We start from the raw sequence: 72,089 nt of genomic DNA, 5'->3' as shown, positions 1-72,089 counted from the left end.
TGAGTGACTCTATAGATGTTAAGAATAAAACCTTGCTACTTAAATCAGTTAGTCAAACTTCAAGTTTATACTGGAAAGTTTTTATGTGGAAATATATACATAGAATGTTTGTTACTCTCTATAAAATCTCTAAGTTTAGTAAAATTACTTCTTCTGTTTGTTGGAGATGTAGTAAATATATAAAAGCTGAATGGACATGCATGTTTATGGACTGTGGGAAAACTAAATGTATATTGGGAAGAGATAAGCATGTTTTAAGGGGGTATGGCCTGATAATTGTTCTTTAACTAGATTAGTAATACTAATGAATGGCTTTTTCAGATACAGGAAGTAAAACAAACAGCAAAAAATGTTTTGGGCTCTCTTGGCAGTAGTTAGAAAAGTTATTGCAAAAAATAGAAAATCAAAATCAGTTCCTATGTTCAAAGAATTTTTAAATTTAACAGCAACAGCATGCAAAACTGAAATAGAAGTGAACAGAATAAGATCTATAAATCATATTAAAACTGTTACTGGTTGAGTTGTGTGTATATACTGAAAATGTGTTAAACTAATAACCGTTTCTTATAAAAAAGATAGAGAACTCATACCAGTTATGATAATGTGAGATAGTGCCAGCTATGCCAGAGAAAGTAAGGCAGCGGATGTGTAACATGTGCTATCATAGCCAGCTGGAGTTTTGTAAAGAAATATATGTCATTTGTATATCGGTTGTATATCAAACTGATTTGTATAGGTGCTTGTGTTTAAAATGTATTTGTAAAGTTGCTTGTGTTTAAAAATGTAACATCAGTGGGTCCTGCTGGACAGAAATAGAAGTACACCTGTATGTCAGACTGTATTGTAACTGTTGAAAATAATATTGTAATAGAGGGCACTGGAAGAGAAGAGGTTAAGCTCAGTCCAGCTAACTTTGAAAAATAGTCTTAAATTAAATTACCTGGTAGGCCATAAAGACTGTGTCTTACAACTCTGATTACAGGCAGAGATGAAATGTCTGTGAAAACAAGGACTGGGAATCCTGCTGTATTGTCCTTAGCAGTGAATTAATTGCTTCCCTGGAAGGGTGGAAGTGTTGAAATAGTTTTATGGCTTCCAGATGCTATAACACATCTTAGCAAAGCTCTGTCTATGTGTAGAGTAACACATATGTGCAAGATTCTGGTACAGTTTCTAGTAAAAGAGGGTAGTATGGGAACCAGAAGTCAGATAACTGAATGTGTTTGATGTCATTCTGTTATCCAGCACTGAAATAATGTTTTAATACTAGATGAGACAGAAGTCTCAGAGCAATCTGTTTTTGAAACCTGACATAGAAGGATCACTCACCTACATCTTACCTTGCTTTAGTATTTAACCAGGGAATAGTAATTCTTTAGATCAGTCAGGAAAATATAGTGAGATTAGTTAAGTACTGTTTTTCTGTATCTCTGTGAATCTATTCATCTGTGTTATTTTAACATTTCCCGTAGCTGGAACTTAGGTGTTTTATTGTGAATAGATATGTAGTATTTTCATGTTCTTTTATTATTTATTACTAAACATATTTAAACTTTTCATTGTGGCTAGTCTTTTCGAGAATATTTTAACCTTTGAGAGTATGTATATTTATTTGGTGACACTGTGGCTTCTCCTGGAAGCCTTACTGCATTGATCAAACACTACCATTTGTATTAGTATTAATTTTACTCAGTATAATTGGATATCCTTGTAAGATCCTTAGAATAGCTGGCTTTTGAGTGTCCTGATGGCAGTATCTACCTTATAGTCTGTGCAGAGGGGCATGGCTAGTAAATCTGTGCCAGGCTTTCCCAGGTGTGCATGTGTGCGCGCAAGCGCATATATGTGTGTGTGTGTGTGTGTGTGTGTGTGTGTGTGTGTGTGTGTGTGTGTGTGTGTGTCTGTGTGTGTGTGCATGTGTGTGTGTGTGTGTGTGTGTGTGTGTGTGTGTGTGTGTGTGTGTGTGTGTGTGTGTGCATGCATATGTGTGTATGCACATGTGTGCATGTGCATGTGTGTGCGTGTGTGTGCATGTGTGTCCATGTGTGTGTGCATGCACGTGTGCGTGCGTGTGTGAAAATCAAATCTCTGAGTATCTGTGTCAGTTACTTGGTGCAGGAACACAGAGCACTGGTTTCATAGATACAGTGGTGGAGGACCTGGCTTTTGACACGTGGCTGAGGACTTAACTCTACAGCTGTGTCAGTGGGAAGTCTTACTGGGGGCATGAAGAGAGAGAGAGAGAGAAATCCTGGGCTGAGTGTGTTCCCTGTGTGCTTTTATGGCAAATTGTGCTTGGTGCAGAGAGCTGCATCTGGAAATACTATGTGCACCTATCTTTGTTCCAAGTGAATGTCCCTCACTGGTATCAGTAGTGAGGATTCAGGCTCTTTGTTTACAGACCCAGAGGGAGGATGTTACACCAGTTATCAAAAAACATAAACTTCCTCATTATTAGAGTTATAACTGGTAAAAATGCTTTGAAGAGAATCTTTAGATCACCTTTTCACTATTTGTGATTAGATGAAATGAAAGCCCACTTGTATTTATTTTTGTATATGGTTATAATGTATGCATTTATACATACTTGTACACACACACACACACACACACACACACACACACACACACACACACACACACACACACATATAATGTCTGTGTTTTTTTGCACAGTGGTGCATATACTAGGAAGTAAACTTAAGCTCATCCATACAATATTGTTGTGGAAGATATTTAAATATGTAAGGAGCTGATGTTGAACTCAGTTTAACAAAATGTACCTGGAAATCTAACCTTTCAGGGAATTGTCTACAATCCAACTTTCATCTTTAACAAAGCTGTGCTCTTTTCCTTTCCTGCCTCTTTCCCTGTATGAAGTAATCCATCAGTTTTTATTTTGATTAACATCTTCTCAAGGCAAGTGGTCACTTTTCATATTACAATTTCTTCCAGACTATGTTTGCCATCTTTCTCATCGTGTTTACTCACACCCACGTATGATATATTTACTGTCTTCACTCTATTTCTTAGTGTTTTATTTCTGAAACCTTTTTTACTGTAACTTTTATTTTCTCTCTTCGTTGGTTTACCATAATTTTGTCGAACATTACTTTTTTAACAAATGCCAATGGTGGTTGAACTTGTTTAATTTTCAGATAATTGAACATCCGATATTTTAAAGTGCCATTTTTTGAAAGTGGTGAGTGGGGATTTGGAGGGGGTTAGTGTGTATCTGTGTTGGGGTGTTGCGGTATAGGTTAAGTAAGGGTATAGGTAGTGTGTGTTCGCCTGTGATATGTGTGTTTTAGAGTTATGGACAGGGCAATAATGTAAGGGATTAGATCTTGTGTAGTGTGGGTTTGTGTGTATGAGTGTGTCTTGTGTATGGACAGTTTTATGTGAAAGTTTTTTTAAGGTATGGTGAGGGATTAAGTTTGGGGGACAGGGTTAGGGTTAACACTATTACTATTCAAATAAATTGGAGGTTAGTGTTATGGGGGATGTTTCTTGTTAAGAGCAGGAAAGGAACTTTTTTTTCCTTTTTCAATGTTTTACTCATTTGTTTGTTAAAGTAATTCAACATTTTATATGTTCGATCTTTTTGTTTGTGCTTTTTGTTTGACATTAAGTTTGATCATACATAAAATCCTTACTTGTCACAAGTTATAATATTTCTGCATCTTCTACTCCATGGTCTACCTCTTTTTCTTTTACATTTCTTTGTAAAATGTTTTCAATTATACAACAATGTTTGTTACTTCCTTTTTCACACTATTCCCTCTAGTATTTCTACCATTCTCACTGTCAGTATCATGTCTGGCTTGTAAACAGATGCACCTGAAAACATTTGGTCCTCTCTTGCATCACTTCCTGTCCCCTGCTACTCACTGCTCAACAAGTTTTAACATGTCAGAACCAAGGCACACCTTTGCACAAGTGTTTTCGTACACGTCTGTTTGTGACCTGTCACTCATTTCCACAATCTTACATCACCTGAGTGCACCTACCAACAGTTAAGGGTTATTAGTTACTGGGCTGAAACAATGAGGCTTACTGTCTGATAGCAATTAAGAGTTTTTTTTTTCAGACTAAACCAAAAAGCATTGATCTTAACAGATTTGGGGACCTGTGCTCGGGTAAAAATCCTTAGCACTGAGCCAGCAGATTCAAAAAAAAATGTAGTTCTGATTTCTTAAGGTGAAACTTTTTAGAGGTGAAAGATATTTTAGGAATCTTATGTCCTTCCTGAGTCTGTGCATTAAAAGTTATGGTATTTCCCATTTGGATCTGCAGTTTTTGGGCAACTGAAGAAAAAGAGAAAACAAAAAAGCACCACATGGTAGCGTTAACTTTAGACTGTGTTCATGGACTCCTGATTTTCCATTCAGCACTCTAAGCAAGTTAAAGAATCGGTTATAGCATTATGGAATCACTATGTTTTTAGTAATCAGGTTATGTGTGTATGTGTATGCACTGATTTAGTATGGCACAGAATAGAAAGGAATTAGTGGGAAGGAAAGTGTACAGGGAGCATTCTACAAACCTGCCTTTAAGAAGTGCATGTTTAATGAACGGTAGTAAAAGTGGTGGAATGTACATCAAATAAATTGGAGATTACACTGGCTGGTGAAAAGGAAAAGAGAAGGGAAGGAGAAAGACAACCACAGAATGACTAGCCGCATCTTCTTTTCAGACTTATTAAAACTTGCCGTTCTGCTGTCAACTTGTTTGTATTTATCATTCAACTTCGTGTGCAGACAGATAAGTATACTGTGTTGTTAGGTTTATATTAATACCCTAAATCATGCAGCTGTTTGAAAAGAGTATACAGTAGTTCAACGCATTTAAAAAGATTACCTGAAACTGAAACAAAATTTTATTTTGTTTTTTTTTTCTGATAAACAAGAGCATGGTGACATAATTGGTTCAAAACCAAGGAAATATATAATAATTTGAAAAAGACTAGGCCATATGTGCAGATATATGGAACACATTAACTTAGAGATAATATTCTTTACTATTTCAAATTACACCATATAGTTTTTATTCTTTTCATGACTGTTTTAACTTTGCAGATATTTAACTGTCTGTGTGACCCGGGCAAGTTGGATTTGACAAATGAGTTTGAAACCTGAAGATTTGTCCATGGTTAGCATGAAATTTATCAATATTTTAATGTCTTCCTATCACAGGGGAAAGATGTCTTCAGCATAAGATGATAGCTCATCTTGTGATACTGGGGCTTGTGCGTAATAAGTTTACAAATTCCGATACACACACTAACAGTTATGTTAGTGTATGATGAGCATGGGGGTGGGTAATGAATGGGGCTTAAAAGAAATCCATATTGCTGGGAGTGTGATACTGCACTGAAATGCCTTCATCTGTCATACAGCAGGAAAAAAAGTAATTTATGTCTGAGGCATCAGGAATGATAGTATGGTCTGAGATCAAGGAAAAGCACCACATACAGTTAGCTATTAATAAAGTGCTAAGTCTATTATATGTACATCAGTGTTTTCTGAAATAGGGAGGAGGCTTGAGCCATTTTCAGGGGACGACTGCACATATCTGCAAAGGATTCATACTTGATGAATTAACTATTTATCGGATCGGACGAAAAGCAGAAATATTGGTTAATGCCTTCCATCATGGCCAAAATCAGCACAGAATGTTTGATATTCTGGACCTGTGCAGATGAACAGACTATGTTCCTGATTCTGTCCTACTATGTAGACAGTTTTTTTAAACCTACCACTGCAGCAGAAAAAAGTCATGTCAAGAGTGCAATCCAGTATGAGATACCTACTGATATTTTGGTCCTGTGCCAACTATCAGAGCTTGCTCCTGTCCTCCTACTTTCTAGCCAGTTTTAAACCTACCACTGCTGACAGAGGGAGAAAATAAAGTGCATAGTACAACATAAGCAAAAAGCCTTCTCTGCAACATTGTTATAGGGGTTCAAGCTTATCTAATTAGGCAGTAAGGACGGAAGGTGATTCCCCCTGTTTATTTTCCCAGCACAAGCATTGAACTTGCAGGGCAATAGCCTCTGTAACTTAACATGATGTTGATGTTCATAAAACAACAGCCCACCATATCTAACTGGAAACTATTGCTTTTCATCTTATTCAGATCAGCATTCTAAGAATTCTGCACCAAAACAACCATGCATCTCCCATCACATTTCTAATTATAAGCTCTGCTGTACCAAACTCTACCAACACAAACACCTTTACCAGACAATATTTTCTTTACTGTTTATTATGTCGCTAAAGAGCAATGCTTAATCTCCTCAGTACTGTGCTCCTTTTTCTGCTAGCGCACATTACTTCCAAACTCCATCCCATAAAGACTTATTTGCTCTCTAATCTTCTTTTCCTCAGCTGTTGCCACAAACACTTTGGTTCATAGGTTCATAGGTTGGTACTAGCTATATACAAGCCTAGCCATAACAATTCCCTGGATATTTCTTCCCACAATATTTACTTCTCTGGACCCCTGTCTAGCAGGGTGACTGACATGAACCCCTGGATGAATTTCCTATCTTTGACGCATCTCTCTCTTCAAACATTGCATCTTAACCCAAATACATTTAAATATGAATACATTCCGCTTTCATAACAGCTGAGGAACCTATGCAAAAACATTGAATATAAGCTCATATATTTTCCATAGCAAATTCCCACTTTATGCCTACCTTGCTTCCACTGTCCTGAGATTTACATCCCAGTACTGGTCCTGCCAACATATTTTATCAACGTTGATATCCCACCCATTGATAGCAAGTTGAACTCCCTAAACTCTTCCATATCACATTCAAAGTATTTGCAGCACACTTGCAGAATCCCATTCCTGGGTAGCTCACCATTCCCCATATAACACTAATAATAGAAACCTTGTTAAAAGCAGACATTAAGGATGATGAAATGCTTCCTTCAGATTATAACATCTTTAGAGGTCAAAGACTACAGAAAAGAGCTTGTGGAGTTGTAGTATTGTACTCCAATAACCTAGGGCTATTACCTTTCCACAATATAATAATCTTCTTTAGCAAAGAAAAAGGCTTCCTCAACCTCCTTAAATAAATAAGAACAATTCTCTGTGTATTATGGTACTTTACATTCCCCTCAACAGCCACCACTCCATTGTGCTGGACACTCTGTTATGGGCTGTATCAAATATTAACTGGGAAACATTAATCTTATGAGGCCTAAAACTGAACTAGACTATCATATCCTTAAACTCTTCCCCTCAGTCTGGTAACTGATTTCTCCCATTTACAAAATATATTAAAATCCAAACTAAATAAAACAAAAACATTCTTGACTGGATAGTAACTTCTGCTCTAGATAAAATTAACCAAGTTGGAACTTTTCCAGGCACACTAAGCGACCATCACTCCACATTTGATATTTGAGAAAGTCTCACTCTAACTCAGTTAGTTACTGGACCCTGTAAAATATCTGATATTAGATGTAGCCATCACAAAAGTCAATGACCTTTTCATAATCTCCTTAAATGGACAAGGTCCTTTAAGAAGGAATCAAGTGAAAGACAATCTGGCAACTTAAGCAAATTAAAAGAGAGAAGATTTGCAAAATGTGGCACACCAACAAAACTTGAGACAACAACCAAACTTGCATACAACTGCTTAACCTGTCAAAATAATTCATAAATACTGTAAAGAAATTCAACTCCATAAACAGAAATGCTTCTAATCAGTCATTAATAACCACCTCAAAATGGGTAAAACTTCACAACCTAAACCCATTCCTACTGAAACTGACACAAATATACCCTGTAAATCAATGTTTGTCATATCTTGTGTTGCTGCCTCACTGATTCCAACACTCCTCCTGGCACTTTGGGCGTAGAACAGTCTTAGTAATAAACTCAATCAACATCTCTAGCAGTTCCCACCTGTGTACAGTTATCAAAAAGCAGAAAAAAAAAGCGATACCAAACTGAAGGTTGCTCACACTATAAACAGACAATAAATAAAAACAAACACAGCCGGCAAAGGATTCAATAAAATAATTTATTAATAAGGATTAGCGCTTTCGCGGGGTTATCGCTTCATCAGATTCAAATATAAAAATAACATCACCACTAACCATACTACACATAAAAAGAAAATCTTACCAATCAACAACCGGTATAAATAAAACAATTATTATATTAAACAAAGATCACCTCCTCCTGTTTAAGGCAGGCCTAAGTGGAATACCAGAATTTAGCCCTGGAAATTTATGTGCTTGTAAAGATATAATCCATTTTACCTCAAGCATTTCCACTTGATTATTAACATCACTCCTTCTATCGCTAGATTGGACAAAAATCAAAAGCACTGTGCCCTGATAAGGATGCATGATTGGCTAGGGCATTGGTGAGAACTCTACCCAGATGCGCTAAAATACGTTCTCTTAAGTGGCATATAGTTTTACCCACATAAAAACATTGACATGTATGACATGTGGCTAAATATACTAAATTATTACTTCTACAAGTGGTCATGAACCTGGGCGAAAAAACCCGTCCAGTTACTGGATGAACAAAGTAAGTATCTAGGGCAATAGAGGAACAGGCTTTACAATTATTACATGAAAAAGTACCCCTTCTCACTGCTGATTCAGAAACAAGATATTTAGGTCCATAGCATAATAACCTTTTTATATTCATATTATTCCTAAAAATAAAGCCGGGGCATTCTCCAATGATATGCCCTATTTTGCTTTTAGCTAACAGGATGGGCCAATTATTTTTTATAACATCACAAAATTGCTGAATGCTACTAGAAAAAGTAAAAAGAACATTAGATCTAGTACTGGGATACTTAAGATGGTTAGATTTAGATTTAGCATGTCTATACACATCAGAAAAATAAGGAGCATCCTCTATTCTTTCTCTGATGAATTACCTCAGAGTGTATGTCATCTTTATGTTCTCCCCAGTAACCTCTATCCAAGAATTTCATACAGATATTATCCATTGTCTACCCCATCACATTTTCATCTGTACAAATGCGGGATACCATCAGAAATTGACCCTTTATATTAGGAAAAATATGTGAAGGGTGCATGCTAGAATGATGCAAAACACTATTTCTCCGACATGATTTGCTATAAAGCTTCATTTCCAAACCGCCTTGCACATTTGTATACAAAGTAACATCCAGAAAATCAATGGTGGTCAAAGAATGATTCACAGTGAACTTCAAAAACACAGAGGTAACTGCTATATAAGAAACTAACTCAAAAAGTTTATCAGTCAAACCTGCCCATAAGACAAAAACATCATCCACAAATCTCACATAATGTTTAATAAACTTATGAAAAGGGTTGTTGTTAAATACATGGTCATCCTCCCATTGTGCCAGCACATAATTGGCATAGCTCTTGGCACAAGGGGTGCCCATGGCCACCCCTATTTTTTGCAAAAAATACTGATTTTCAAATAAAAATATGTTATTACTCAAAATTAAATCTAGCAATGTACATATTAAAGTAATCAAACTATGATTATAATCACTATAGTGAGTAAGAAACATCCTAACTGAGTCAACACTCTCTGAGTTGGGAATCACTGTAAATAGTGTTTCGATATCTAAAGTTACTAACAAAACATCTGGTAAGTTTAATCCTTCAACTGAATTAAACAGATTAGAGAGGAAATGCTGAGTATTTCTAAGTACCGGAGGAACTTTAGCTGACAAAGGCTTAAGTTTATCCTCCACAAAAACAGAGAGGGGCTCAGTTATCCACCCACGTCCAGAAACAGTTGGACACATTGGTGGACATTGCAAACTTCTATGGACGTTTAGCAAGCCATGCATTACAGGAATCAGTGGATTTTCAACCATAAAAAATGTATAGGTGTTAATGTCAATAACACCATACATAAGTAGGTTATACAAATCATTACATATAACTTGTATATATCTATCTACGTCTTGGGAATGAATAGACAAATATGTACAAGAGTCAGCAAGCATAAGACCTGCTGACAAAGGGGGACCATAGTTGTTTTAAATAGAAGTGACTGTTTGGCATGGATTAATAATATGCCTGCTGACTCTTGTACATATTTGTGTATTAATTCCAGAGACATAGATAGATGGAAATGCAAATAAATGATATTGAAGTCAATTGATATTTGAGTATAAATCAGTAGATAAAATCTAATATATTAAGGAATGTCTTTTTTTCCCAATTGTGCATGCACGCGTGTGTGTGATGGGGGGGGGGGGGGTTGTTGCTCAGCTTCTGTATGGTGCAGTATTTATTTTTCTATATGGAGCTCTGGAGTAGTTTTTTTGATAAGTGGAGGAGGGTCACTGAGTTTTCATTCATTTTGAAGGAAGCTCACAGCTGAGTCTACGAACTTGTATTGTAAAAGCATGGAGAAGAAAATGAGGCTTTAGTACTGTATAATCTGTGATTTATCATTTTCGCTTTACATGGGCTCTCACTTGAAAATCTGTTCCTGATTTATTTAGAGGAACTAACTAACGTGATATAGTGGCAAGAAGTGATTACATTTTTTACTGTGTATTAATTGTAATAATGGTTGCTTGAGTAAAAGTATGACAAAGTCTGGGATTTCTTGTCTGAATACTTTGTGATAACTTGGGGAGGTATGTCCACCATCTTTATTGTATTTATTTTAAGAAATGAAATATTTTGCTATTCCTTCATGTGAGCAACCATCAGGACATCTTGATGGTCACATGCCCACCTCTGCTGTACTGCTCCATCACCACAGATTCTCTTCATTTCCGTTATGCAACTCCATCAGCATGGCAGTTCTCACCCACCTCTGCCATGCAACTCCATCAGCATGGCAGTTCTCACCCACCTCTGCCGTGCAACTCCATCAGCATGGCAGTTCTCACCCACCTCTGCCATGCAACTCCATCAGCATGGCAGTTCTCACCCACATCTGCCATGCAACTCCATCAACATGGCAGTTCTCACCCACCTCTGCCATGCAACTCCATCAGCATGGCAGTTCTCACCCACCTCTGCCATGCAACTCCATCAGCATGGCAGTTCTCACCCACCTCTGTCATGCAACTCCATCAGCATGGCAGTTCTCACCCACCTCTGCCATGCAACTCCATCAACATGGCAGTTCTCACCCACCTCTGCCATGCAACTCCATCAGCATGGCAGTTCTCACCCACCTCTGCCATGCAACTCCATCAGCATGGCAGTTCTCACCACCTCTGCCATGCAACTCCATCAGCATGGCAGTTCTTACCCACCTCTGCCATGCAACTCCATCAGCATGGCAGTTCTCACCCACCTCTGCCATGCAACTCCATCAGCATGGCAGTTCTCACCCACCTCTGCCATGCAACTCCATCAGCATGGCAGTTCTCACCCACCTCTGCCATGCAACTCCATCAGCATGGCAGTTCTCACCCACCTCTGCCATGCAACTCCATCAGCATGGCAGTTCTTACCCACCTCTGCCATGCAACTCCATCAGCATGGCAGTTCTCACCCACCTCTGCCATGCAACTCCATCAGCATGGTAGTTCTCACCCACCTCTGCCATGCAACTCCATCAACATGGCAGTTCTCACCCACCTCTGCCATGCTGCTTTCCATTTATTTGCATATGAGGCTTGTCAGATTTAAAGGTCTGTAATTGCTTGGGTCTGTGGAAGGTCCTCCGTTATGCAAGCCAATGACTGCAGCTATTCTCTATTCACATGTTATAAAACCCTTATGGAGGCTGAGGTTGAATAATGTTGTTAGCTGTGTGGCTAAATCATGCGTCATGCTGTTTAAGATGCATCCAGAGATATTATCACAACCCATTAATGCAGTATTTTTAGCTTTTGATAGCACTTTTAGGACTTCAACTTGTGTGACAGTTTTGGGAGTGTAATGCATTGGCAGACTTTAAAAATTACAACAAAGAAAAAGAGACCAACTTGAAGGTTAACCTTCACTGTATAATAAACAGCGATAATGTCTACAAAGAAAATGCAGTGAAGGAAATACTTGATCAACTCAGGAATACAATAAAACAAAGTTTAATGGATTACAAAGTTTTCGGACTATGTCCTTCCTCAGTGTGTATCAAATGCTTAAAATCATAATTTCTATCACAATTAGTTAATTGGTATCACATGACACAGCTTTAACACAATTTAAAAGGTATATCAGCATTTTAAAAGACTCAGGTAATCCACAACATATTTAAAAAGATAAAAGGATAAAAAATAGAATCCTTCCTCATGAAGGGTGCAATTTTTCAGCCAGATCACTAGACTAAGCTGAGGGTTCAGGTCACTAACTGTGATATACTGGTGCTTCAGACTTTGTATCCTTCAGAAAGGTGCATGCTGGGGAGAAGTCCAGTTGTTTAGCAGCTTTCTAAGTTTATAAGAGCATGAGATTTTCTTTGAAGTGGACTGTGGGGCTAATTTGCGCCACGAGGGGCGATTTGCGGGATGTAAAACAATTTTTTTTTGTTTCCATAGTTAACTTAGTGGAGTGGACATTGGTTTCCTTAGCGTTAGTGGAGTTCTGGCAATTCTGGTGCTTAACACCATGCCTTCAGCCCTGTAATGTAGTATGGAGGGTGAACATTAGTTCCCGGGCTTAGGTAAGGTTGTTCATGGCAGCGCATGCTCAGTTGGGTTTTGCATCAGCTCGTTGGTTCTCTCCTACCTCTAAAATTATACAGATTTTCACAGAATGTTCAGACTTGCTTCATATTTTAGGTCTCTTCCTCATAAAATTGAGGTTTGCTGGCAAATGGTTCAGGATTAAGTCAGGAAATGATGACAGACATCGGACTCTGCTTTGGAAGGTATGTTAATGCAAACTTAGTTGTGCCATTAACTTTCTAAGTAGGGAAGAGCATATTTAAAGATTGTTTATTTTAGGCACGTGGAGGTGTTATTAGCATATAGTAGTAGTCTTTTTCTTTAAATTGGTTTACTGTTGAAAGGAAGGATTAAGAATAATATATTTTTCTTCTTAATTGGTCAGAATACCAGTCAATCCCTACATGTCTGGTATCCCACAAACATGGAAGAACAGTGAAGACTTAGCTTTCAGCTTTATCTCAGCTGTATGTATGGACCATATGTTGAAAGGAATTTTAGACAATGTCCCTACAGTGTTGAAGGATTTCTGGCAGTTATATTATTTAAAGAACAGAGATTTACTAAAGATGCATTTCTAGTCACAGCTGACATCAAGGAATTGGACATGGTTATCCCACAGAATGTAGATTTGACATGGTTAAGGGGGATTTTGTATCTAAAATTTATTACATATGAGGACAATGATTTAATCTGAGAGTTCATGGAGATAATATTGAAGTGTTGACCAATAAGTTTATGTTTAAAGAGGAATTTTAATTAACTCTTTGGGTAGCAATGGTTGCTGTCATCGCACCTATTTTTGGTAAACTAGTCCTGTACTATTCGGAAAGGAAATTTGTGGTGATCTTGGATCTTTATAAATTTGTTGACATTTATCTATGATCATCTTCATCTTGACAGGTGACACACACACAAGAGACTGAGGAATTCAAATATTTACATGAGGCTCCTAATTTATTTTGTTTTGTTTTACAATTTACTTATAACATATGATCAAATAAAATCAATTTTTTGTAGGAATTTGGATAAGGAGAAGTTTACTTCAAATAGTTTTAAGAAGAGCACATTCAATAATTCCTATATGTACTTTCCGAGTAATCATCTGAAATGGATGAAATGAAATATTAAAGGGCAATTTGTTCCACTATATAAATTGGTATCTGAAGATGTTTTTGAATTGTTGGTTGAGATTTTAAGAAAGTTTGTTGATAGGTCATACCCAGTTACCTTGCTTAATGAGGTCATTAATGAAATGGAGGCAAAAATGAGTGACAGCTCTGCTCTGATCCTAAGAAAGCCAATGGTGGTGAGGTCTAAAAATAAGAATACAACATATTTTAATAGGGCTATGTGTTTGATGTTTGATATTAGGATGTTATATATCCCAAAACTCATTAGACATTGTCATTGTTAGATTTTTCCCTTTTATTGATTGACTGGGTTTGCAGGGGATAACCCCTCATTTGTATACAAATGTGGATTTAATTTAAAACATTTTCCATCCATCCACGAGGCATGTTGTCTTGTGGAAAGTGTAAGTAGTGTAACTTTATGCATAAAAGGAAACTTGTTAAGCTATCATTGAGTGTTTACTATTGTTTGTTTAATATTACTCATAGTACTCATTTTAGAATATTTGTTTATTATTCTAAAATGAGTGGACAGTGCAAAACTGCTGTTAGATGCTTCCATTACTGTTTGTCTAATAGCACTGTACTTGTCATTTGTAAATATTTGCAAACTGTTTTTATTGGAGCTTTTCTCCCTAGATCTCCACTGAAAAGGGTTCTTTGTGATCAAATTATATTTCACTGTGCTGTCTTAAGTGCTTGTTAACTGCAACTAATGTCCTTTGCTTTATTTTATAGTTCAGTAAGTATGCTACTTTAACCATGATATAATAAGAGAAGGTTATGATCATCACCCTTCTGATTTTTTATATATGCATATCTCTTCTATCATCAGAATAGAAGATTTGATTCAAAATTGTTTAGCTATGCTTTTGAGCAGCCTAAACAACAAACTATCTAACTCAAATTGCCAGCATAACTACAGCTGCACTATTCAGAGAAATAAAATGGACTTCAGATTATTCATGTTTTCTCAGCCTGTCCATACCAGCCCAAGTCATAGTCCTCTCTAATTAATTTGATCAGCTCCTACAACATGCTAATTATGTGTCTCAGACAATAACATATTAAAGAAACTGAGATGTCCACAAAACAATATGTTGCCTTATGTATGAATCCTTGAAACACCTAGCATTATCCCATCATCTTCCTATTATTTCTTTATATAATCTGATACTTAATCACCTTTAAGCTGCAAGAATTTGACAAAACTCTGTTTCACTACTGGATGGCCCAGTTTCCTTGCAGTCTGTCTAATACAGGCCATCTACTGTCTGTCTGTACCCTGTAGCAGTATGGATTCAAAGAAACACTGGGCTCTGTACAAATCACAGTGGTTTCCAAACCCTTAAATAGAAGCTCTGACCACTAATTAAATACTGTTTCCAGTTAGAGAGCTACCAGACAGCTGAAGTTTGGACTCCCACCATCTTAATGTTCCTTGTGTGCATTGGCTTGCTCCTGATAGAGTGTTTACTGTACGTTTCTCAAATCTTACAGTAAACTCATTTCTTACTGAAACATCTATTTTCTATATTTCCTCTTGTATTTTTCTAACCACGCAAGAATTCTGGATATAGCCAAAAATAATTCAGGTATAAAAGTCCAAAGATCAGGGACAAATTTTCAGTATTACTCATAAACATACCTTTGTGCTAGAATAATACATTTTACACTAGTATACATTTCTGGACGTATATGAATTCTGAAACTTAGTTATTTAGTGACTGCAATCCTCAATGACTTGCCAGAAAACCACAGAGTTTTATGAGGAAAAATATAGACATTCAGTGAAATCCCAGGCAATTGAGAGGTAGTTTCCTAACTTTTTCCCATCTGATTCACCTGTCTCCATATTACTAACTTCTAGTATTAACTCTGCATAACTATGACCAGTCTTAATACCGTTCAGTGCTCACTGCCACACACCCCTGCCCTATTCCTTACTCTCCTGATTTCTCTCCAAAGAACTCTGCTAAACCTACTTCCCTTGTTTACATTATTGACTTTTATGGCACCATTTGTTTACCCACCTAATACTACCATTCCTTAATTAAGCCCGCCTGTAATTATTTCTGGCACGACCTCATGCATTCCTCAATCAAGCCCATGTGTTATTATTTCTGCTGCGACATCATGCCGACCTCATGTGTTCCTCAATCAAGCCTGCTTGTAATTATTTCTGCTGCAATCTCATGCATTCCTCAATCAGACTTGCTTGTAATTATTTCTGCTGTGACCTGGTAATAATCAAGCTGCGAGCTTTCTTGCGGTGAGCTCCCTAGCTGAAGTCATTACTGAGTGTTCCACATTTTGCCTACTTGTTCTACATCGTGTGAGGTAGTGCTCCACATTTTGCCTACTTGTTCTACATTGTGTGAGGTAGTGTTCCAGATTTTGGAGAAGAAAGGTTGAGAACTCTGGTTTGAGTAAATACTGCAGTCTTTCTCACTTTGCAGGGCTACTGTGGGTGTGTGAAACACATTTCTCTTAAAAATGGCTACAATAATTATGCCAATCAGACATTTTAGGTGAGTTTGCAAGGCTACAGGGCTAGTGTGCATTTAAGCTGGAATTTATTACTATGGCCATTTTTTGTATTTAGACAGTTGAGGTGTACTTAGTCAATTATGTGGCTGAAATTGTTTGGTGCAATGCAGTCTGTGGATGAAGGTAACTTTCCTTTCTCATTTGAAAACTGTCATTGATTTGTGTATTCATGTGAAACAAAGGAGATGTATTACAGTACCCAGATATTTTGCCTTTAATGGTTGTCTGACTTTGTATTGATATTGTTCATTTCTGTCAATGAAGCTGAGATTTATTCTTGTGTGCCATTACTTTTTTCTTTGGTGCTTCACAGTATAATTTTCTGATAGCAAGGAGTTTAAATACATTACTGTGACCATTATTTTTATTTGTTCACAATCAGATGCCTGAGGTGTATACTGTAAATTGTCAGTAATTGGTGTGCATATGTGCAGGAGTCAAGTCTTTAGGTGAATGTGACTGAACCCTACACTGATTTAATTACAGTTATTTGATTTAGTGAAGCACATTCAAATACATTAATGAAGTTGTATTGTAATTTCTTCCAGAGTATACACTGCATGGGAGTTAAAATAACTGCTGTTAAAATGATTATTGATTTGTCATTCTGGAGGTCTGTAGTGTATGTAACTATGACCAGCAAGTATTAAGTACAGTACTGCGACTGTGTTTTTTTTTCTTTGATTTCCACCACAATCAAACTTGAGAAGTGTGCTCAGTAAGTGAGACATGTTTGGCAGGTTGATATTGAGGCTATAGGACATGACTGCTGAAGATGGGATACTGCTTCTCAGCATGATGTACTTGCCATAATTTCTGACATGTGGTAGCAGGAGATTCCAATTGTCTGGGCCAAGTTGGAGAAGCTTTTTTCCCTAAATTAAACAGAACTTTTATCTCTCTGGGGCTGTGGCATTAATGTCTGAGGACCTGGGGTGTAGATATCGCTTGTAATAGTTTTGCTAGAGTGTGCTGTACTTTGTGCAGATGGGTTTGTAGGTGAGGCATGAAAACTGGTGTGTGACATGGACAGTAACTTTTGGGAAGCCAGTCGGCTTCCTTCATTGGCACATACTCAGATTTGCTGGAAAGTAATTTAAAAACGACAGATTTGTAAACAGCAATTAAAAATGTATAGAAATTCTAATTTAAGTGCCAGAAGCAGCACTGTGTACTCATGTTTCAGAAGGCCATTACTGGTCAGACTTCCTCTGTTTTTTTCCTGCCTCCAAAGGATCAGTCCAGTGACTTGGCTAGCTGTCCCTAATTACTTCATTCATTCCATGCTGTGAGAGCTCATTCATTCCCCAGTGATGATAGATGGTAGGCAGCAGGCAAACTTTTTGTTCCTGTAGACTGCCCCCACTATACCTCTCAACATCTTAGAGCAAGCAATCTGGACAAAACCTAAGATAATTGAGGGGGGGGGTGCAAAAGCTCCAAAACAGGAACAGATTTTAAATATTGCTCTTATAAACTTAGAAAGTTACTAGAATAACAGGATTTGTTATGAGAAACAGATAAAAATATGAGGCAAAAATTGGACACTTGAGAGGTATGCCCATGGCAATTCTCAGTGTTCCACTGCATGCTCCTTACTAAAGGGAGCATACCTTTGTACACTGACTCCGATACATCCATATACAGTAAGGCAGTATGCTCATAGACTCTTGCTCTATGGATGCAACACCTAGTGCTCCTACTAGGAGAGAGGTATAGTGGGGGCAGATCTCCCTGTGGATGGGAGATCGTAGGTTTACCCCGGGAATCATCTCTGTGTCAGTGCTGGACAGAGGCACAACAAACTAATGGGTAAAGTATTTTTTCATATAAGGGGTGGCGTAAGCCACAAAACTTTGGGCTAGGCTTATAAATGCCTTAGGGCAGATAGCCTAGTATAAACCTATGAACCTATGAACTAAATACCACCCAAGTGACATGCCAGAGCTGGAAAAATGGAATTGCACATTCTTAAGTCAGAGATTTCTTGGAATTTTCCCTTTTCTCCAAGGTATGTCAATCTCTGAAAAGTTTTATACAAATTTGGGGGTGAGAGTGAGGGGGGGGGGTGTTCCTCCTGCAAAAAAAGTTTACAGTAGAAAAATGACTATCAATATTTGCTCTCCTGCATTTTTGGTATTTTCTTTCTGTGCATCAGCAAGCAGAGTTAAGAGAGTTGACATTTCACTAGGGAAAGTGAAAAGTGAGTAGGCAGTTTGTTTAAAGAGACCTAGATATAAAAGGATTGCACACGCATGTGTAAATAAAGGATTCTTCCATATCTGTATTATTAGAATTAGACTATGCACAGATGTGTTTACACACACACACACACACACACACACACACACACATATATATATATATATATATATATATATATATATATATATATATATTTGTACTTGTCTATATATAAAATATGGGTTAAAGACAAGTTTTTCAAAGTCAACTTGTCGAACTCAGAAAAACGTACAGCTGATTTAAAAAACAGCTGGTTGAACTTGTAGTCTGTTTCTCTGTGTAAGATTGCAGCCCACTGGGGATAGGATCATTTGCCCTTTACCCACTGTAGTGGAATCTCTGAGTTGGTATATGTAATTAGCAAGGGGTGTGAAAAGTGCAGAGAGGAGCTTGCCCCATTCAAAAACATTTTTTTTTTATTTTTTTATTTTCAGTAAGGTGCTGATCGACAAGTTGGGTTCATTCAGTTGCCTTTGGATGCACTGAGTTTTTGATGTATGGTTATATATTTATAATACAGACATATGCAGACGTGTAAAATTAGATATTATATAATGACCCTCCCCCATTAATATTCCAAAATGTGCACGCTGATTGGCCAGCATGCCCATTGTAAATCTCACAATATACAAAAGGAAAAAGTTCCGGTCGCCCCAAATTTTTTCCATTGGTATAAAGTCCTCAAAACATTTTTTTTAACAAATTAAAAAAAAAGAAAAAACAGAGCAACGGAGACTTTCTTTTCTCCATTGCTTCCATTTAAACATTTCAAAGCATTGATGTACTGGGTATGCGTGGGACAGAAGTCCCATACGCATGCTCACTACATCAAAACAAGGAAGCAGTGTACCACAACCAGCGGAAGAACAGTAATGCACAGTTATACAAAGACATTATTTAAGAAAAGTAAGTATTTTTTTTCTTAAATAATGTCATTGTATAATAGCAATAACCGACTTTGTGGTTGTGGTATATTGAAATTTACCCATGGTTGGCTTTATTTAATCACTCAGGCTTCGCCCTCATGATTAAACCACACCAACCATGAGTAAATCTTCAATATACCACACCACGCAATCGGTTATTGCTTTATTATATTTTTTTTTATACTTTTGAACCACAGTTGGTAGCATTTATTCTATAGAACATTAATAACCAGAGGTAAATGCTGAAGTTTACAGAAAATACTATATTCTCAGTAATTCCTTTTGGTTCTTAATAAGTTATTTGTTTCTGTCTACATAGAACAGATAGAACAGGTTGTTTTTTTTCTTATACAGTGAGCATTTCATTAGTTTATGGCAAATTCCATTTCTATGTTGTACTACCTTTTACGGTATGCTACAGCTTTACTTCAGTCTAATGTTGTGTGACTGCTGTTCAGTCTTTATATAGGCTTCCCATGACAGGTGATCCGTTACCCATAATCCATGGAAGCAGCGTGTATTGAATTTCCCTGCTAAATGACACACAGAAGCTTCACTTCTAATTTCATCATTTATCTGCTTATGAGCAGTGTCATTACGCACACTGAAGAAATCACGGTCCCTTAGTTCCAAATCACAGAAATTGCCAACTGGTAAATGGAGACTAAACTATTGAGACTGGCAGTGGAATCAAGTTGCTCATATGGCTACAGACCTTGTAGCAAAGTTTTATGTTCAACGACAAATGCACATTTTATTAGATAATCACGAAAGCAGGCAAAGAGCTTCAACCTCTTCATCCATTATAAAGGTAGAAACGTGTTGTAGAAACATTATCTTACTGTAGCAGAAACAGAGACATTCTCATCCAAGGTGCAGATGTGTCATGTCTGGAGGCTGGCTGAACTCTTTAATAGGTCCATCCATTCACAGGTAGTTACTAGGCATACAATCCAGTAGACCATCGAGGAGCCTAGCCCAATGTCTTAAATGCCCCAAAGCACAGCCTGGTTAAGTGACTTGTTCGAGATCACACAGTAAGCAAATTGAGGCTGAGGGAATCAAACCTTGTCCCACAGGAAATGGCTTGTTAAAACTGATAGCCTCTGTCCCCACTTCCAGCCTAATGCAATATATTTATTTCTCTTCTACTGACTCAGAAGTCATAACACTGCTTCTGTTCCCTGGCAACATTGCAGTTTTGCAGTGACATAATTCTGGAAAAAGCTGGTTGTTGTGATGATTTGTGCAGCACTGCGGTATGCTTGGTATGAATGTCCAAATATTTTTTTTCAGCTCCACAGGATTTATCTTCAGAAAACAGCAAGTGTCCTGTGATTGTAGTGCTTAGTATTAGCCATGCATCCAAATGCATATGTGTGCAATGCATTTCCTTGTAATACACCCATGCAGTAGGTCTCACTGTATTAACAAGAAGTGATAATTTCTCTGTTTGCATTTTGCTCAGGGAATGCAGTCTGTGATCATTGTTCTCTTATATCCCACTGTAGAGATAAGATACTTATTCTATTCTACCCTACTTATACAAAAGCATATATAGTTCTGAATAAAATATTGCTTGTATGCATGTGTGTGTGAAAAAAAAAATATATATATATATATATATATATATATATATATATTTATCAGGAAACAAGCAAACTTTCAGCAGAGGCCCAGGGAAAACACTCCAGGCACATGTCTTTGAAACATGGGAGGAAACCAGAACACCTGGAGGAAACCCATACAAACACACGGAAGACATGCAGACTCCACACAGAAGGCACTCCAGCTGAGAATCAAACCAGAGAACCTCTTGCTGTGAGGCAACAACAGTACCGCTGCACTACTGTGCCATCCATAACATGTATAGTATATATAATGATATTTTTTCACACTATGGTCTGCACTTTTTGATGCATCTGGTATTAACACAGAAGATCCTGAAAATAAAATAATCCACAGTTGTAGAGCAACTGATTACTGGTGATATTGTTGCATAGCCTATGTTCTCAGATGATGTCAGATAGCTGATGTGTCCACATCAAAGAACAAGGAAAAAAAAAACAAAAAAGGAGCAACACCACATCTTTATCAATATAGACTTAAGGACGGTTTGCAATATACAGTTTGCCTTTTTCTGCTGAGCAGGAAAATTTCATGATCAAATTGTGCTCACATGCTACTTTTAGTTGGACGATAACTGTCATAAATGATGCAAAGTCCTTATTTTCAGAATTTGTTGGCTAATTCCAGACATGTAACTGATGAATAGCTCATGCACATATTGGAAATTGCAGTTGGCATCTCTAATTTGGCATGGTGTCCTTCCATTATGGATGAGTTATTGGACGTGTGTTTCATGTTAAACATCACACACTGGCAGTGCTAATACTGTCAGAGGAAATGTTTACTTTTTCAACCTGTCAAAACAGACTATGCAATATTTTTGTTACAGCAAAAAGGGTTCGCAGTATTACATCTTTTTCATATAGAAGATAAAAAGGCATAATAACTAACATTTCTTGACAATAATGTTTTCTCTTCCTGTGTAAGATGCATGAATTAAGCGAATTACATTGTTGCTTGAGCAAAGTAATTGCACTTTTGACTAGTTCATCTAATGTTTCCATTAAATAGCAGCATACTTCATCCTGAAGTGATCACTAGTGAATCTTTAATAATTTCTTACATTTTCCCTGTGAAACCATTTTTGACTTCAGAGAGGTACAGATTCAGCTTCTACCAGTCTACAAAAATGAACAATCTGTAAATTTTCTTTATATTTAAGCACAGTAGCAAATCACATAAACCTGCATAATGTAATAGGTTGTTTGCTGCTGCATTCATCTGGTGTTGTGCTATTTCTGGAAACCGTGGAAAGTACTGACAGCCATTTTCAATGTATTTGATCTTCAGGTAATGTTCCCATTAGCTGTCTGTCCTGCTGAAATCATGCTTACACTCACATCTGCTGCTATAACAAAAATAAAAGAACAACCTTAATTTATTTGGAGCTGACAATACCCATTCTTTAACTAACTTGTTTTATTTTTGGATCTGATAAGAGATGCTATCCTATTTTTGCATCTATGACATTTTGCCTTATTCCTTTGGAATATGCTATTTCTAGTTTTGTCATCATTAAATCTAATTGTAGCAAAATCTTGAGACAGACAGCCCCGGCTATTCCACCTGCAGGCCTCATTATTATATTTGAATTTTAGCGCATGATTATACATAAACTCAGACCTCTGCTATCTCCACTGACCATGTGACACTGCTTTAATGCATAAAGCTTCCTTCTTGACATATTACTTCCCCATCTGCAAGTGTCATGGCAGTAATTGCACCTCTACATGTAAAAGTTGAAGTGTTTCCTCCTGTCAGAAGAAGCACCATTAAACTGTGGGTCATGGGATATTTTAATAGCTTAACCCCGTGCTCTTCCCTCCTGGGAGCCTGGCTTTGGATGGATGTTAGGCTAACTTGGACTGAGCAAATGACATGGAAAAAATAGAAATGTTTTTTTTCAAGTGTTTATTTTCTGGTATTTAAGCTCTACATTTGAATAGGTTTTTGCTTGTTTGCATGTCGCACAGCATTGCACACTGTCTCAGGACTGTGTTCCGTAGCCGGACAGATAAATTCAGCAATTGTTTCCTTGGTTACAGCTGTAGCATATTAGTGTAGCCCTCATCCTTAGTACTTTCCCAGTCAAAGGAATACTGCTAGTGAGCTGAAACCTATTAAATTACCAGCAATACCCCCGCAGAAAATCCCCATCCACTGAGCTTCTCATTGATCGATCGTGAAAAGCCCCGCTTTGTGATACGTCATTACGGACAGTTGTACTACCTTTGGTTCTCCTGCCAACCTTGTTGACGTGGGTCTCATGAGGCAGTGTAGCGACTGCCTCATGTACACTGACAGCCCTCTACTAATAACTCACTTTACTACAGAGTGCAAAAGCTGTATCTATACCAAAAATCTTGAATCCATGCACTTTTGTACTCAAAACAGTAACACTGAAGAGCTTGTCTAGTCTCCCACCAATATTCATGCACATAGTACCTCTACTCATACACAAAATAAGCATCAAACACAAAAATCAACATATGCGGAGGTTCTCTAAAACACTTACTGAAACACCAGAGACCTTCAAAACATAAGACTGCTACAACGAACACAGTTCCCACAGCACCCATGACACATTGTAACACCAGTGTTTCACTTACTAAGCCCATAAAGCATAACACTCAAAAACATTTTCTTGTCATTAGGACTCAATAGTGAGACACATGGATGTCCCACTTACCAGGCTGGACAAGAAGAAAGTCACTGTCAGCTGCCTGTTCGGTGGCAGGATTCATCAGATCACGCGTGCACTCAGGTCGCTCAGCAACAAGTACTGTTATGACTCTGTCATATTTCATGTTGAAGTGAATGACCTGAGACATACCTCACTGGACTATATGAAGAGAAACATGACTGAGCTGTAAGTATGTATCCTAAGCAGATATGTCCCTAGCCTTGAGCAGCATACTACCGTCACCAAGAATGATGCCACAGTATAAACAAACAATTATTGCTTTCAATAATTGGTTTAGTTTTTGGTGTCATTCAAATGGTTCCAGTTCCTGTCAGCCTGGGAAGCCGTGCTCGACAACCCTTGCTGCTTTGCCAGAGATGGTTTGAATCTGGCACCTCTAGGGTTTCGGCTGCTGGCAAAGGCTCTTGCCTCCCCCATAGTGCCTTTTTTAGGTAAGGTCTAGAAAACAAAGTTACCAATCTGAAATTTGCCAATCATAACAAAATATAGGTCATGCTGCTAAATGCTAGGAGCTTAAACCAAAAGCTGTGCACCCTGGAAGCACTTCTATCACTGGAAGATGCTGAATATCTGTGCAGTCACAGAAAACTGTTTCAAGGCCTCAGACAATGTACCCCAGCCTTGCAAGGCTACAATGCCTTTCACACTTTCAGACTACAAAATGAACATGTGAGAACCAAAGGAGGTAGTGTTTTTATCTATATTAGAGATACCTCCTATCAAGTTAGACTGGACAACTCCATGGAGTTACTTCAAGTTCAGGTTATGGTGTGTAAGAACCCCATTCAAGTCAAGCCAGTTATCGATCTCCGTCCATGGGTCATGATAAGTACAAAGCCTACTTGACCAAACTCGAGACAATCCAAATATTACTGAACACTTTCTGGTTATGGGGGATTTCAATTATCCCACCACCAACTGGGAAACCTATGCTAGCTCAAAAGTTCATTGATTTTAACTCAAATGCCCTGGAACAAATTGTTCATACCCTGACAAGAGGAACAAACATACTAGATCTGGTCCTCACTAACATGTCAAACAGATGCACCAATGCAACTGTCAGACCCTCATTAGTTAAATCTGATCACAAATCAGTCATCTTTGAGCTGGCACTAACACCAGAACTCACAGAGGGTGAAATCAGACTAAAAAACGTCACCAAGGCAAACTATACCCTCCTAGGTGAAGGTATAAATGCATTCCAAGCCCCAACCCCAGCTGGAAGTGGTGACTACACCCAAGCTTACACTAAAACCCAGTACAATCACTTGCATACATGTATAGACTCTGCTGTACCATAAAGAATCAAAGCCAGAGCCCCAAGTAAAAACAATCCACCTTGGTGGACATCCGGCATCAACAAATTTTAGAATAAATGCAAAAGGTTGCTATTCAAGAAAACAAAGGTAAGGCCACACCAATGGAAAAGCACCCTCCTCTGCCTCAATAGGCAAATAAGACAACTTGTCAAATCCTCTAAGGGCTTCCTTGAAAAAAACTTAGCAAGCACAGCCAAGGATAACCATAATGCCTTTTGCAGGTACTTACATAGCCTAAAAGGTAGGACCCAAGCATGTGCAGAACTAGTGACCAACTGTATCACACACACTGACCCAACAGAGAGAGTAAACCTGCTAGCGAATAGGTTTGGAGACAATTTCTCTCCCTTATCCCCTCCAAACTTATCACAAACTCCTCCCACCCTACATATCTGAAGAGTAGTTCATCAAAGCCTTGTCCAAGGAAAAAAACACAGCCTCTATGGGACCAGACGGCATCCCAGACTGTCTTCTAAACAGGCTAAAACATGAACTAGCATCACCATTAAGTACTCTTCAATCATAGCCTAACTACAGGCTTTGTTTCTGTGGAATGGAGAAGAGCAACAGCCTTGCAACAGATCTAGGGAATTACAGACCCATAAGCCTGACCATTGTCATCTGTAAGGCCATGGAACGTATCATTATGGACCTCATAGATAGACATAGGTGACCTCCAAACCCTGGATCCAATCCAATTATGCTTTGTCAAAGGCAGATCTTGCCTGTTAAATCTGGTGGTTTTTTTCAAAAATGTGACCAGGGCCATTGATGAGGGCAAACCTGTGCACACAGCATACCTTGACTTGGCAAAGGGTTTTGACACAATCCCACACTCAGGCATTACCGATAAACTTAACAAACTGAATGTAACCCCCTTTGTTGTAAGATGGTTTGCCAACTGCTTCACAAACCTGACACACACTATAAAAGTGGGTAACTCCACATCAACCAGCAAACCTGTCACCAGTGGGGTGCCACAGAGGTCAGTGCTGGGCCCCCTACTGTTTGGAATATGCTTCTCAGAAGTTCAGGCGAAAACTAAAGGGTTGTGTTTGACCAAGTTTGAGGATAGCTACAAACTGGGTGCAATTATTGAATCGCCAAAAGATGTCAGTATACTCCAGGAGGGTCTAATGCAGACCACTCCCTGGTGTCTTAGTCATGGTCTCAAACTGAATTCAAAGAAATGCATCATCATCATTCCCTTTGGCACAAACAATGTCCCTTCACACTATCAAGTTAACAACATTACCCTAAGAACTCACAAAGTGGTATGGGATCTGGCATCGCAAGTTGACTGCGACCTTAACTTCGACCACCATGTGTCTACTGTAGTAAGGAAGGCTTTTTACATAGCACACTTGATTAGTAAAGGCATCACCTTGTGAGCAAAAGAGGTTATAACCCCTCTATACTCGGCACTATTCTGGCCCATAATTGGGTATAACTCCTCGTTTGGCATGTACTGTACAAAGCACCTGCAGCAATAGGAGAGACCTTCTAACAAAGAAGATGAAGTGAGTCCAGCACGTGCCTTACACAGACTGACTAAAGTCCATGTCACTATACTCTGTATCATATGGACTTCTTAGGGGAGAGTTATACCTGGCTTATAGAGCAATCTCAGACTCTATCCTAATGAACTTGCTGCATATCTGTAAATCGAACAGAACTAGAGCTACCCGCTCCAGGGACCTAAATATGGCCTGCAACTTAAATAGGACATGCTGGAGGGACAGATTTGTCTCCCAGCAACTGCCATGCCTGTGGAATAGGATACAAGTGGATGAAGCACTATAAATTCTTACCAGGGATACGGCCCCAACACTCCTGAACATGGGCAGTGATTACTAAATGCAGTCTTCGGTACTGACTAGCATTTCTATGGTACTACATTGGGATGAAACGGCTAGGCTTGAAATGAGCTCCAGATTGACAAGCCTAGCTATCTCCTATGAGCCTATGATCGTAATACATGCAGGGTGATGTTTTGAAGGAGGAATGAGGTTTAAGAGAAGGTAGGAATCGAATGAGCTTTGTTTGTTTGTTAGACTGACTGACTGGATAGTTTAACTGACAATAACTGGCTAGATTATAAGTGATGTATAATGTTTGCAACTGAAAATATGTCAATATGGTTTGTTTTCATTTATAAAATTGTATGATTGCCTATGTCAGAAGTGATAATTTAATAAAGGAGCTCTTGTTAAAAAAAAAATAAATAAAAAAAAAAAAATAAAAAGGGACATTTTATACATCCCAACCCCAAACAACTTTAACTGACTGCCTGGATGATAAGTCCTCTACTCATAAATAATATATTAGCAAATAGAAAATGTTTTCTAGTAGGTGCCAAAAACATAACCTGAACCTATTCAGAGTAGTGTTTTACTTGTTTTACAATATTTGTGAGAGTTGCTTTCCTATTTGCATGTCTTGCTCCTCTATCATGGTTCACTTGTTTGCCATTTCAGCATGTCTGCCCATGGATCTCCCTTTTCAAGGCATTTCTATGTAAGCATTTTTAAAGGAGTTTAGGATAAGAGACATCCAAAAAAAAAAAAAACAGCGTCTCCTCCTTGGGACATTAGTTTTGTGTTAGAGAAATCGGCACTTGTCCATTTGAACCAGTTCATCTGGCTGACTTGAGGTTCTTAAGATGGAAAAAAGTTTTCCTCATTGCTCTGACCTCTGCAAGAAGAATATTTGATTTGTAAGCTCTTACGGTAGGTCATCCTTATTTTATTTTCCACAGGACAAGGTTTCCTTGAGAACTAATCCTTTTCATGTTTAAGGTGTCATTCAAAAGTACTTAAAGCCAAGCTATCCATATGCCTGTGTTATTCGCCAGCTTCAACATGAGGGAGAAAGGACCTTGGATGTCCACAGGCAGGTCAGGTACTATCTTGGCATTACAAATTTTTTCAGAACTTCTGCTCTATTGTTCATTTCTTGTTAAGGTAAGGAGAAGTGACAACCAGTGTCAAAACAGACTATTTCCTAATCGATATATCAACCTATTATCTTTTTGTTATTGCCACTGCAACAAAATTATTCCAGGCAGGGTCAAGCCATATTCTATCATGCCTTGGTTTCATCTTTGGCTTTTTGGGAAGGCCTGAATTACAGAAGTATTCTAGAAGCAGAAACTGGAATCTCTGTAAATACCTTTACAAAGCATAACAAGCCAAATTCCTTCTCCAGGTCTAGGTCAGGTTTTGCTAGGATCAATATAAAGAGCTTCCTGGACCCTTCTATTTCCCAGTTGTTCTTAGCTATGCTAGTCTAATGCCAAAATACCACACCGATGCCAGTGTTTAAAGTTGTCCTCCTTTCATTTACTCATTCAGGTTTATAGCACATGGGCAGTCTTTTTGAATGGTATACTCAAAGGCCATGCATTCAGGTGAGATTAAATGTCCCATTCACACTTGGAATGGGATGATGAGAGACAGTAGTTTCATTTATATTTTTACTATGAAATTTATGTGGAGTGTGCCATATGCGCAGCTATTCAATACACATCATATGTGTACATCTTTTATCATAGTTAACTGTAGAAGAAAACAGTAAACAATGACCTTTTCAAGTCACGACATGCCCTTCTGGACCTTCACCCCCCCCCCCCCCGCCTACCTTCAGCATCTTCCGGCACCTCTGACCAGCACAGCCATGGTAAGATACTGATTAAGAAGGACGTGCAAAGCAGGTGAGGACACAGTGGGGAATGGAATGGCCCATGAGGACTGCTCACCAGAATGAGCTTTAAAGAGTGAACTGACAGCTTAGAGCAAAAGGTGCATGGAAAGGTCTGAGGATGGGTGATGGTAAACAGAGGATTGCAAAGCAGCTGTTTATGTTATTTACTGTTGTAAAAGGTCAGAATGTTTTTCCACCTATCGAGAACATGATGCAGGTTATATAATACCAGGGCAGTACTTGCAAATTGTCAGTTGTAATTGGTCTACTACCTGGCATACAAATGTAAAATTAAATAAAAATATATGGAGTCTGGACAAAATACCAGGCAAAAAAATGTTGTGTTATGAAATTTAAGTAAGGAGAAATGCATGATTTCCCTATTAAATATATTTGCTTTCACAGTAGATCCAAGAGAAGTTGCTAAGACAGCTGATTTACTAGAATCATTTCATAGGAACATACAGTAGGAAGTTATTAGGCTAATGGCCCTAGGGCCCCTTACAAGCCTAGCCAAGTTCTTAGCTTTATTTCCACAATCAGCAGCTATTGCCCCTGCCCAAGAGAGACACAGGTGGAGCCTCTAGGGTGAATCTATGGTCACCCATCCAATCATCCAGATTGTGTTTGAAGAGGGCCAATGAGGTGCTTTGTTTGACATGAAGTGGGAGTCTGTTCCAAAGGTGTGCTAACCTCTGGGAGACAAATCTGTCCCTCCAGCAAGTTTTATTAATGTCACATACCAGGTTAAGGTCTTTAGAGCGAGTAACCCGTGTAACATTTGACGTATGCAGCATTTCCAATAAAGCAGGGTCAGAGATTGCTTTGTATGCAAGGCAGAGATCATCTCTGATTTGTCTGTATGAAACAGAATAAAGTGACAGTAATTTCACATGATCCCCATATAACAGATGATGAAGACTTTGAATATTTCTTGTGAGGAACCTTTGTGGCTTCTCTAATTGCTGCAGGTGCTTAGAAAGGTACATACCAGAAGGGGCATTGTACTCAATTATTGGCCTGATGAGGGTAGAGTAAAGGGAGGTTGTAACTTTTTTTCTGGAGGCAATGCCCTTACTTGTGTGTACTTAAGGTGTTGCTGTTGATTTGGTAGTTAGCAGGAACATTGCTTTTACTGAAAGGATTTTATGACCACTCCCAGTTTGCAGTCATCAGCAAACTTTGTAGATCTTTCGTTTTTACTTGTACTTCAGAGAAATAGATTCCAAACAATAGAGGTCCCAGGATGATCCCTGTGGAACACCACTGGTTACAGGTCTGCTGTTGGAGGTGGATTCCCCTATTTTGACTATATGAGTTCTATCAGTGAGCCAGTTAGTGACCCATCTAATGATATCAGGGCTGATGCCTAGTTGATTGAGATTGTCATGGATCCCTGAGTGGGGGACAGTGTCAAATGCCCTGGCTAAGTCCCAGAAATCTGTATGCACAGATTTCCCCTTGTCTAGGGCCTTGGTGACTGTCTCGAAGAAGACCACCAGGTTTAACAGGCATGACCTCCCTTTGACAAATCCAAACTGAGTAGGGTCAAGTGTTTGGAGAGTACCTATATCTTTGTTGATAAGGTCCATGATGACTCCATGGCCTTGCAGATAAGGCTAGTCAGGCTAATAGATCTATAGTTAAAGAAAACTGAAAACTATGAACTGTGATAAGGTTCAGATTTCTTTCCATGGTGTTCCTATTTCACAACCTTTAATTAATGGTACTTTTGAAGGAGTGGACATAGACAAATTATTATGAAATAATTTTTTTAACAGGCAGACTCCTTGGGCTCATTCATAACAAGAAAGGGTCTAATAAAGAATATTTTGCTGACATTAGTCATTGTGTATCCATAGTCTGCATTAGGCACCCGCTGAACCCGTGGTTGCTGAGAGCCACCGATTATCTTCCTATGAAGGAGGGATCCCATGCTGCAGCCGCAAGTTTCTCTGGCTCCTCAGCTCATTTTGGCACCTCGTAGAAATCTGCACATCTGTGTGATGTGACGTCACTGCTTGCCATGATCGCAAACTTTTTTCTGTTTATTTTTTTTTAACTTGAGTGTAAGCTGCACTCGGTCAGGTCCACTACAGTGAAACAAGAAATCTGACTGGCTACAGCAGCCAGGGAAATAAGCTGTCATTTTTTTTACAAGAAAGCACTTTGCAAGGACCTGAGGATCAAGAATATCTTGAACTCATACCTCTCAACCTCATAAAGCAAGAAATCTGGACAAAGTCATCAATAATGGAGGGACAAAGGGCCAACAATAGGGACACTTTTTAAACATTGCTCTTACAAAATTAAAAAATTGATAGAACAAAAGGTTTTTATTAGCATGGATTTTCTGAGGGGTATGAAGTTTGAATCTCAAATGTCTGTCATTATTTTCTGACTTCAACCATCAATGGTTTGCCAATAATTTTCCAGAAAACCACAATTTTATGAGAAACAGACCCACAATATGAGGCAAAAATCTGGACATAATGCAAAAATCTATGCAGTTAGCTGCTGTAGGTGATGGGGGCAACTGTGGATTGTATTGTGATTACTTCTTTAGTTTTCATCACAGTCAAACCTTAGAAGTGTGCACAAGTGGTCATTATAGCTTGTGTTTGGACTGGGGACAGTGTGGTCATTGTTTCTTTTACTTTTCTCACAGACCTAAGAGGTGTTCAACGAAGGTTGCTATAGTTTGTATAAGAGCAGTGTACTGCCTAGGTGGAACAAAATAGAGTATACTACTATAATCATTTTTTTTCACGTTCTTCACAATCACACATCAGGCATGTATACAAGTGACTGCCTTATGGGTGAGGAGTGAGGAGGCATGTCATGTTTATGTATGTCCGCAATCACTTAAAATGCATGACTGGTAATTTGAACCTCTGCTTTCATCTCAACTGAACACCAGAGGAATGCACAGGCAGAGATCGTCTTTTTTGGACGGTTAGGGAGGCAGGCAGTATTCCTAGATAGGACCTGTGTGCATCCTCACGACAATATGCTTGTTACTTTATTGTAAAACTACTATTTTGTCCACTTTGAGAATTAAGCCTTGGCCACAACTTCTGTTTTCCTTGAAAGGAAAAATCAGAATGAAATTCTTTTCTTACTCATGATTTTTGTTTAGCCCACCACTGGAGTAAAAGATTGGGAAAATGCCCTAAAATCTATCCCACAGCAACTACCACCTCTATGGCTTCTGTGGGCACCGGTTTAATTGAGTTATTTCGTAAATGGTTATTTCTGTGCTGGCCTGGTCAGGAAAGGTGTGTTTAAAGGATGCAAGGAAAATGAAAGTTGAACAGAAACACAGAAATTCTTTCCTTAATCATAATTTTTCTTCAAACCATGAATGGATGGAAAGGTTGTGTAAAAAGAAAAAACTTTAAAATGCACTTCAGAACATATAGAAAGTTATAGCTTCTTGAAAAAGCTGATTATTAAGGCAAAATATGACAAAAGGAAGAAAAAGTAATGTGTAAGGTATGGGGAACCAAAGATGGGAAAAAACGGGGGGCGGTGGGAGACTGGAAGTGTGTGTGTGTGCGTGTGTGTGTGTGTGTGTGTGTGTGTGTGTGTGTGTGTGTGTGTGTGTGTGTGTGTGTGTGTGTGTGTGTGTGTGTGTGTGTGTGTGTGTGTGTGTGTGTGTGTGCACGTGTGCGTGTGTGTGTGTGTGTGTGTGTGTGTGTGTGTGTGTGTGTGTGTGTGTGTGTGTGTGTGTGTGTGTGTGTGTGTGTGTGTGTATGTGTGTGTGTGTGTGTGTGTGTGTGTGTGTGTGTGTGTGTGTGTGTGTGTGTGTGTGTGTGTGAGTGTGTGTGTGTGTGTGTGTGAGAGTGTGTGTGTGTGTGTGTGTGTGTGTGTGTGGGGGGGGCGGAAACAGTAGGCCATGCCTAGGGCACTATTTCAGCTAAATTCAGACCTGTACATAGAGGAGTTGTAATGTATCATTGTTGCAACTAAATGTCGGTAACTGTGAATATCCCTTTGTGAGTTAGGCCAACATTGTGTGTATACAGGTCTGTTCTAACCTGAGTGCATTGTAGCTACAGGCGTACTACATCTAAAACTTAGCAGCATGAATGAAAAGGTTACTTAGAAGGGGTGGCAGCGACATAGTGATATTTAGACTGGAAGTGCCTAGGGGCCTCCAACTTGACCCCCAAAATGCTAACACTGGCCCTGTGCGCATCCTTGGTTTGCAAGGCACCTGTACTGAAGAGATTAATAAAGTACCAAATGTTAAGACTGTTGGTAAAACACCGTATTACCATGAGCGTAAAATAAACCAGATTACCAGAAGCTGTAAATAACCCCAGTTTTAGGTTCAAAGCAGTAACAACCTTGTTATATGCATAAATATAACCGTTCTCTCCATCATTGTATATTTCGGCTAATCAGTCTTTTTTCTATTTTTTCTGTTTCCGTTTTTATGTGACACACATTAGTACTGATACTCTGTAAACAGTGCCATTTATAGCTCCTTATTTTATATATTCTTGAAAAAGTAAAAAAAAAACATGCGTCATTGGGTAACCCAAGCAGTTTTGCATGAAATGGTGTGATTTTTATTGTATTGTTTTGACAAGAAACAACTGCCCTAGGCTAACTTTCCCCCCCAGAAAATAGCTTGTTATTATAGACTCTGCACCAAATTATATTGAGATGTTTACAACTCATGTGAGATCCAGAACTCGGTACATTGATGTAAGTATTTTCTGTAAGGTCACCTTCAGTCCCCCTTTGAACAAGAGATGTTTCACTCCTGGATAGCAGGATAATAGTATTACCACCTAATCGTGCATGATATATAATGCTGTTTTCCTCTGGGACTCCCTCTTGGGTGGTACACATGCTCACTAGATGTTAGTGAGGATGTAGAACATTTTTAAGAGGCTTGTGTGCCATAACTTGGTGTAAGAGGCCTCGCACACTCCACTAGCTTCCCCATACTTTCTGTTGTGAGAATCCTTAAACTTAGAACAACAAAGTTATAAAGTATAGCCACATGAAAAATTAATTTTAAAATAATTTTTTAAGTGCAAACAAATGTATTGTTGTGTATATGCACAGATGAAGTAAGGGTTGTATTTTAGTTGATTAAATACTTAAAACAACAGAGTATTTAAACAGGTTTTAAATTGGATATCAATGGCTAAATTTATATAACAGGGCAAATGTTTTCTGTTGGAATGGGTGTATTGTTCGGCAAATTACTGTTTTAATGGGGTCGAAGGAAGTCTTTCTAAATGGACAAAAGTGCTAAACTATTAAACAGTTCCTAGTGAACATTGTCAGTGGATTTGTTACTGGATAGCTGGTTTATTTTACTCAGAATGTTCTGTGTGACAAATAACTGGGGAACCAGACCAGCATGGAGGAGTTGGAATATATGGGTATGAATCAGGTAGTTGGGTGTGGTTGACAGAGTTGAAGGCTTTGGATAAATAGAGAAGTATACTATAATTTATTATGTGTAGGGCAGTGTGGGTGCTTCCGTATTTTATGCAGCTGTGTTGGTGAAAGGATATAATGCTATACTGGTCGAAATAGGAGGTAAGCTGATTGTATGTTGCTTTTTCCAAGATGTTCATCTAATTGCAGTAGGAGAGAGAAACAGAGTGAGTTGTGAAATCAGTGGCCTTGGATGGTTTGGCACATCTGGGAATAAGGACTACTATTGCATTATTCCAAATGCCATGGATAGCTTGTGTAAAGAAGGCGTTAACTATATAGTGTGAGTGTTAGAATTAAATGTCTGTATAGTTTTGGACTAGAAACTGGTTACCCTTAAAAATGGATCTCTTGTGGGTATTACTGCATTTGTAATTAGAGACCAGCTTCCTATTTTTATTGTATGGAACCAGAGAAAAGTGAGTATGATACAGATGGCTTGTCTTTAGCAAAACTGAAAAAAAAGGCTTTGACCATGGTGCTTTTCAACTTGGTACTGAAAGCCATAGACTGGTTACCCTTTCAGAAGCTCTACTTTGGTAAATCGGTCTTTTACTTCAGTTTTATGTTCCTGAATATACCAAATCAATTTTCCCTCTGCACACATCTTAGAACCATACATATCATTTGAATAGCTGTCCCTGTGGAAAAAAAAAATGTCTAATGTGATCATTTATGGGTTACATATAATAAATATATTTCTCACTGACGCAACTAAAATTACATTTGCCACTACTTATCTCCTTCCCTCACTTCTTTATGGTGCTCCCATCCTCACTAGCCTCCAGGATTCACAAGCATTAAAGCTTGAACGATGCTATAACAAAGTTGCTAAATTTGCAGCAAATACCCCTTTCAGAACCCACCAATGTATAGCACTAAAAAGCCTAAATTGGTTAGAACTGCCTCATCAGCTAACATATACACAGCTTCTTACCAGTTATAAATCTATCTAGCAGCCACCTGCCTGTGTAGCAATAAAAACCTTCTACGCAGCTGTGCTTGTAGTCAGTCATTGCAATCCAGTGACCAAAAACTCTTGTCTGTCTATAAACCTATCAAATCTATGGATGAAGGCAAGTTGGTTCATACAGCCTACCTTGGAACTGGCCAAGGCTTTTGATACCATTCCCCACTCAGGAATCATAGAAAAACTCACTAAGCTAGGCATCAACCCCTATATCACTAGGTGGGTTGCAAACTGGCTCACAGATAGAACCCACAGTGTGAAAGTAGCTGACTCCAAGTCAGACTGCTGACTAGTCATGAGTGGAGTCCCACAAGGTTCGGTCCTGGGTCCTCTCCTGTTTGGTATCTACTTCTCTAACGTCCAGGCCAACACAAAGGAACTCTGGCTGGCAAAGTTTACAGACAATTGCAAGTTGGGAGCTATTATTAACTCCCCAGGTGATGCTGAGAACCTACAAAATGGCCTCACTGAGACCAAAGACTGGTGTCAGAACCATGGCCTTAAGCTCAATGCCAAAAAATGTGTCATGATCCCCTTTGGGAAAAACCCAGTTCCCATGAATTACCACATTGATGGTAGTCCACTGAACACAGTAGGCATTATAAGAGATCTGGGAACACAGGTTGACAGCAACCTCTCTTGATTACCACATTGCCACTGTGGTCAGAAAGTCCTATGTGGCACATCTCATTACTAAGGGTTTTGCATCCAGGAAGAAATAAGGTCATTGTCTCCCTCTACTCTTCCCTCATTAGGCAAATCATCGAGTACAATGCATGTACCTCACTAGACACCTGCAACAACTGGAGAAGCTGCAAACGTACCTCACAAAGAGGATCCTAAACTCTTGACCTATATGGACAGACTCAAAAAACTCCAACTATTGTCTGTCTCATATCTCCTACTTAGAGGCGATCTCTGCTTGACTTACGAAGCCATATCTGACATGGGTCTGTTAGAAATGCTACATCTAAAGAAATCCAATCCCTCCACACCACACACTCCAGAGGCCTCAACCTCATTACCACAATTAACAGAACATGCTGGCGGGACAGGTTCATAATCCAGAGACTGCCCATGCTATGGAACAGACTTCCCATACATGTCAAGCAGAGCACCTTGCTGACTGACCCTCTTCAAGAGAAATCTTGATGAGTGGATGAGAAACAGAAAATTCACCCCGAGGATAACTCCAGTGGCTCTAGTCGACAGAGACATTGGGAACTAAGGTCGGGTGGCACTATGCAAGGGTAATCCTATGGCTAGGCTTGTAAAGGCCCCAGGGCCATTAGCCTAGTACACACCTATGAACCCAAATCTGCTGGGCATTGTCTGTACTCATACAAGGTTGCTAAGGCCTGGAACTCCTTATTTGTATTCATCAGGTCAATACCCTCCCTCCCATCTTTCAAAACCACTCTGAGATACTTCCTATTTAAAATCTGTTTCTGTTATTGCTCAAAATCAGGACAAACTATATCCCTAAATGTGAACAAATACCTTTTCATTCCTTATATCTCCATACACTCCGTTCTTCACTTATTTCCTTACCTCTATCAAATTATCTTCCCTGACTTTCTCTCCAAGTACACCATAAGTCTGTTTTCCTCACTTCATACTGCAATGCCTGTCTGTATTGGACTAACTTACCTTTAATTTCTCTACAAACTGTGTAAAATTTCTCTAAATATTAAATGATTGTCATATAACTTGCATCAATTCTCAACCAATATTTTTATATGTCTAATTTGTTATAATTATTTAAACTGCGGATGTTTTTGTTTTATTTTTGAAGATTGTAAAGATTGCAATTCATTCTCAAATGCATTCAGCCTACACACTGTTCAAACTTTTCAGGTGATCAATTTGCTAAAGAAACAAAAACCAGGATCGTAAAGAACCGAGAATGTCCATCATCAAAAGATACAGAAGTCTGCTTTCTCTCTCTTTCTCTCTGTCATATTTCACAACAGTTAATGTCATCAGATCTATCAAAGAAGTGGGGGTGCCTAACTCTTGGTAGCAAGCTCGGATTTTTCTAGGCAATGAAGGCAGTACTTGTAATCACACTCAATAAACTTCAAACTTTATGAATGCTTATTAGAAAAATGTGTGCAATCGAACTGTCAAACACACAATCAGTATAATTAGCATTTCTGATGCACATCATAGCATCAGGCCAGACTATGACATTGAACTGGATTATTTGGCGTAGTATAGGCCCTTCGTCTCCAAATCATTGTGAAAGTAAACGCCATCCCACTAGGTACTCTTTGTTTCCCAGTAAGTGTCACATGACAATTCTTGGATTATTTATCCACTCGGAGGAAAGCTAACAGGAAATCTCAGTGCAAGAATCAAAATCAAGGACCGAGGATAAATATTGCCGTTATGTATCTAAAATCTGTCAGAATAACAGGGTTTGTATTCATTTGCATTTTTGAAGGATATGATGTCTTAAATTCAAATGTCTCTCATTATTTAATTATCTCAATCCTCATTGACAGAAAACTACACATTTTACAATGAATAAAGCAAAAATATGAGGCAAAATCAAGGACAGTAGAAAGCTATGCATAGGTTGGAAAGGAGTTTCATCAATTTTCTTCTGCTAAACCACAAGTAAATATTCTCAAGCTTCTTCTATTAAGAATTTTTCTGAACTATGAGGACATTTACAATGGACAAGCTTAAGCTCTCCCAAAATGCTGCTGATTCCACTACTGCAGTAACAAACCCCTCACTGGACTCTGTCCTTGTGAATGTACTGTCTTGCTTCAGGTCTCTACAAATATGGTTGAGCGGCATGGGTATACATCTCAATAGGTTAAGATTCCACTGTTTTCTTCTAGGCCATCCTGGCATGGCCCTGTCCATGAAGCATAGCTTATATCGGGCTGAATTTAGCACATGCCCACACACAGACAAGCACAGTACAATCACCAAGTATATAGGTTCATAGGTTCATACTAGGCTATCTGCCCTAGGGCATTTATAAGCTTAGCCAGAGTGTGTTCGGCTTTCGCCACCCATTTTAAATGAATTTTGCTATGCCCTTTTTCGAGGTTAGTATACTGTGCCTCTGTCTAACAGTGACACAGAAGTGATACCCGGGGTAAACCTACGATCTCCCATCCACTCATCAAGATTCCTCTTGAAGAGAGTCAATGAGGGACTCTGCCTAACCTGGACTGGGATTTTATTCCAGAAAGAAGGGAGCCTCTGGGTTATGAGTCTGTCCGTCCAGCATGTCCTATTTATTTCAGTGCTGAGGTTCAAGTCTCTTGAGTGCGTAGCTCGATGGGATTTGGATTTTCTGAGGTGCAGCATGTCCATTAATTCCGGGTTGGACATGGCTTTATATGTCAGGCACAGATTGCCTCTGAGCAGGTGGTATGCCACTGAGTAGAGCTGGAGTTTCTTTAATCGGGCAGCATATGGCATCTGTTTGAGCCCTTTGATCCTCTTGGTGAGGTACTTTTGGGGTCTTTCCAGTTGCTGTAGGAGTCTGGTAAGGTACATCCCAAAAGGGGCATTGTACTCAATTATGGGCCTGATGAGGGATGAGTAAAGAGGCACGATGACCTCCCCTGATCTAGATGTGAATCCCTTCATGATTAGGTGGGCTATATAAAATGTTTTTCTAACCACTTTGGTCACGTGGTTTTCAAATGAGAGATTGCTATCAACTTGGGTCCCCAGGTCCCTAATTACTTCTTCCGTACTTAATGGATTACCACCTATGTGATAATTTGTGGGCACTTTGTTTTTGCCAAAGGGGATGACTATACACTTTTTGGCATTTAGCTTGAGGCCATGGCTCTGGCACCAGTTTTCTGTTTCTATGAGGCCCTTTTGTAAGATGCTTGTGCCGGCTGGAGAGTCGATTATGGAGCCTAGTTTGCAGTCATCTGCAAACTTGGTCAGCCACAGTCCTTCCGTGTTGGCCTGTACCTCCGAGAAATATATACCGAACAAGAGAGGTCCCAGGACTGAGCCTTGTGGGATGCCACTGGTAACTGGTTTGGAGTCTGGTTTAAGAGGCAGGATCTGCCCTTAACAAAGCTGAACTGGGTAGGATCCAGTGTCTGTAGGTCCCCAATATCTTATATCAGTATATTACCTGACTTAGGCTAACATGTTTCTAGAATACCATATAAGTCTTTTGAAGCCCTGGCACTTGCATTTACACTGGTACTATTGACAGAAGGAGAAAGAAAGAGAGCAATACTAGTCACACCAAGTCGTGTTTATGTTGCAACATTATTTCAGGTCCTTGATTTTGCATTTGTGTTACTAGAAGTCTTGTGGCTATTGCATAGATCAAGCAGGACTAGGTCATTACAGCTTTGGAGGCCAGGAATAGCAAACCCCATAGGAGCCTGTTCTCTGCGTTACCTAGAATTATTAGAATAATAGTTATATATTATATTATATTATAACTGGTATATTATATTATAATTATATTATATATATATAATTATATTATATTATATAGTTATTATATACTTATTGTTAGAATTAGAATTATTTTTTTATGAGGAACACTGAAGTTTCTCAAGCTAGGTTGGGTGTTTGGATAGGTACCTATTGAAAGTTGCACTGTATTTTTAGGGGCTTGATCAAAGATGAATGGAGAGGAATAACTGTTCTGATTGAGAGGAACTGTCCCGCCCGAGTAACAAATAAAATACTGAGCGAAGGTTGGTAAAAGAACAATCTCCAGAACATTGAGCTGGCAATGTGTGCAGAAGCTTAAGGCCATGTGACATTAAGATGCTACTTCTAGTACTCACAGAGTTTGATTTTCACCGTCTCCATTTACGACTGCATGATTACAAGCATGTAGTGACTATCTGGCAAGACAGTGATCTGGGGCAGTTAGGAGTTTGTGTTAGGCCCCTCAGTGGTCTCCTGGGCTACATGGTTGGTAACTACCTGTAAACCTATTGGTTTGCAGGTATACGCAGCTGTTAATAAACATGATCCGATATTAAGTCTGAGTTTAAGGTAAACTTGACAGGACAGTGTCACTACAGATCTCCTACATGGACATCAGCAAGGCCTTTGACTCAGCCTCACACAGGAGGCTGATGAGATAACTGGAAGGTATGTTGGTAAGATCAAGACCAGGGAAACTGATACTTGCATGGATGAATTGTAAGATACAGAAGGTTTTGGTCAATGAGAAAGAATGATAGGAGTTGTGAAAATCACTAAGGGAGTAGAAGTTCATAGGTATGCAGGTATTTGCATGTATGCTGTGGACTAAAGTTAATATTGAACAGATTAAACAGAATGCAGCCTTTTGTAAATTTTGATTTATTGATGAGTATTAGAAGGAAAGGGTCTACACCATTATACTGAGGGCCAGTTTGCTCAATTAACTATGATGTAGTGGTGCTTAGTCTTGGAGGGGGAGAAGCAGCAGATTCTGTTGAATTCTGTTTGCAACTTTTTAATGCTTTTCTTCAAAGAAAAGATGAGGGGTAAACACAATTGTAAATGTGGCTGGAAAGCATTTTTACCTGATAGCCCCCATATTTTTCAGGGATAAAGGAATATTCTGTCATCCATAAAAGGCTAGATTAATTGTCTTTCATGCTGTTGATATGGATGGACCTAGTAATAAGTTATAGTGATTTGAAGAAATAATGTTCAGTTACTTGATCATTATAGGTAAGAGATAGAGCAAGACCAGGTATATGTTTGAGTTTTATTGTAAGCTGAAGAAAATAACTGTCACAAACATACAAATAAATAACTATACCTAATAATGAATAGGAGGTGGGGAAATCTCTGTTATGACTTATCCTAGTAAAGTCTGTGGGTTGAGATGGATGGAGTAAATTATAGAAGAAATTCCAAGGGTCTCTTCAGTAAATGTAGCCATGAGTCTCCGTATATTGTGCAGCATTCCGTACTTTTATAGATTCATAGGTTCATAGGTAGGTACTAGGCTATCGGCCCAAGGGCCTATGTAAGCCTAGCCAACAAGGTTCCCTGGCTTACTCCGCCCAAGAAAGTTATTTTCCTGTGCCACTGTCGAGCAGAGACACAGAAGTGATCCCCGGGGTGTATTTCCTATTTCCCATCCACTCAGCAAGATTTTTCTTGAAGAGTGCTAATGAAGAACTTTGCTTGACATAGATGGGTAGCCTGTTCCAGTGTATGGTAAGTCTATGAGACAGGAATCTATCCCTCCAGCATGTCCTGTTTATTGTGGTGACAAGGTTTAGGTCCCTAGAGTGTGTAGCTCAGAGGAATTGGGATTTCTTTAGGTGTAGCATGTCCAACAGCTCTGGGTTTGACATAGCTTTATATGTTAAGCAGAGATCATCTCGGAGTAGGTGATATGCTACAGAGTAAAGCTGGAGTTTTTTGAGGCAGTCAGTGTAGGGCATTTGTTTGAGGCCAGTAATCCTCTTTGTGAGGTACTTCTGTGGCCTTTCCAGCTGCTACAGATGTCTTGTGAGGTTCATTCCAAAAGGGGCGTTGTACTCTATAATGGGTCTAATGAGTGTCGAGTAGAGGGTAACAATAACCTCTTTTTTCCTGGATGAGAACCCTTTTATGATGAGGTGTACCACGTAGAAGGACTTCCTGACTACTGTGACGATGTGACTATCAAAGGAGAGACTACTGCCCACCTGGGTCCCAAGGTCTCTTATCACACATTCGGTGTTAAGTAGATTGCTGCCTATGTGGTAGTTCATGGGTACAGAGTTTTTACCAAAGGGGATGACACTGCATGTTTTGGCATTGAGCTTGAGGCCATGGCTCTGACACCAGGCATCTGTCTCAGTGAGGCCCTTATTGTATAGGTTTATAGATATATAAACTATCCCTTTTCGTTAGATACTGGCCTTACCCATTTTATGGTCAATAATTATATATTACCCCTAATGAAAATAGCTGGGATCATACCAGAGATAATTTGAGGGGACCCATGTATGGGATAAAGCATTTAGGAGCTGCCACTGTCCATTAGTAGTACAGGGGTCATTCCCTGGGTAAATTTTGTTTCTCATCCATAGATTGAAGTTGACATGGAAATGGACAGGGATGGACACTGTTTCATGTTGATACAGACTCTGTTCCATAACAGTGATGTCCTCTGCGAAATATGCTTGTCCCTCCAAACCTTTCTGTTGTTGCAGGAGAGGTTTTGATCCCTTGACCAACTATTTCTGATGCCATTTGACTTGCTGGTGTGCCCTAAGTCCATCAGTAATGGATCAGAGGATGCCTTTTATGCCAGAAACAAGTCATATCTTAGCAGTCTGTAGAATACCGAGTATAGTGACAGAGCTTTGAGAAGGCACATGTAGAACATGTTGTTTAGGCCTTGCATCATTTTAGTGAGGTATTTCTGTGGGTGTTTCAGTTCTTGCACAACTTCTGAACAGATACATCCTAAAGAGGGCATTATATTCAATGACAGGCCTAATGAGGGCTGAGTAAAGGAAAATAAATAAATATTTGAGAAGGAAATAAAACAATGAACATGAAAAAATTGTCCCCTGACAACAGTAGGCAGAAAATACTTCTATTTGCTAGTGAAATATCATCCAGATCCAAAGAAGTCAGTTTCTTTTTTATCAACATTAATCATCCAATAATAAAGTTTATTACCCCACTGGGATGCAACATACTAAACATATTAAACAACTGGCATGACCATAGAAATTACTGACTAAGAAGACCTTGGGCTTTTGAGATGATACTCTAATCTTCTTCTCCTTTCGGCTTTTCCCGGTAAGGGGTCACCACAGCAGAACAATGGCCTGCAGAACGATTGGCAGTGGAGTTTTACGGTGTTGAATTGCCAGCCTGGTGCCAAACCTTCTACAGAAGGCACACACATGCACAAACTCACATCTAGGGCCAATTTAGAGTGCCCAATCCACCTACAGCATGTCTTTGGGATGTGTGAGGTAACCGGAGCACCTGGAGAAACCCACGTGACTGCAGGGAGGACATGCAGATTCCGCACAGAAGGCACCCAGCCGAGAATTCAACCAGCAATATTTTACTTTTATAATGATATAACATTTATAACCACCTTGAGTTCAAGTCATAACTGAAAACTGTCCATGCACCTGCCCAGCCTCACAATTCTATTATCTATCTATATGTGTGTGTTTATGTATGCATGTATGGGTATACATATATATAACAGCATGAAGAAAACTTGCCTCCCCTACAAGACAATTCAAACTGATTTTTGTTTTAGGAAACAGTGCAATAAAATGAATATGTATTGTAACAAGAGTATAAAACCCATCTTATAACTCATGCTAATTGTAATAAATGTGCAGAAAACACTACAAGCCATTCCAGAAGTGGGAGCATGTGAAAAGCTACATGTCATGAAAAGAGTATTTGCTGTGTAAAGAATGGAATGATGTACTCACAGTAAGGTATCCATAGCATGTTTGAAAGTTGAGGATATCTGGTTTGAGAATATGTAATCAGAAGAGATAAGAAAGTACAACCCTTAATTCATCCAAGCAGAAAGGTACCATTTGCACTGCATGACAAGTTAAATGTAGAGTTAAACTGCATGCAAGCACAGGAAATTGTAAAAAGAATTAATGAAGCAGCTGAATAGATTTACTCACTGCTAAGTGCAAACAAGGAGCTGGAAAGCTCTACATTGGTTTGCTTATCGGGTGTAAATTATCAAAATGAGAGAGAGAGAGAGAGAGAGAGAGAGAGAGAGAGAGAGAGAGAGAATCAGGTTAGAAATGGCAAGTATTTCAGTAAATCAGATGCATTACTTTTTAGCTGCAGAATGCCAGTAAACTTCAAGTTTATGCAATTAGCTGCCATTTAGAAAAACTGAGTTAGTCAAAGTGTATTCACAACGGCACCTACATCACATTATAAGAGAGTGCTTTGCATGCATCCACATTGAACAGCTTCAGAATTGTGCACCACAAAACTATTGTTTAAATATTCAGAAGCTGCAGGCACTGCTGTTAGTGGCATTATTGTGTGGAAGAAGATTCTGGAAGTTTAAAAAATATGCCTGAGACTACCAGAATGATGGCCTGAAACCTAATTTAAAAAAAAATGCTCACAGGGAAAATTAAAGGAGTTAGTAGTGAAGGAATCTATTCTGGGGTAACAGTAGCATCATATGGTATAAGTGGTGCTGCTCTGAGCTTAGTAAAATTCACTAATTTTATTGGTTTCGTCCTTTATTTAAAGTAGGTATACTGGACAGAAGGCCTCTTTTTAGCTACAGCTTTGTTACTTAAATGTACAAAACAACAATGTAAATACAATATTTAAAGTGAACTATGTGCTATTTTATTAGCCTTGTTACAATAATGCATATTATAAAACAGCATAATTAAATTGGGAAAGTTCCAGTGTTTTTAGTTAACAAGAGCTGCATTTCTCCTTTATATAAACAAAAGGACTTATTAATTCTTCAAACAGCTGCAACTTTTTGTGATTTATTCTTAAGGAACATGCAGGACTGAGAAAAAAATGGATGGAGTTCATCACAGACTGTGGGTAAATGTTTGGAGTTTTATATGGAACCATGTGGAAGCGGTCATGAAAGAGAATCCTTGAAAGTAAGAAAAATGATGCAACTGTGATTTGAGTAGAAGAGAATTTTTATTTGTTTCTTCTCTATTTATGAGGTACTACTTTAGTTTTGTTTTGAAACCTTTTACAGAATGTTGTTTTCTGCTGTTAATTGGAAGGTAAACAAGGAATGAATCTCTGTGAGGCATGACTTGAGGATAGAACAAACTGTGTTTGAAGGCCTGGAAACATACCTCTCAAGTGTACCTCTTTACGAGGAATGTACCTCATCTGGGGTCTTAAAAAGTTCACATTCCTCGAAGTTCCAAAAAGTTCCACATTGAATGGCTCTGTCACACATTCAGTGCTAGGAATTTTTTAAGTGAAATCCATTGTAAATAGAAATTAGTCATATTAATTCATTAAAAGAGCTTCTTTATAAGTAAAACCAGCATATTTTAACCATCCTATGTCCTTCCTAGTTGAAGTTGTTAGTAAGCCATTAGTATGTGTTCCACATTTTGCCCATTTGTTCCACATTATGAGGGCTAGTGTTCCTCATTTTAGAGATGAAAGGTTGAGAGCTATGCCTGGAAGCCTAGGTAATAAAGTTATTAACACACTGGGATAGAAGAGAAAGGAATTCTGAACAAATGTATAATTACAGAATTGTAGTGTGTCGTGAACAGTACCTTGAGGAAATCTAAGGTCTCATTTCTCTGAATAAGAGAGGAAATTCCATATTTTAACATTGAAGGCAAAGAAATAGCTGATGAAGTTAAGTGTTGACGGTTTGTAGTGAGTGTGAGTTCCTATGCACATTTGGAGTAACACACTGAATCAAATTCTTATGTAATTAACAACTCTGTGTTTGTTTACCTCGCTTCATCCCATAGAGAATGTGGTATCTGTGGCAAAGTGAGGTAGTTATGGATGTCATGTAAGACAACAGGAAGATGTATGTTTAGGTACCTTTAGGAATTGAGGAAGGAGTGAGGTGAGTCAGTATGAGATAAGCTGCAACTGATTTCCCTGTTTGTAAAGAGGAACAACTGTGGATGCTTTTCATGGATCAAGGAAAATCAAACTCTCAACTTACAGGTTGTTTATGTTGGGAATTTTGGAGTGAATCAGTCAAATACGTCTCTTCTAGCATTTAGCAATTTGCATAGCTAAGTTTTGAACTGAAACTGTGGAAAGAGGGAGAGTGTTGTACAGTCCTTTAGATGCAATTTGAGTTTTGACATTGTCACAAGAGTATCGTCCAGAAGATGAATATGTACTTTTAGTCACTTTGCAAATAGTATAGATTTTGGGAGTGAGAAGGGCTTTATTTCAGGATAGTAAGTTACCAGTTTCCTTTGGAAGACGTTGTGGCTCTTCTTCTTTTGACTGGCATGTTTTGAAGTAAGATATTTTGGCTTGTTAGGTTTATTTGCATTTCTAAGTATGCAGAATTCTCTTCAGGATGAAAGAAATTTGAGAATTTTGAAGGAATACTAGGTTTTCTTTTACTTGAAAACAGCCTGCGTTGTCTCCACATCTAGTTAAGGTGCAGGACTGTAAAACCAGTAATTAAAGGGAAGCATTTTTTTAAGAATAGAAGTATGTCTAGGATGGTTTCTGGAGCTGTGCTGCCGTTCTTACTGTGTTGCTACACAGACTGAGTTAGCAAATCATGTAAGAATTGAGAGTACCTAAGTTTGCTTATTGCTTATGAAAGGGTTAATGAAACAAACAATTTGGGGGGCTTTTGCAGAGAAAGATTTGGTTATTTTTCAGTGATCACTGAGGAATGCTATATGCAGCATCATCAACCTTTTCCCCCATTTCTACATGGTGTAAGGTTGTTGTCAAGTGTTGCCATCTGTCTTAATTCAATGCCACCCTTTTACTTTTTTTCAACAGTCATACCTGTCTGTCATAGGTGCTTTCACATACATTTGTTAGGTGACTTCAGTTTCTCTTGCTCTCTGCCTTTCTGTCCCAAATAATTTTCACCAGATTGTCTTCTGCTTTGCTGAACATGTGCCTGAAGCATTATAATCTGTTCTCCTTTATCTTTTCTGCAGTTAGAGCTACATGGGCTTCTGCCCTGATGTTCTTATTTCTTCATCTTTTACACAGTGTGCCTCTTATCATCCATCTCAGTCGCTTCATCTCCATCACCTCTGGCTTCCTCAACTGCCCATGTTTCTAAACCATACAGTAGAACTGGTCACATGACTGTTTCGCCCACCTAATTTTCAGCTTCTACAGCATTTGTCTGTGACACACTACCCCTGACACTCTGTCAGTTGACTGTAGCCCATTTGATTCAACTTTTGAGAATCTCGTACAGGCTTCCCTTCACCTTAATTACCCATCCCAGGTACCTGAAGCAGTCAACTTGTTTCACTGTTTTTACTTCTCCCATTTTCTTATTTTCCCCATGTGCTTTCATTACAGTTGTCTTATCTGTTTTCAAGTTCCGTCCTTTGTGCTATGAGTTTTCCATTCTACTTCCCTATCATTTGCCAAAGCTCTTTTCAAAGTCTTCCTGTAATGCAATGTTGCCTGCATACACAGTGACTTTGTTGATCTGTCCTGTTCATTAATGTAGTCCATAAGCAGTATGAATAGCACTTGGCTTAGAGCTAAACCATGAAGCGTACCCACTCCCACTGGGAACCCTGGCTTTTGGAAGTGTGAACACTGTTTAAACTTGTGTCATTGGGTCCATGAACATAGCTTACATTAATTCAACCAGTCTTTCTGGGACTTCACACCAGGACTGCACAAATCAGCTTTTTCAAAGACTAGGAATGCCCAGTTGGACTCTTTCTTCATCTTTAGCTTCACAATAATCTGTCTCACTGCAAACATTGGGTTGATTTTGCTGCATCATGATCTGAAACTGAAGAATGCACAGAGGAGTAGAAAGTACGATGGGAGACTAGCTGTTCAATTACCATCTCCAGACCTTTCACGCAGTGTGAAAAGATTTGATTCCTCTATACGGCCCACAGTTGTGAATGTTCCCTTTGTTCTTGTACATTGGCACTATTATGTTTATTCTCCAGTGATCTGGGATACATCTTTCTCCACACTGCTATGAGTACCCTCAGGAGTAATTTCTCCACTATCTCACCCAACATATTTATCATATCTGCTGTGACCTCAAATGTGTCTACTGCTTTCTCTGACTTTATATTTCTTTGTGCTGTTCTTAATTCTATGTTGGGCTCCTCCTCCTCTTTAATCATAGGCTGTGTCTGGGGCAGCACAGTTTCTGTGGAGTTTTGGCTATTCAGAAATTGCTTAAAGTACTCCTTCCATCTGCCTTTGATGTTCTGTGGACTGGTGATCAGGTTGTTGCTGGCATCCCTTATGAAGGGTGTCTGACTATCTTCTTTATCTTTCTGTCTTTGCTGTGCAGCCTGATAGAGTTTTTGTACCACCTAGTGAGTCACTTGCTAGAATCTGGTATCCTGCCTCTGATTCCTTGTTCTTAGCTATTGCAAGTGCTCCCATGCAGTATTCCTTCCTAGCCTACTCCGTATCATCTATCTAACACTTTTTCCTGCATTTGTCCCTTTCTTTTGATGATTTCCTGGACTTCTGCATTCCACTACCAGCTTTACCTGGCTCCAGTGGATATCTGTCCTGCATGTTCTCATACATGCTAATTTGAGGTGCAGCCATTCTTCAGCTCTTTTGTCTTCCTGAGGTACTAGAGCCCTGAGTATTTCCTTGATCTCTTGCACTTTCTCTTCAGTCAACTTACCCATCTTCACCCTGGTCTCTGTTGAACTTAGAACGTTCTCTGACCATTGCTTGCAGCTGAATGTGGCCAGCAGTCATCTATGCTGTGGGCTGACTGCTTCACTTGGGATAACTTTACAGTCACATATTCTATCCCAGTGCCCTTTCCTAACTAGGAAGTAGTCTACCTGAGCTTCATGTTGGCCATTCTTGCATGCGATCTTGTGACTATCTGTTTCTTGCTGAGCCATGTGTTTGGCACAATCCACACAGCATTTCTAGTCTGTACACAAGCGCTAAGTGGTTTTGCTGCACTACCCTTCCATTGTGTCTCTTGGAGACAGAGAATGTCTAACCCCCTCCTACTCATCATGTCATCCACCTCCAAGCTCCATCCTGTTAATTAAACTTATATTGAGTGTAGCAGTCCTTACACTTATGGGGTTATTTGGTTTTACATCCAACTTTGCCTCAACAGAGGTATCCCAGGTAAACCAAGCTGGACAACTGGACACTGACTGAGCCAGTAGGTTATTGACCCAGGGCTTCTGGTCTTTATGGGAGGCACACACTGGCCAATAGGAGCACAAATCCCTCCTATTAGCATGGGTCCTTGGCATAGGTTGGAGTAGGCTGTGTTCTAAGCTCATCTATCACTGTCATATACTTTTGATGATTTTTTGGCGACATTAGTCAATGTGACCAAATCACTTACAAACAATTTTATACCACGTGCTTAGCCCTCACACAGCATGTAGTTTGTGATCCCTGTTCTCCTATGTACAGGCTACTGCTCACCACAGTTGATTCCCAAATGGTTGGTCTATGCAACTCCCCCCCCCCCCAATAGGCACCATCTACTGTCTGTAATGCTGCCCAAAACTTCACTGTTGGGAGAGTTTGAGGTGGAAGTATTGAGCATGTTTTTGGGAGATGGGAGGAACCCCGAGAGAAACAGTGAGAACATACAAACTCAATGCAGGCATTGTCTGGTGGTCAGGATCAAACATTGTACTTTGTGTTAAGGAGGCATAGACCTTGCTTATTATGCCACTTGTGCAATTCATCATTGGGATGAAAGACCTGTGCAGTTGGATGTTAAAAGGTCCTTTTTAGTCTAGAAGGGGTGGTAACAACTTGTTGATTAATGTGTCACTGTTGTCTTCAAATTATTTGGGTGCTAGAGACCCAGTGGAAGATGAGCTCTCCAAACAGTAGTTGATTGTTACATTTCTTCTGGTTCCTAATTAATTTAAACATGCCATCTGACAAGTTCGCAAAGTGTGTGGAGGGCTGAACTACAAAACTGGTTATAATAATCTTTAGATGGCTGAACTAATTAAGGAGGGGCTGATGTGCTCTGATGCTTTATTGGAAGAAATGAAATGAATTTTGCCAAGATTCAGAAACTCAGCTAATGTTTGGATGGTGTCCATGTATCCAATACTCCAGTTGAGAGTATTTATTTGCTGTACTACCAGCAGTGAAGTAAATTGCAGTGGACTTTTGTACTGGCACAGAGTATCACTAGAAGCATAAAAATGTTTCTTGTTTAAGGTTAATGTCATTATCACGTATAAAAAGTATCAGGCAGGGGGTAAGTTATTTAGCAACTTGTGGTGAGCTAAAGGAAAACATCTCTGGAATGAAAGGATTCACTGTCACAGTTTTGAATGGAAAGATCGGATAATATGGTATTTTTATGTACTGTGTGGATAGGCCATAAAGTAAAAATGTGGCATTTAAATGAGGCCAGAGGCTTTAAAACTGATCTGCAGACATTTACAGCTCCTGAAAATAGTTTAGCAGATAAACGTGCTTACCTTTCACTTTAGTAGTTCAATAAAGTTTCATTTTTGTTCATCCAAACTATGTTTTTATTTTTATTGATTCAGTGACTCTTACATCATATAGTTAGGTGCTATCAGCTGTTTCATAGCCATGTTGTATATTATAAGTGTTGAAGGTGAGAGCATTGACAGGAAAAATGGATCGGTAGGTTAGAGCTGTAAGTAAAAAGAAAAGGAGCTATGTTAGTTTGTAAAATGTCACGTGAAGAGATGTGAGCATTGTCAATACAGCTTGGTATGGCACACAAAGGCACGCGGGCATTGTTAAATTGATAAATTGGTAAATTAGTAAATTAGTAAATAGTGGAAAAGTAAGTATACTGTAGTAGGCCAGTGGCTACCAGGTCTGCCATATGGAAAGGAATCCTACTCTCTCAACTCAAATTCAACCTTTCTCTTAATACGTGCAGCATCTTCTAAAAATTCCGCCATTATTTAAACACTAGAAAACAAAAATTTATTACACACTCCCCAAGAAATGAACAGTACAATACAATACAGGAGTTGGCAGTTGGCATAATGGTTAAGCTGTTTACCTCACAAACAAGAAGTACAGGGTTTGAATCTCACTGAGGGAAACTGGCTGCACTTAATAGTTCACAAGGGCAGCAGCCTAGTACTTGCCTATGAGCATTAAAAAGGTCAGACTGGCTCCCACTTAACCAAAAAGCAGATCTGCTCCTAGGATCACAACTTTTCAAACATCTACATGAAACTACTTTCCCTCAAAACTAATAAAACATAACCCCACATGCAATCTGACACTTGAACCACTTGGGTACTAAAGCACACATCTCACATTCTAAGCTATGTATCTCTGACCATGCATTCTCAATTCTTGTGCCAAACAGTGGGAGTGTGTCCCACCTGAAATTAAAGACTCCATCTCTTACTTCTAGTTCCATTCTCTACTAAAATGTCATTTACTTGAACAAGCAGGTCACATCACTTAGGTCTGTTTTAACTCAAGGCGATGTAAGCAAATGGAGCTTTTCTCTTTGGGCCTCCACTGAAAATGGGTATTACCCAGTTGGACTTTCCTGGTAATTAAAGACAAATTAATAATCTCTTACCCCATCTATCTCAGCCATTAAGATCATTTGTTTTTTTTTTTACATCTTTCCTTTACTCTACTAATTTCTGAAATGTTTTGAAACTTTTGTACGTATTGCAAATTGATACACTGGGTTTACTATGAATCAAATCATTGTACTGTTTTACTGTCCTTTGTTATTGTACTCTTGTCTATTTTGTATGTCTGGTCAGTTTTGGACCCTAGGCTGAAATTAAAATTGGTAGAATTTTTCATCTAACCTGATAAGTTGAAATAAACGTAATAGATTTAGTGCACAATGACAGGTTAACTATGGGGTCAGAGGTAGAAGTGTTGCTTACTGATGTATTTGTGGTTTGTGGAGGGAAGGGTGAATTGTGTAAACGTTTGTTTTGAACTAGATGGAATTCTTTAAGATTACTCTTAACTTCCTTAAATCTGATGTGAAGTGAAAGAAATGCTACAGTATTGGTTTAATTTGCTGTAGACATGGTGACATGGTTGAATGTAATCTGGGTATTCATTGGATTAGTTTTGTTTCTTTATTGTCTCCCACAGTATTGCTTTTGTGTTGTCCTTAATATTAATGGTATTGTGGGAGGACAAGGTTTTCATAGTATTCCTGAATTGTACTAGGTAACGTATTGCAGACTATTGCTGTTTCCTGCAGTAGTCAGATTTAGCTTCATCAGTGTTGAGTCTTATTGATTTTTCTTGGTCGTGTAGTGTAGGTGTTTATAGACATTGCTAGGGTCCTGGTTCCACTCTTTCTGTATTGTATCTTTTCTTTTTAAAAACAGAAGTCTGTGTGGTTACCCAGGGTACCTTATAAACTTTAAGTCTTCCTGTTTTTAGGAGACATAATCTATTTTTAACTGGCATTAGGTTGCTAATAAACATGGAAAAAGCATCATCAGGGCACGATGAAGCTAAGACTGGAGCCTAAAACCACTTCTAAATACCTCCTGAAAAGTACATTTTCAAAGCTTTTGGAAACTGTTCTGGTAGTTACGTAGTTAAGGTTGAGGTTTTGGGTGATTTAAGTTGTCAAGTACTTAGGACTGGAAACAGTCATCACTGAAGCAGTTGAGGACATAGAGAGAGGAGTTTATCTGGGAAATTTGTCAGAATAATCTCCAGGAAGAAACCCTTATTAGTGCACATTTGAAATCTACAGTAGTACCCATATGGAATATTTGTGTTAGGTTTATATCTAGATCAGTGTTTGGAGTTAGGTTTCAAGGTGAGGTAAATGTGAAGATTGGTAACCCCATTATGACTGATACATTGTTTTCCAGTTGAATGAATTGTTTCCAGTGTTCTTGCTAGATGTATTATAGTGGCGGTGGGTGTGGAATATTTAAGGTAGCATTATATTTTAGTATGGCTAGAGATGGTAATATGGGTGAGTGAGTAAGCTGGGTTCTGTGCCTGGTTTGGAATTACTGTCGATGAGAGAAATATATACATTACTATGCTTCTTAACTAAGCTATCCCCCCATTATGAAGATACTCTGTTATCAAACAAATATCATGGAGTAGGCTGTTTTGGGTATTTTTCATTTTATGATTAGTTTGTGGTCAAGTTAATAGATTGTCAGTCAGTAAATTGTTTCTAGTTAAGAGACTGATTGAAAATGCTTAGCATTTCACAGGTGAATTAAAGAGGTTCTTGGCATCAGTGTTGGTCCCTTTGTTTGTTTAATGAGTTATGGTGTTCTGTTCACTTCCTTTTCACAGTGAGGAAGCTATCAACAATCAAACAGCTGCTGGTGCTTTGGACTGCAAGGATTTGTCTTAATGATAGAAAGAAGAAAAGTGTCTCATTTTAGTTGAGGATATTGGTTGCTAGACAATATCTAGTGAATATGGTAAAAATGAGATTCTGAGACAAGTAACTAAAGAAAGAAGGTCTAAGAGATTAAGTCAATGTATTTATTCACTGACATTTGATTATAGGTAAAGTCCAACTGGGTAGGTGCCCATTTTCAGTGGAGGCCCATGGAGAAGTATTACAACAGCATTTTAGCAAAAATAAATTTACAAGTTTCAAAAATAATACAGAAACCTCTACAATTTAAATAAATATGCCAAATTAGACCTATGACAACATTGATTAAAACAGATACAACACATAAGACAATAATTTACAGAAAATTTAGTCAGTTTAGAGAAATTAAAGGTAAGAAGTATAATGTGAACAGAAATTGCACTGTGAAGTCACAGAAAAAAGCAGGGTTGTATAATATTTAATTAGCAGATAGAAAGTGAAGTTAGGAAGTAAGTAAAGAAGGCAGAGTAAGGAGGTATAAGGTATGAATATATATGTGTTCATATTTAGGGAGATAGTTTATACTGGTGTTGAATTTGAACAGAGACAGATTTTGGCCAGGAAGTCTTTCAGAATGATTTTGAAGAACTGGAGGGAGGATATTGACCTAATGGATTTAGATAAAGAGTTCCAAACCTTGGCAAAAGGGTATGAGTACAAACCAAGCCCAACAGGTTTGGTAGGTTTGTGGACAGAAGTTTCTGCTCACTGGATCATTATGACTGAGTAGGAGCATAGTTTTGTAGAATGGCATTTAGTGCTGGACAAGCAGATGGCTGCTGGATAATTTTACATGTGGTAAGAAGCTAGTATATGTTATTTGATGGGGTAGTTCTAACCAATTTAGGCTTTTTAGTGGATTGGACACTCTAAATTGGCCCTAGGTGTGAGTGTGTGTGTGCCTTCTGTGGAAGGTTGGGCGCCGGGCTGGCAACTCGACACTGTAAAACTCCACTGCCAATCATGCGCGGACAGGTGATCCGCTGTGGCGAGCCCTAACTGGGAAAAGCCGAAAGAAGAAGAAGAAGTCTTATACAGTGGTGGGTTCTGAAAGGGGTATTTGTTGCAGATTTAGCCACTTTATTATAGCATTACTGAGGTTTTGCTTTTTGTGATGTCAGAGGTACGGAAAGATGAGACACCATAAAATAGTAATTGGTGGAGGTAAGTAGTGGCAAGTGTAGTTTTATTTGTGTTGGTGAGACAGTTTGGCTTTATAAAGCATCCCTAGTTTTCAGTGAGTTTGTTTGTGCAATTTTATGTAAGACCATTAATCCAGTATCATCCCTAATAATTTGCTATGAGAAGTGACTTCAATGGTACTATTGAGAGAAATTTACATTTTGTTGTTTAATATTTTTTGGTTGAACCTGAGTTGTGAGTTACAACGGCATGTTTCACTGGCAGTTAAAGCTTCCTGAGTATTTTTTTGTGGAGCTGTGCCATGTTGTCAGATATGCTTATGACTGGGGAGTCATTTGCATATTATATTAGGAAGGCCTGATGTATGGAGGGGTGTTGGTGAGAATGTTAAAGAGGAGAGAACCAAGGATGGAGCCTTGTGGTACACTGGTACTGACTGGGAGGTATGAAGAAAGGATGAAGTGCTATTTTACTGACTGATACTGACTGGATAGGTAGCTTTTGTACCATAGAAGGGTGGGCTGACAGATATCTAATGAGGACATTTGTAGTAGAAGTTTGCTGTGACTGTGTAAAACCTTTGACAAGTTTTAGAAATAAGGAGGAGTTTGCCATTATGGCTAGCTTTCCTGACATTATCTATAAAGATTAGAAGTGCATTGTTAGTATTATGGGAGGGACAGTAGCTCTGTTGTGTTGGAGACAGGAGTTCTTCCTACAGGAGATAGTTTAGCAACTGTTTTTGAATGCAATTAGTTTAGCAATTATTTTTGAATACATTTTCACTTATTTTAGAGAGGTGGGATAAAATTGCTATATGTCTAAAGTTAGTGATGTCTGTTGAATTTCCGCCTTTGTGTAGAGGGATAATGCGTGGCTTTTTTTTCCAGTGAGGGGGAATGTGTTATTCCTAGATTGCCTGCCCTCTCCCAATCCTTATAAATAGGTCATTGCTATTGGTTGCTCGCTTAGAAGGTCATCAGCTCAAGTAGAGCATAGTTTGAGTTGGAGTAGTTTTATATAGGATGTAAATAAAGGTTTGAAGGTGAAAGTGGTTGTGGTGATATGTAGCTGTTAGGCAGGGCCAGGATTAGATCCTTGGGAATCCTTGGTTAGGAATGCTATACTGTCTATGAAATAAGAGCTGAATTCTATTGCAGCTTTGAGTGGTGAGTTTTTGACAGAGGGGTTAGGGTTGAATTTTTGGCAAGGATGTTAGCATTTTTTAGCATTGTTTACTATGCTTCTGAATGTTGTTATATTATATTTTTGTTTTATAGGTTCATAGGTTCATAGATGTGCATTAGGCTAATGGTCCTGGAGCCTGTACAAGCCTAGCCCATAGGATTACACTGTTTCATTTCATTTGTTCATTAGTGCAGTTGTGGAACATTCTGAGGTTTTTGAAAAATTGTGGTGTTTTATATTTTTTGCCATGCTTTCCACATGTTTTCTCTATCCCGCATTACAATTCAATTATTTTGGATACCCAATTTGCATTATTTGTTTTAGTCTCTTCTTTTTAGTAGGTGCTAGGCTATTAAGAGTATTTAGGAAAATTCTATAGAATTAATTTACAGCATCATCTAAGTAGAGGATTTTTCGGATGTTCCATTTAATAAAGGATAGGATAGTAATGAATATTTCTGGGATAAACTTGGACAGGATGTGCGTTGTTTTATAAGCATGCTGCTTCAGTGGATGTGTAAGATGTCTGGTTGTATAGATTGGGAGATGGTCAATGTGAGTGTCTGATGTCATCCTTATGGTGGTGAATTTGCTAGGGTCAGGTGCTAGGATCCAGTGTAATAAGGAATTTGATGTAGTATTATAATGTATGGGGCTATAAATTAGATGTGAGAGATTGTACAAGTTCAGGCTAGATGTAGGGGAGTTAGAGGGTATGTCCATCCAATTGATATTGACATCACCAAGTATTTTTTTTTCTTGTGCAATTGCTATGGATTTTTAATGTACCATATCATCCAGTGTAGCTATATTGTTGCCAGGGATATAAAGGGCATGTATACATATTTGTTTATTTTATAGGAAACTAATAAGAAGCTCTGCTGAATTGAAGTTTGGTATTGGTTTGTTGTAGAGGGAAATGTGGTGGTAACTGGGAAATATTAAAGGAATACCACCACCTTTTCTCTTTATATGTTCATTATGGATGATGATATATCTGGGGGTGGGGTGTATTTTCAGAGTTATTTATGCAGGGGTGATGTTTAAGGCATATTTGCATTATAGCAAGGAAATCAGACTTGTGTTAGGTAAGCCAACCATGCAGTTCAGTAGTTTTATTTTTAATGCTTCTAATATTTAAGGAGGCAAAAGTTAATTACCAGGGTCGGTGGTCTACTGTTTTTTTGGGGTTACAGTAGTTTGTGGGAGAGAATTGTCTTGATGTTGGTTGTGATAGGTGGGACCATGATTAGGGTAAATGCCTTGTCCTAGAAGGATTTTTGTATATTGGGGTATTATTTATTCTTCATTTTGGAGAGTTTTCTCCACTTAATTTGTTTGAGTTGAGTCAAAAATGGAATAAGTCTATATTTGGGGTAAAGGTGAGGGGCATTGTTAAAAAGGTTTGGTGCAACGTGTGGAGAGTTTAGGGAGGAAGTATGAATATGTGGTTGGGACAGAGTTATAGAGATGCTGAGAGCTCTTATTGAGTCATTGTAGGATGAGAGATGTCTCATCTGGTGTAGAAAAATACAGGATGAGCTGAGGAGTAGCATGATTAAGAAAAGGGGTCTGTACTTTATTGATGGCAGGTAGTGGGGAAGTAGGAATGAAGAAAGAAGCAAGACGTTGGAGGTCTGAAGGATATTTAGTGGTGGTGGAGCCTGAAAGTTGGCAGAAGGAAGATAGGAAGGAAGTATTTCCTATTTAGGAAGAGTGTTGGGTTGTCCTGGTATCTTCTCTTATGTTCCTGAAATGTAAGAAATAGAGGATGTTGAAAAGATAGAGTATGACGATGTAGTTAAGATAGGAAGTAGTGAGGGTTTATTTGGGGAAACTAGCTGAAATGTATAATACTAGATGGGTGCTGTAGGAGAGAGGTCTGAATATGAATGCATATTGTGACAAAGGGAAATACTGCCAGCCCAGGTAGCTGGAATTTTGTAAATAATTCTATGCCATTTATAAATATTAATATGATTTATATAGAAATGTAACAAGGAGATACTGCCCAGCTATCTAGAATTTTATAAATTATAATATGTCATTTGAGAATATTAATATGATTTATATAGAAGTGTGACAGAAGGAGATACTGCCAGCCCAGCTATCTGGAAGTTTGAAAGTGGTTATGTGTCATTTATGAATGACAACATGCTTCATGTAAGATGCTTGTGCTACAGCTGTGTTAGAACTGTATGTTATGTACCGAGGTAAAATGTAACCACAGCATGCCCTGCTGGCCTAGAACAGAAATGTATATAACATATTACAATTGTATAAATGTATATGTTTTAATAGTGAAAACTAGAACAAAAAGGGCTAAATTGCAAAACTTTAAGAAAATAGTTGAAATTAAATTGTTTTATGATTGTGCTATAAAAGTTATCTTTCAGAGACAGGATGTCTACACTAGGGGACTCTGTGTTATTTTGTAAGTTTTTTTATTGTTTTATGTCCTCTAGCAGATGCAAACATCTGAAGACTATGTTTTTTTCACAGAGGGATGTTAAATGTGGGTAGTTTCTGACAATGGGGGTTTAGCTTGGGAACTAAAGTCAGGTGACAAAAAGTGATGTCATCCAAGCTAACCCAGCAGTAATATTTGATATTAATTTAAGAACTCTCTAAGAGAGAGAGAGGGGACATTTTGTATGTTGTCTTTGACCTGGAATCATCCACTCTCACCACATCTGCACTTGTCTTGCTGTAAGTAAGCTTTTTAGGGCATAGTAACTCTTTTAGGTTCAGATAAGGATATAGTAAAGTATAGCTTAGATGTTTTCTTTATTTATTTGAGACTGTCCTGCAATGTTGTTTTAAATATTTCCTGTGATTTTAAACTCGGAAGTAACTGTGTTTTTTACTGAGTATTGTTGTGTTCTTTTATTATTACATATATTTAAACCTTTCAATTGTGGCTGGTCTGTTTACAGATATTTAAGCTCTTAGCTTGTCAGCTACTTGGGCAGGGACACGAAGCACTGTTTGGACAGAGAGGGTACTGGAGATCTTGGTTTGGTGACTCAGCTGAGATCTCAACCCTATAGCTGTGCCTGTGGGGAGTCTTATTGGGCATCTGGAGATAGAGGGAGAAACCAGCCCCAGACTGCTTGTGATCTCTGCGTGCTCTTAAGGGAAATTGCACTTTACTGTGTGTGTACTTGCCATCCTCCCAGTGTGTGCATCCCCCACTGTTGCCAGTAGTGAGGACTGAGGCTCCTTGATTACTGGACCAATGCAGGGGCATCACATATGTAATGCAAATCAGTATGGGAGGGAGAACCTTTGATGGGAATGACACTAAATGTTAGATTGCAGTTTTGGAAATATAAAAAAAAATGAGCGTATGTATGATAGCAGTCAGGTTGTTTGGGGAGAGTTAGGGGATGGGTGCCACAGGTGAAATATGTATGTGGGAAGTATAATGGTAGAGTTAAAAGGTGTGTTTAGGAACTGGAGGAAGGGTAGGGGAGTGAAGGTGATCATAACAGGCTTCCGACCCTCAGGTCAATTATTACAAAAAGCAATCAGTTTAAAGTGAGTACAAAGCAATTAACAAAGAGGCATAAAGATACTTCAGGTGCAGATAACATTGGGTAAGACAGCGATTCAGGTCGTAGCCTGCTATAGGTCCCCAGTCATGTCCCTTTACTCACACTCCACATTCCTAAGCATCCTGGAGAATATTAGGGTCCAACCTAACACTCTCATATTGGGCGACTTCAACTACTCCTCCATTAACTGGGAAAACTACTCATGTACCAATACACTTGCCCAACGTTTCCTAGAATTCATTAATTTCAATGCCCTGGACCAGCTCGTTCTTACCCCCACTAGAGGTAGCAACATCCTTGACCTGGTCATTACTAACATGGCAACCGTTGCTCTACACCAGTAGTCAACTCCTCCCTGGTTAGATCTGACCACAAACCAATCACCTTGGAAATTCACATCCCCCCGCAAAGGTAACCACCAGTAAAAACTAACTTTGGGCTCCTAAAAACAGTGGTGGCTAACTTAACGGCACCCATGCAAATGGAGAATAGTTGCATGACTACCGAATCATACACCAATGCACTGTACGACACATACACAAATGCATGGATATCGCCATACCCAATAGAACCAAGAGGCTCTCCTCCAAAAAAAGGAAGCCAATCTGATGGTCTCCTGCCACAAAAAAACTCTACAACAGAAGGAGGAAACTGATGCGGAATAAGGTGAAGTCCCAAGAATGGAAAAACTCCCTTATCAGCCTCAACAAAAAGTTGAGATCCCCCATCAAATCCTCTAAAGCTAGGTATGAAAACAGAATTGCAGCAGACAGTAAAGACAACCACAAGGCCTTCTATAGTTATGTAAAGAATCTCCACAGCAATACCCACATTTGCTCTGAGCTACTGCACAATGGTAACTCCTATACTGAGCCAACAGATATTGCCAATATACTGGCCGACAGATTCAGTGCCAACTTTACCCCTTCCCCCAAAGGACCAATCACAATACCAGTAGATTGCCAGCACCCAGTATTACTGTTGCACAGGTTAAAACAGCACTGTCCAAGGCCAAAAATACAGCTTCTATGGGACCTGACAATATCCCTGACTGTGTTCTACATGAACTACAGATTGAACTGGCACCTCACCTGTGTGCCCTGTTTAATCACAGCCTCATCTCAGGCTTTGTCCCTACCGAATGGTGCACTACTACAGTCATTCCTCTCCACAAAGGAGGAGTGACTACAGACCCTGGGAACTATCGCCCCATCAGTCTGATGAGTCTGATATGCAAAGCTATGGAATGCATCATCATGGCCCTAATAAACAAGGATATAGGGAATCTCCAAACTCTGGATCCCACACAGTCGGTTTTTGTGAAGGGTAAGATCATGCCTCCTCAACTTGGTTGACTTCTTTGAGTCAGTCACCAGAGCTGTGGATGAAGGCAAGGTTATTCATACATCCTACCTTTATCTGACCAAGGCTTTGATACCATTCCCCATTCAGAAATCATAGAAAAACCCACTAAGCTAGGCATCAACCCCTATATCACCAGGTGGGTTGCAAACTGGCTCACAGATAGAACCCACAGTGTGAAAATAGCTGACTCCAAGTCAGACTGCCAACCAGTCACGGGTGGAGTCCCACAGGGTTCGGTCCTGGCTCCTCTCCTGTTTGGTATCTACTTTTCTGAAGTCCAGGCCAACACGAAGCGACTCTGGCTGACAAAGTTCACAGACGATTCCAAGTTGGGAGCTATTATTAATTCCACAAGTGATGTTGACATCCTACAGAAAGGTCTCACTGAGACCAATGGCTGGTGTCAGAACCATGGCCTTGCGCTCAATGCCAAAAAATGTGTCGTCATCCCCTTTGGGAAAAACCTGGTTCCCATAAATTACCACATCAATGGTAGTCCACTGAACACAGAAGGCATTATGAGAGATCTGGGAACACAGATTGACAGCAACCTCTCTTTTGACCACCACATTGCCACTGTGGTCAGAAAGTCCTTCTATGTGGCACATCTCATTACTAAGGGTTTTGCATCCAGGAAGAAGGAAGTCATTGTCTCCCTCTACTCTTCCCTCATTAGGCCAATAATCAAGTACAATGCCCCATTTGACATGTACCTCACTAGACACCTGCAACAACTGGAAAGGTCACAAAAGTACCTCACAAAGAGGATCCTAGGCGTTAAACACTTGCCCTATATGGACAGACTAAAAAATCTCCAACTATTCCCTGTCTCATATCACCTACTTAGAGGCGATCTCTGCTTGACTTACAAAGCCATGTCTGACCCAGCTCTGTTAGAAATGCTACATCTAAAGAAATCCCAATCCCTCCACACTACACGCTCCAGAGATCTCAACCTCATTACCACAATCAACAGAGCATGCTGGAGGGACAGGTTCATACATGTCAAGCAGAGCACCTCACTGGCCCTTTTCAAAGGAAATCTTGATGAGTGGATAGGAAATAGAAAATTCACCATGGAGATCACTCCAGTGGCTTTACTCGACAGAGGCACTGGGAACTAAGACCTCTAATAATATATCCACAATAGTTGAAACTGATAAATCACGACAAAGCTCCTCAGTAGTTCACTCGAGTAGAATTTATTCACAATGCACCAAAAACACGAACAAAAATAAAAGTAGCAGTAGTAAGTACTTAGCGCTTTCACCCTGTCAAGCAAAAGAATGTTTGTGGCAGTTAAGACTTAATGCCAGTTTGTTACCGGGTATTAATGGACATATTTCTATTTCAAGTATTTTAAAACAAAGATCACACTGTATTTGATATACTAATGCCTTTACAGCACAATACAGTTCATAAATGGTTATTATTATATTATTTTAATTTTAACCTTGTTTTTTAAGGTGAAGAATAATATAAAATAATGGGTTTATAGTATTGACTTGTTTTTATTTATACTATTACTCAACTAAAACATCCAGTAATGTTGTATAATATTTTTAGCTTACATAGGTTTTTATATGTTGATGTATTAATTTTTAGAATATTTATAATATTTACAATATTTATACATAATTATATATATTTATTAATATATTTACAATAGGTATAGTATTTAATACATTGCATTTTAATCTATTGTACTACATTTAATAATAACATAGTACAAATGAATTTTAAATATTTAAACAATCAATCAATTAACCAATGACAGGCGTTGTGTAATTTAAGAAAAATGTATTTAACTATGGTTGAATGGATATTTATTCAGTACTCTGAAGATGCCCTAAAGGTTTTACAGGGTGAAAGCGCTAAGTACTTACTACTGCTACTTTTATTTTTGTTCGTGTTTTTGGTGCATTGTGAATAAATTCTACTCGAGTGAACTACTGAGGAGCCTTGTCGTGATTTAGCACTGGGAACTAAGGTCTGGTGGCACGCTGCCAGGGTAATCTTATGGGCTAGGCTTGTAAAGACTCCAGGGCCATTAGCCTAGAACACACCTATGAACCTATGAACAGATTTTCTTACTTTTACTGAATGCAGAAACCAGGAAGCTGGGGAGACTAAAGCAGCTAGCATATACAGTCTAATGTGTTGCTCAAGGGAAAGGAGAGTGGCCCACATAGTAAATGCTCATTCCTACCCAAAATCTATGCTGATGTGGGGAGAGGATGCTGCATTTCTGTCTGTACTTACTGCATTGGTTAAATACCATTTTACACAACTTTTAAAGTGCTCAGAGACAGGAGTCATGCATTCGGTGGTCTGAGTTGCTTTGGAATTTGGATTAGCTATGCTTGCTTTCATTCTCATGGCATAGTATATTTTGCGAACCATGCCCTCACTATCTCACTATAATTAGCTCATTCATTCCCCATCCACAGAGTAATGGACTGTTGGAGGGGGCCATCATTCAGACAGAATCAGTAGTGGTTTGTGATTTTTCTTTATGCCGCTCTATCCCTATGTACTCTTTACAAGTGTCAGAGGGATATACTGTAGGTTGACAGCAAGGATTGCTCCTTTCAAGCAGCTGTGCTTGTCCAATGGAAGCTTGGGTGGTGGTGGTGTCCCCTTTCTCCACCATGAAATTACACTCCTCTGCACTTTCAAGTATACACAGCCCTAGCACTCACCTGGCACAGGTGATAAGGCCACACCCTCTCAGTTCTCCCCTCCTTCCTTCCTAGCCCTTTCATTTAAAGGGCCAGTAATCAAACCTGGCCACTTATATGGTAGTCAGGGCTCCTTATCTATATGCCACAGAGCCAGATTTGTCATAGTATTTTTGTAAGGAAGAGTTTAAGAGATAAATTACAGGGAGATCTGTGCTCTTTGCATCATAGAATAAGCCAAAACATTATGCCATCAGGTCCCAGAGAGTATCTGGAGAGACTTATTCTGTGCCTTTGGTTGTAGTTGTCTTGAAGATGAAAGGGTAGTTGTACCAGAATGGTTCTGCTTGGAGCCTGGGAGAGTTATTGTTTACAGGGGAGAAAGGTGGCACTCTGCAAAATTCATTTAGAAAATATATTGGTGATAGAGTTCCAGAGGTGGTTTTAAGAGTGCTAGTTCAGAGGTTTATTATAGTGACGAGTTCCCAGTAATATGAATGACTGTTCCAGAAATGTTCTTAATTATAGATAAGAGAACCTTGGGATGCCTGAATATAGTTAGTTTTGTGCTTTTAGCATTTTTATCTGGTTTCTTTATAAGAATGAATTTATCTGTATTTTCTGAAATAGGAGACATTTCCACTTGCACTAGGTTGTGTCTCTTAGTTCTTATGTGAGTCATCGCATGTGCTTATTCTTGAGAAGGCTACTCTGCTTCCTTTCCTACTTGGTCCATTTGTGTGTGTGTATGTGGGTCTTGTACTTTTAATGGGTTGTTAAGAATCCGTTGTATTCCATGTCCCATTATTCTTCATAGATGAAACAAATTCATTAGCCTCTTGTGGATGGGTGTGTCATCCAAATCGCTCTTATTTACTTTTCTCCTTCTCTTAACTCTGGTTACCAGGTACCACATCCTACTTAATAAAACAAACTGTTACTACTATAACTCTCACACTACTACAATATCACTAAATCTAAAACAGCTAATTGTACAATAATAAACACACAACTATTTACCTAGCTAATGAATTATCCCCTGGATGCCCATATTCTCCGGCCACTACACCATGCTCCCAACTCCCCTTTAACTTCAAGCCAATTTGCACATCTTTGGTCCGAAAATTACTTAAAAAGCTAAAGCCTACCATCCTGTCTGCTGATCTCCTCTCTGCAGAATATCTACAAAAAGCTGCAGCTGCTTCCGTCAGGAAGATATCCCATGTCATCTCACTCCATAAAGGGGGGCAGCTCTACTGAACTTTCAAACTATAGACCCATAGCTATTCTGTCACCTTTGGCTAAAATTATGGAAAAATGCATCCACAATCAACTCCTGAACTATCGTATTCATAATAATCTTCTAGTCAACACCCGATATGGCTTTAGACCATTCCATAGTACAACCTCAGCCCTCCTCTCCTCTAACATCATTAAGCAACACCGAAACAATAATAAACTTTCCTCTGCTATCTTTCTCGATCTTTCAAAAGCCTTTGATATGGTAAACCACCAAATACTCATAAACACTTTGAAATCCATCTTCCTAGAGGACCAGGCCATTCAATGGTTTCAATCATATCTCAGTGGCAGACAACAGGCTGTCCTATGGCAGAGCAAACTATCCACCCTTTTACCCATCACCCTTGGAGTACCCCAAGGCTCCATACTAGGTCCACTATTATTTTCCATTTTCATCAATGATTTGTATAAGGTCATTCCAAATGCAACATGCATTCAATATGGGGATGACTCCACTTTAGTATGCTCCAACACTTCACCTGCAGAGTTGCAGATTCTATCCCAAAATACTTTTAACACAGTTGAAAATTGGCTCCTTAACCGTTGTCTCATGTTAAATCCTAATAAAATCAAACTGCTGCTTTTCTCCCCCACTCACAGGTCTGCTGCTGTAACCTTTAATTAAAATCCAACAACGACACCATTATTTCCCCAGATTCCTCAACCAAACTGTTAGGAGTTATATTAGATTATAATCTTAAATTTGATCTGCATATCAATAAAACTATTAAAACAGTTAATAAAAAACGTGGCTCACTATATAGGATCAAACCCTTCCTAATGCCATTAGGCAGAACTGTAATTGCTCGGACACATTTACTCTCCACCCTCCTCTATGCTTCCCCTCTATTTACAAACCTCAGCAAAACTGATCTTAATAAACTTTCTAGGAGCTACAATCACATTGCTAGATTTGCTACTGATGCAGCCTACAGAACTCATCACTGTCATAACCTAAATCTACTAGGATGGCTTGAACTGCCTAACCTACCTCAGGTTGACCGACTAATAGTTGCACACAAGATCCTGTACCAACCAGATAATACACCTGTACTTAAAAACCTCATCACCCATCATCATCAGTAATCTTAGTACACTTCGTTCATCTGAAAGACTGCTAGTTCAAACTCTCAAATCCAGCAACACAGCCGATAAATCTCTATTTGCTAACTCTGTTGGTAAAACTTGGAATTCTCTTCCTGCTAATCTTACATCTGAGCTGTCTCTACCTCAATTCAAGAAAAGTCTGATTCAGTACTTTAAAAAAGATGCCTATGTCCTTGTCCGAATCCAGACTAACTCTAACCATCACTCGTGTGCACATAGAGGACTTCTGCCTACACTTTATTGTTTCTTAACTTATAAATCCTATGATCTCCTTGGATCTACTACCAGGTTAGCCTACTAGGCATTGAATACCCTATCATTCTTAAAAACACTGTCTAGAAATTTCCATCTGAGTAAAAAATTTATAATTTGTTTGTGTATCTGTTTTTGTGTTTGTTTACATCTGTGTAAAAATCCTTTTATTTGTGTTTTATTTTGTGTTTTAAACTGTAAAAACGTAACAGTTTGTTGAATGTCTTTTTGGAGCTTTTCTCCCCGGGCCTCCGCTGAAAATGGACATGTATCCAGTCGGACTATCCCGGTAAACAAATGTAAAATAAAATAAATAAAATAAATAAAGTAAACTATATAAAACTAATACCATTACCAGTCACTGTTAGTTTTGCTGGGAGATCATTTAGAATTGACATCTCTACTCAATCATATAAGACATCTCCAAACTTTAGTGCAGAAATCTGAACACCAGCAAAAATCTAAATACAAATTAATTATAGATATTCACCCTAACCTGAGACTTATCATACATAGTACTGTCTTGAGCAATCCTAGTAGTCTAGTTTCTGGATGTCTAAGTCATTTAACGAAGGAGGAGAGAACTGAAAGGGTGTGGCCTGATCACCTCTACTAGGTGAGTGATAGGATTGGATTGGATTCAATGATTACTCCTAGCTTAAAGTTATCTGCAGACTTGGCCAGCCAAGCCCTTTGGTATTGGCTTTTATATCTGAAAAGTAGATGCCTAACAGGAGAGGTCCCAGCACAGACCCTTGGGGACTCCACTGTTGAAGTTAACTTCTCCTGTATTGATTGTCTGCATCTCAGCTATGAGACAATTGGCAATCCAGACACTGGACCAGCCCAATTTGGTTTTGTCAAGGGCAGGTCATGCCTACTCCACCTGGTGGATTTGTTTGAGAAAGTCACCAAAGCAATGGATGAAGACAAAATGATTCACACTGCCTACCTGAACCTGGTCAAGGAATTTGACACAATACCTTTTCAGGTATTTTTTTTTGTTGTTGTTGACAAAGTCAAGAGGTTAGTACAAACCCTTATGCTTCCGGTGGATAGCCAAGTGTCTCACAGGACCCAGGAAGTTAGAACTAGGGAGTCCACCTCTACAAAGAGGCTTGTCACAAGTGGAGTCCCTCAGGGATTGGTCCTGAGACTGCTACTTTTTGGCATTTACTTCTCTGAAGTCAACACCAATGTCAATGGCCTCTGGCTGATTAAATTTTCAGATGATTGAAAATTGAGAGCTGTCATTGAATCCCACAGACTGCTCCCCAAGAAGGGCTGACACAGACAAACAACTGGTGTCTGACCGGGACTATATTATAACCGGGACTATATCATATTCTCTAAAGCCGACAATGTCAAATCGACATTGTTGACATGAGAATATTGAACACTCAGAATCTTGAGCGTGTAAACGGAAATCTCCGTAAGGGGAGATTTCCACTTACTGCATTGTAGTGCGGTCTTGGAGTTGGTATATTTAAGTAGCGTGGGGTGTAGGGGACTCAGCCACCCACATGGGGGGTGCAGGGAGGCTTGCCCCCCATTTTAAATCCATTAGGGTACTTTTTTCTTTTTATAAGGTCAATGTTTGAAGACATCGACCATATGGTGTCAACCATATGATGCTCTATGTTTTCAAACGTCGATCTTATAATATAGACCTGTCAGACCCATGGACTAAAAGTAAATGCCAAGAAATGCATTATAGTATCCTCTGGGAAGTCATCCTCCCCTTGTAACTATCATGTTGACAAGAAACTCCTTAGAGTTGACCCAGTAGTCTGGGACATAAGGATAGACATAGACAGTGATCTAGCCTTTGACCATTACATGCTTACAGTAGTGAAGGAATTGTTCTATGTTGCACAACTTACAAACAAAGGTATGGCATCTAGGTCCAAGGAAGTCATTGTTCCACTGTATCCAACATTCACCAGACCTATCATTGAGTACAATGCCCCATTTGGTATGTACCGAACCAGGCATATCCAACAACTGGAATGTCCACAGAAGTTTCTCACTGATAGTATACAGGACATAAATAATGTCATATGCACACCACTTCAATACCCTATCCCTGTATTCTGAATCCTATAGGCTGTTGAGCAGTGATCAATGCCTGGCATACATGGCATTGTCAGACCCCACTCTGATGGCCCTCCTGCATATCCACAAAACAAAGATCACCAGAATTACCTGTTCTAAAGACTTGCCTGTGATATAAATAGGATGTGCTGGAGAAACAAGTATGTATCCCAGACACTACCCCATTTCTGGAACAGGCTCCCCATCCACATGAAGCAGAGTTCCTTCCCTAACCCAGTTCAGGTGTAACTTGGACAATTGGATGGGTAACAGGAAATTGATCCCTGTTTTGGCACCTATGTCACTAATGGACATAGGCAGCCTGTAAATGGTTCATCTCTCAGATAAATGTTTCTTCTCCGTGCTTACACTTGTCAAGGGTACAAGAACTTGATAGACATTTGAGATGCATGACTAGGCTTAAAAAGGCCCTTGTGGTAGTTAGCCTAGTAAACACCTATGAACACGGGGGTTTATTCCCAGTTTATTTAGGTTTTTTACTATGCCTTAGTGGGGAACTGCGTCAAAAGCTTTCACCAGGTTGAGGTATACGGTGTGCATCATTTTGCCTTCATCCATTTCTTTGGTGACCTCTTTAAAAAAATCCACCAGGTTGACTAAGCATGACCTGCCCTTGACAAGTCTTTCCATTGCTTTGCATGTGAGACTGGTCAGACTTATCGGTCTGTGGTAGGTCCTCCTTTATGGAGGGGAATGACTACTGCTTATCTCCAGTCACTTGGTACAAAACCTGCATGGAGGCTGCGATTGAATAGTGTGGGGGTGTGACAAAATTATGCTTCATGCTATGCAAGATGCATCCAGGTATATTGTCAGGACCCATTAATGCAGTATTTTTAGCTTTTGATAGCACTTTCAGGAATTGTTCTTTTGTGTTAGTTGGAGAAGAGTCAGTTTCAGGTACACCAAGAGAGACAGGCAGAGTGGAGACGGGTAAAGTTAGAGCTAAATTTATCAGCTAGTAGGTTAGCTGTGCCTTCAGTCTCACTGTAAGTAACATAGTTCACAGTCAGCTCAGCCCATTGCTGCATTGTGCTTTTGAGATTATGAACATAACTAAAAATGTTTTGTGACTGTCTTTGGCTTGGGTAGCTATTTTAGCCTCAAACTTGGCTTTAGTAGATTTTATCCTGGGTTGTTTGTTTCAGTGACAAGGGCTCTAACATTCTGGAAATTAGTCTTATTGGCATTATGCATTTGTTTTTGTAGTTTACCTTGCACTTGTTCCCATGGTGTACACCTGCAGCAATGCAGCTATTTACATGCTGGTATAGTGTGGTGATGTACATTTCTGGATATTCATTGGAGTTAGTTGGGTTTGGTGGGGATTTGAAGATTGCCAATATGTCATTTAGGAGCAGGTACTTTGTCTTAAATAAATTTCTGTGGGTACTTTGGGTGGAAGGAATCTCTGTTTTTGGTTTTCTTTCCAAGGAAACTGCTTTATGGTTAGACCTACCAAGTGATGAACATATGCAAAGGATGGTGCAAAATGCTCCCATATTGGTAAGGACTAGATCCAAGATGTTATTTCCCTTGGTGGGTACTCTGACAAATTGTTCAAGGGCAGTTGTATTGACAAAGTCCAGGAATCTGCACTAGTGGTGGTGTAAGTTTCCCAGGCTATAGTTGGCTAGTTTAGATCACCTAGGAAACGATATTGGATTTAACACTGAGTGACTCACTTCCTGCAGATAGGCGTTGTGATTGTAGCTTTCTTGGCTCATAGAGGAGGGTCTATCGTTAGCTAATATGTAGTAAGGGACCTTTCTGATGGGTATTTGGACATGATGCTGCTTTACCAGCCTTGATGCCAGGCTTTTATTGATGTAGATCGAGGCACCTCCACTGTTTTTTCTCTCCTGTGCAGTTACTGGTCCAAACACGTGGGAGGCGTTATAGCCCTGCACAGCTGGAGTGCTCTCCACTATTTTAAACCATGTCTCAGTACATAGGTGTCAATATCCTTTAGGGTAAGAAGGGGTTATAGGGAGTGGAGTTTTTTGTTTAGGCTCCTAGCATTGATCAGTAACATCTTCATATTTTCCTTCGCTTGTTTTTTTATTTTGTTGGCAGGTTTATCAAGTTGACATTGCCTAAAAAAGGCACTATGGAGGAAGACAATGTCTTTGCAATAATCAAAACCCTAGAGACAACAGATGTAGGCCATCCTTGTTAAAGAAGCGTGGTCTGTCAATCATATCCTCCCAGGCTGACAAATATTGGACCCCATATGAATGATACCAAAAACTAAGGCAGTTATTTTTTTTTAATAATATTACAGCAGCATCATCCTTGGAGAAGGTAGAATACTGTTCAATGCTAGGCTCATAACTGCCTTCGACACACATTCTGAAAGCTCCATCATATCTGTCTTCATATAGTCCAGGGAGGTACACCTCAAGTCATTGACACCAGCATGAGCTATGATGGAGTCATACTGGTACTTTATTTCAAGGACATGAGTGCATGCATGTTCTGATGGATCTAACCATCTTTCTTTCTTAGATTAGACTGGTAAGAGGCACATCTGTATATCTTATGTCACCAATAAGAAGAATCTTTGATTGGTAGATGCCTGCGTTACGGGCTCAGTATCTGTGACTTTGGACTCCTAGTGCTATGTGAGGAAGAAGGCTTAATATGTTGAGTGTGCTTTGTGACTGTGTTGTGTTGTGATTTGGAGGTCTTTGAGGTTTAGGTAAGTTGATGTTCAGAACCTCAGTCTATGATGGCTTATGAGTATTGTCACAGCCTTGGAAGAGGTATGATATTTGATATACTAGTGACAATTTTAGTGTTTGAGTTTACTGTCTGTGAAAGTTTTGCTTCCAAAGATATCATACATGTGCATTTCTCACAAACCACGTTATGCTGTTTGAGTAATAGATGATCATCAGACAGCAGGAGACAATTTTTCCACCATCTCAAGATACCCATCTCCATCAGGCTGACTAGAGAAGATGTGGGGAAGTGGTGGTCCATGATACTGACAGGAATGACTCAGGGGGCAGGAGTAACTGCTTGGAGTTCGGTTTTTGAATAATGTTTGGGTGGACTTGCTACTGAGTATTTAAAGTTCAGTACAAACCAACTAGCTTGGAAACGTTCTTCTGCCACTAGCAAGAAGTAGTAAACTAATTAAAGTAAAAAAAAAAAACTCTCAATAATTTGATACTAAAGTCAGTGCAAGTGATATTGATATGCTCAATATTAACCAATTTATTGAATGCCCTTTTAGCCTGATGAATTAAGGGGAATGATTTTGGAAATTGATATTTGCTTATTATCAACAGCAAATTAAGAAGGAAAGGGAGGGAATTATGTTGCCAAATTATCATAAGGGCTTGGCAAAAACAGAGCCTGACATACATTCAGTACATAAGATTGAAACTACGGTTTAATACCAACAGTTTGACCACTCAAACAATATGGAGTGCAACTGTGTACTGGAATTAATGATATAGACTCAAAGACCTTAACTAAAGCAGATACAGACTATTATAATGAGTTTAAAAATCAGATCAAGAAGTGAAAATGCTTACCTTTCTTCCCTTGTGTAATTTCACATACATGAACACATTAATTGGACTGCCAACCTAGGAATCAAAAATGTTTAAAAAAAAGGAAAAAAATATACTGTTCAAAACATATTCTAAATTCCTAAACCATAGCCCCTCTGTTTGTTCTTATTCCTAATCACCCCCATTGCTAAGGCACCAAATGACTGTTGTAGATTTTCATAGCTAAATTTCAGTTTTTGGTAGAAGGGGATTCATCTTCTGACATGGCCTTCTGTGAAGAATTCTTACCTTGCAGATATTAGGTGTCCTTGCTTATTTCATCTTTTAATGCAGCTTTGAAAATACTTTTATTTATGTAAGCATTTTAAGCTTTGCATTAATTACACAGAATTTTTAGAATATTTTTTTTTTTTTTTGTGAAGTACTATAAATATCATCATTAAGTCTGATAGGATATTTTTCAAATATACTTGCAGTAAACTCCCTCTTATCTGGTCTCGCCGGGACTGGGCCTTAGGCTGGATAAATGAATGGCTGGTTAATCAGAAAAAGCATACAAAATAAT

The sequence above is a fragment of the Protopterus annectens genome, chromosome 14.part0 (assembly GCF_019279795.1).
Source record: "Protopterus annectens isolate FY-2018-M chromosome 14.part0, PAN1.0, whole genome shotgun sequence".
NCBI classification, from domain to species: Eukaryota; Metazoa; Chordata; order Ceratodontiformes; family Protopteridae; genus Protopterus; species Protopterus annectens.
The sequence above is the reverse complement of the archived record's forward strand: the minus strand, read 5'-3'. Positions refer to the sequence as shown.